The sequence below is a fragment of the Hibiscus syriacus genome, unplaced genomic scaffold, assembly GCF_006381635.1.
Source record: "Hibiscus syriacus cultivar Baekdansim isolate YM2019G1 unplaced genomic scaffold, ASM638163v2 tig00117034_pilon, whole genome shotgun sequence".
Taxonomy (NCBI): domain Eukaryota; kingdom Viridiplantae; phylum Streptophyta; class Magnoliopsida; order Malvales; family Malvaceae; genus Hibiscus; species Hibiscus syriacus.
This window is the reverse complement of record NW_024063533.1, coordinates 1,749,508-1,815,594: the sequence shown is the minus strand read 5'-3', so window position 1 is coordinate 1,815,594 and position 66,087 is coordinate 1,749,508. Positions and strand designations below refer to the sequence as shown.

At 34.2% G+C, this 66,087-nt stretch overlaps 4 protein-coding genes across 4 annotated transcripts; 2 read left to right on the top strand and 2 right to left on the bottom strand.

The window, feature by feature from the left end:
• The first annotated feature begins 9,003 nt into the window (after positions 1-9,003).
• LOC120196711 (COBRA-like protein 4) lies at positions 9,004-10,936 on the top strand. Its single transcript, XM_039198451.1, is given in 7 exon segments — positions 9,004-9,285; positions 9,390-9,710; positions 9,712-9,847; positions 9,942-10,089; positions 10,177-10,214; positions 10,217-10,453; positions 10,531-10,936. Coding segments are annotated over 7 exon segments (1,290 nt in total). The 5' UTR covers positions 9,004-9,159; the 3' UTR covers positions 10,815-10,936.
• A 736-nt stretch (positions 10,937-11,672) lies between these two features.
• On the top strand, positions 11,673-12,773 carry LOC120196865 (receptor-like protein kinase FERONIA). The gene has a single exon (XM_039198560.1). It carries the CDS (start codon positions 11,673-11,675, stop codon positions 12,771-12,773), a length of 1,101 nt encoding a protein of 366 aa, XP_039054491.1.
• A 1,101-nt stretch (positions 12,774-13,874) lies between these two features.
• On the bottom strand, positions 13,875-18,337 carry LOC120196709 (putative disease resistance protein At1g50180). The gene is made up of 4 exons (XM_039198449.1): positions 18,314-18,337; positions 17,221-18,263; positions 14,499-16,267; positions 13,875-14,010 (listed from the first exon to the last, which is right to left on the bottom strand). Exons 2-3 carry the CDS (start codon positions 18,236-18,238, stop codon positions 14,511-14,513), a joined length of 2,775 nt encoding a protein of 924 aa, XP_039054380.1. The 5' UTR covers positions 18,239-18,263; positions 18,314-18,337; the 3' UTR covers positions 13,875-14,010; positions 14,499-14,510.
• A 676-nt stretch (positions 18,338-19,013) lies between these two features.
• LOC120196710 (putative receptor-like protein kinase At5g39000) lies at positions 19,014-21,853 on the bottom strand. Its single transcript, XM_039198450.1, has one exon. The coding sequence runs from the start codon at positions 21,725-21,727 to the stop codon at positions 19,055-19,057; it is 2,673 nt and encodes an 890-aa protein (XP_039054381.1). The 5' UTR covers positions 21,728-21,853; the 3' UTR covers positions 19,014-19,054.
• Positions 21,854-66,087: the final 44,234 nt, after the last annotated feature.

Sequence of the window (66,087 nt, the reverse complement as noted above, 5' to 3'; positions counted from 1 at the left end):
CTATGCACATGTTGTGTTGTGCAATTGATCCTAATGTATATAAAGGAGTTTCTTCTTGTTCAAATGCTAAGGAGATGTGGGATAAGCTTGAGGAGATCTATAGAGACAAGAAAGAAGAAGAACCAATAAAGGTGATGTCTCTATTACATCTCATAGAGCCAAATGTATCTTCTAACTCAAATAGATTAAATTCAAAATCTTTTCATGAGTTATAAGATGCTTATGATGAATTATTTTCGGAGTTTGAGACCATGAACTCCAAAAACAATAAATTGATTTCTAAATTTATAGCTAAAATGATCTTCTTTTGAAAGCTAAAACTGATTTAGAAAATCAAAATGAAATGTTGAGAAATGAGTTAGAGCTTTCAAAAACGAAATCTGAAAACTTTGAAAGAGAAATTTTCAAATTAAACAAACTTCTTCTAGAAACGAAAATGGATTTTGAAAATCAAAATGAAATCTTGAATAAGGATTTAAAGATTTCAAAAATGAAATTTGAAAGTATTGAAAAAGAAAATTTCGATTTGAAAGTTAAGCTTGAATGCTTAACAAAAGAAAAAGAGATTTTTTTAAATAATTCATCTAGTTCAATAATGACAATATGTTCACATTGTCATTATCATGGTCATAAGGAACATACTTGTCCTTTAAAGAAAGGAAAACGATTTAAAATTAGACAATTATGGGTTCCAAAAGGAACAAGAGGCATCAAAACTAACATTCAAGGATCCAAAGCAATTTGGATACCAAAATCTACTTAAATTTATCTTGTAGGTGTGTGGGAGCAAATTGTGATGAAAATGACGATATTCAAGATGCTCTGGCCGCACATGAAAAATGAATGGCTAACCTCTAAACTTAATGTAATTATTTTATTTGGTTGCTCATTTAGTTTATGCATGCATGAGGTTTTAAATGTTGAATAATTCTAAATGATTATGTTTTATCTCATGTATGTTGAAAAATATTGTATGATGAACATAGTAATTTTTGGTAATGTTTTATAAACTCTAGTTCATCATATTAATTTTTGGTCAAAATTGTTTTTAAAATGTAATTGATATCTCTTTAACAATTGATATCGATTTTTCAAGAACTTTGGTTTTGCAAAATTTTGACCTTAAATTTTTCTTAATGTTTATGCATAGATCTTATTTTTTTAATAATATAAAGTTTTAATGTATAACATTTTCAAAAACTTTATTCATGTGTTCTTAATCTCGATAATCGACATTGTATAATGTTTTATTTGTGAAAGGGTTAAAAGCATAATCTTTTGAAAAATGAATTTGATAAAAGATACAATGTCTTATTTTAAATTAATGATTACAAAATTGATTGACATTGCATCCATTTTGATTATGCTTGTTGGTCATAAAATAGGGACATATATATGATGCATTTTGACTCTATAGATATGACTAATTTTTGCCTAGTTGCTAAGGATGAACATGATAGTTGGCTATGGCATAGGAGACTAGGACATGCTAGCATGAGTGTTTTACAATGACTAATTCAAGGAGATTTAATTTGAGGGTTGCCAAAGCTAATATTTGATAATGATAAAATCTGTGATGCTTGTGCTAAAGGAAAACAAAAGCGAATTTATTTTAAATCCATTAATGACATATCCACTAGTAGAGTACAATTGATACATATAGATCTTTTTGGGCCATCTAGGACTACAAGCTTGGGTGAAAACAATATGCATTTTTCTTGGTCGATGATATACTTGGGTTCTATTCTTAAGTACTAAAGATGAAGCATTAGAAAAATTCATCACGTTTTCAAAAGTAATCCAAAATAAAAAAGGGTTACACTATAACTAGTGTTAGGAGTGATCATGGAACTGAATTTGAAAATCTTGGATTTACTAAATTTTGTAATTCTAATGGTATTAGCCATAATTTTTCAGCACCTAGAACTCTCAACAAAATAGAGTTGTTGAGAGGAAAAATCAACTCTAGAAGAAATGGCTAGAACCATGCTTTGTGAAAATAATTTGCCAAAATAGTTTTGGGCAGAAGCCACAAATATCGCTTGTTATGTTGTAAATCGAGTAATGATTAGGTCAATTTTAAAGAAAACTCCATATGAAATTTTCAAAAATAAAAAGTCTAACATTAGTTATTTTCATCTTTTGGATGTAAATATTTTGTTTTAAACAACGGTAAAGAAAATCTTGGCAAATTTGATGCTAAAAGTGATGGAGGAATTTTTCTGGGTTATTCATTAAATTCTAAAACTTATCGGGTATTTAATAAAAGAACTTTAGTTGTAGAAGAATCTACACATGTTGTTTTCGATGATAATCCCCTTCCGAGGAAGGATTCTTGTGTTGATGATGACGTAGGTATTATAAACACAAATGATGTTAGATATGATTTTGGATAACCATCATCAAAGGAAGAAACGAAAGATGAGGAAACTCAATATTCTCTCGAGAATCCAACCATTGAAGAAAGGGAAGTCTCTTACCCAAGGGAATACAACTATGTCAAGGATGGTGAAATATAGGTGATCCATCCAAAGGGGTAACAACTCGATCTTCTATTAGAAATATATGTAATTATGTTGTATTTATTTCATGCATAGAGCCTAAGAATATTAAATAAGCATTAAATGATGAGCATTGGATTATGGCTATGCAAGAAGAGTTAAATCAATTTGAGAGAAGTAGAGTATGTACATTAGTTGAAAGGCCTAGTAATAAATCTACTGTAGGTACTAGATGGGTATTTAGGAATAAGCTTGATAAAAGTGGTAATATAGTGAGAAATAAGGCTAGACTTGTTGCTCAAGGCTATACTCAAGAAGAAGACATAGACTATGATGAAACATATGCTCCCGTAGCTAGGATGGAATCAATTAGAATGATATTAGCATTTGTATGTTTCAATGAATTTAAATTGTATCAAATGGATGTTAAAAGTGCATTTTTAAATGGTTTTATAAAAGAAAAGTGTATGTGGAACAACCTCCTGGTTTTGAAGATTCAAAATTTCCAGATCATGTTTTCAAATTGACAAAGGCACTTTATGGTTTAAAACAAGCTCCTAGAGCTTGGTATGAAAGACTTTCAAACTTTTAATTGAAAAAGGTTTTTCAGAAGGGAAGGTTGACACTACATTGTTTTTAAAGCATAAAGGTAAAGATTATTAGTAGTTCAAATTTATGTTGATGATATAATATTTGGTTCTACTAATGATACTCTTTGCTAAGAATTTTCTAAGCTAATGCAGAGTGAATTCGAGATAAGCATGATGGGAGAGCTCTCATTTTTATTGGGACTCGAAATCAAGTAAAAAAAAGATGGCATCTTCATCAATCAAGCTAAGTACGTAAATGATATGCTCAAGAAGTTTGGACTGGAAAATGGGAAACCTCATGCTACTCCAATGAGCTCATCAACAAAGCTTGACAAAGATGAAGGAGGTAAATGTGTGGATGTTAAATCTTATAGGTCAATGATTGGCTCTTTGCTCTATTTAACCGCAAGTAGGCCAGACATTATGTTTAGTGTTTGCTTATGTTCTAGATTTCAATCATGTCCTAAGGAATCACATTTACTAGCCGTTAAGAGGATCTTTAGATACCTTAAGGACACTCCTAGTTTAGGACTTTGGTATCCTAGAGACTCTAGCTTTAGCTTGCATGCTTTCTCCGATGCAGATTATGGAGGATGCAAAATAGATAGGAAAAGCACCTCCGGTACTTGCCAATTCCTAGGAAATATGTGATTTCTTGGTTTTCAAAGAAACAAAATTGTGTTGCATTATCTACCACTGAAGCGGAATACATTTCAGCAGGTAGTTGTTGTGCACAAGTTTTATGGATGAAACAACAACTTTTTGATTATAGAATTGAAGTAGGTACCATACTTATCAAGTGTGACAATACTAGTGCTATTTGTCTCACTAAAAATCCCATCCAACTCTCTAGAACTAAGCATATTGTAATTAGACATCATTTCATTAGAGATCATGTCGCTAAAGAAGATATAGTTCTAGAATATGTTGATACTTTGCACCAATTAGCGGATATATTTACAAAACCTTTAGATAAAGAAAGATTTTGGACACTTAGGAGAGAATTAGGTTTGACCAACCTACCTTGACTTAGTGTTTAAAATAAGTTTAGAACTTTTAATCATTTTGGAAAATGCTTATAAAAATAACACTTTTGATTGCATTCTTTGCTATTAGTTAGGGGGAGTTTATGATTCTTAGTGACAATTAATTATATGTTCAAATAATGTTTAAAGATAGATTTACATTGATTGAACATTGTTAATTTTTGTAATATGAGTTGCCAATACCACTAGAGCTGATCAATTTAGCTTTATAAGTGTTTAAAAATATATTTTTGGACATTTTGGCGTAGGAGGTATCGATACCCCCTTTGAATGGGTATCGATAACCTCACCTAGGGTACCGATACCCTCCATGGGTTCTGGTTATTAAACGCCAGAAGAACCCTTTCTCTCAAAACCCTCTCTTCTCTCTTACACGCCGTTCCTCTTCTCTTTCTCTCTAACAAAAGCATCAAATACAAGTCGGAATTACATCATTTTTCATCTCCTAAACCAGCTAGTATCATTAAATCGTGCAAAACATCACATTCTCTCTTAAATCCGAATTTTCAAGGTATTATTTCAAATACCTATGTTTTATTATTTTTGAACTTAAGACTAGTTTTAATTAGTTCTAGGATGAACAAATTATCGGGCTTTGACTATATGATGTTTTTAAACTATATTCTAAAACTAATTTCATCAAAAACACAAGATTTTTCAAGATTTTTCAAAATTTTTGATTTTTTTAAATCGAAATTTATTGTTCTTAATTAATGTTTTTGATTCAATTATGTTATTTACATGAAAACTATACGTATTATGACATTCAAACATTGTTTTCCAAATAGTTTTTCAAAACTTTACCCATTAGGATTCGGTTTAGAGAACCATGAATATTGAGGACTCATATGAGTTTTGAGATTGATTGAATTACATACATGTGTTTGAAATTTGCAGGTTACCTATTCCATTCTAATTCTTAAAACATGTCTAATCCTAAATGACATAGGACATCGTCTAGTCGCTCAAGTCAAAACCAACCTCCTATTTCTCATCCAAATCCAAATCCAAATGATCCAAATATGACTATTCTGAACTCTTGTTTTAACGCACTTGGTCGTAGACAAGATCTATACCATAGGTATCATACTTGTTTTGAGTCATACAAAATCCGGGAAGAGCGTATCCCTTCGATCCAAACTATGGAAGATATGAATTTTCAATATCTTCCTACTCTCAAATCCTGGAAGTTTGATAATCTCCTTAAACTTAACCATATTGTTTATCAACAATTAGTCTGCATCTTCTATTCTAATGCGGTATGTGTCCAAAACGAATGTCGATCTGAAACCATAGGTATTCGCTCCTATCTTTTAGGACAGTTCATTTTTGTTGACTCTGACACATTCACTACTCATTTCGGACTAGATAACTTAGGTTTATATAATGAAAATGAGATTGTAGCATCACCCTATAAGTCTAAGGATAGCGTTAGTACCTTACTATCTCATCACGATCGAATCTTACATTTGTTGATCTCTTAGTGGTTTCGATCATCCGGAGGTAGGTACTTCTCCCTTAGGAAAATATATATATGGTGGATACATTGTATTCATATAATAAGAAGATTAATCTGTCACAGATCATCTTTAGTGAGTTAGTAGATACCATAAACATTGTTCCTTCCAAGAATATAGAAATCTTGGTTTATGGTTGTCTCCTTAGTAACTTGTTTATCAAACTCGGTCTTAGGGTCAATCTTGATATTCCAATCCCTCTCCAAAACCAAATCAATTTCACTTCCTTAAAGAAAGTGGGATAAAAACATGATAAGGAAACTGGCCAGTGGGTTTATCGACCTACTGAACAAACTCCGGGAGCTAGTTCTTCAAGAGCTCCACAGGCACCGGGAGCGGACGATGATCCTGAGCTTCAACAGCTTATGCAAGACATTGATGAAGTTCCCGACGATGAGCCGGAGCAACACGAGGAACAAGCACAATAAGAGGATCAAATGCCTTCATTTTTTTTATCTTTTATGGAGACATTCGACTTCTGTATGCATCAATGGATTCACGGTTTACATCCATGGAGTCCCATTTATCTGCTATGTGGACTCAACAATTGGAGAATCAACAAGAGATTCGAGCTAATCATGAAGCAATAGATAATCGATTCAATGTTATAGACGATAGACTCAATGCACTTACATGAGATGTGGCCAATAATGGACACATCTATCTCCTCCCAATCCTCTAATGGAGTAGACCTTGCCTCATTTCGGTTTTTGCTTTAGATTTAGAACTTTGAATTGATAACCATTTTGATGTGTTTGGATTGGTTGTTTGAATTTGCTATGGATGTTGAATGTTTATCTTTTAATGCTTATATTTATTTGGTTTTATTTAAGGTTATGCATCATTTACATCATTTTAGATATATGACCAATTTTGTCATTTCACATTCGTTTATGAATATTGAATTTTGAAACTAATGGCTGACATTTCTCTCGATTGTGATCTTAGCAGCTTACGTTTTATTAATCTATCAATTGGTTTAAATTTCAAAAATTCTTGTTTAATAAACGTTTTATAGAGTCTTTTTGATTTAACAAAAAGGGGGAGAAGTGTTATAATAAGGGGGAGTAATTTCAAAATTTGATTTCAAAAATGATTTTCAATTAGAAAATCTTAAAATTACTAAAATGTTTTGTTATATCAAAAAGGGGGAGATTGTTGAAAATATTTTGATGTTTTGATATAACAAATTAAATGTTATTGGATTTCAAGATTTTCTAATCATTTTCAAATATATATTCAATCAATCTATTCGAATATCAAAATATTACTCCAAGTTTTTCAAAGTGACTATTTCAAATCCTTACTCAAGTGTAAAAATGTGTTTTAATCTTTTAAACAATTTTACAAAGTATTTCGAGCCTTAATCGAGCCAAAAATATTTTTTAATAAATCTTAAACTGAAAAACCAAATTGCCCAGAGAGTACCGATACCCCCATGTAAGATTTGGCTTCGAGAAATAACAGATTGCTCGGAGGGTACTGATATCCCCCAAGAGGTATCGATACCCCCTATCTCATAACGGTCGAAATATTTGAATTTTACACAACATGGAACCGATACCCTATGTAGGGGTACCGATACCCCCAACGCTCCAAGTTATTTTATTAATTGTTTTCACACACTAACGGCTCTATTAACTCCACTAATGATCCCCAACGTTTTGAAATGATCCAAGGAGTATTTAAACAAACTTAGAAGTCATTGATCAACAACAAGAAACAACAATCAACAAGAATTGAGAGAGAATCAAAGAGAAAGCATCAATCTCATTGTTTGAGCACTTCAAGCCTATTTTTCATTCAATATTCATTTTCCTTTCAAGAACACAACTTGTACTCAATTGTATTCATTTTGAGTGTTCTTTCTTTGTTCTAGAATTGTGCAAACAATCTACCTTGTGAGGTTTTCCTTGTAAGTTTGCAAATTTGTGTATTTCTCTTTGAAAAAGAGTGTGCTCAAGAATTTGGGGTATAATTCTTGAGGGAGTTGTAATGTTACTCTTTGTCCTGAAAACAAAGAACAAATTAGAAAATTTGTTGCAAAATCCTTATTGTGGATAGCTAAGGTAGTGGACGTAGACTTTGGTTGAGAAATTCAAACCACTCTAAATCGTTGTGCAAATATTTTCAATTTTCTGCAAAAGCTTCCACCAAAATTTTATTGCCAATTCACCCTTCTAGGCCTATTCCGTCAATCGATTAACTCAGCAAAGTGTCAACTAAATATATAATTAGAATATTTTTTATAATCATTGACATAAAAATTAGTCATGTAAGATCACACGAGGATCATACAAAGTAAATATTAAAAATATAATAAAAAAAACTTAAACAAAAGATAAATATAAATATATTTGATCGTATCGACAAACGAATCACAAAATGAGATCAAGCTACTAAAAAATCATTCGTAAATCCCAAAACTGAGTCGAGCAATGTGAGAAAATTATGCATAAGCACAAAAAGTGTATCCAAATCTAATATAGGTTCAAAACAAAGAAGATCAACATAATAACAAATAAACGTCATCTTGATCAGTCGTGACGATGTCAAATCCAACCACAAGAACAAAAACAAAAACAACAATCAATGGTTAAAAATATACCAAAAGACAAAAAAAATATCATAAAAAAAAAAAAAACGTGTCATCTCATATGTCAAAGACCCCTCCAATTGTGTTAAAAATAAAATGAGCTTTGGTTTGAATTATGGATCAAATGAATTTTTATTTGAAAACTTGCGGTGAAATTCACCTTAAATGTTTAAAAAAACTAACAAAAAATTGATCTCGATTTTTCAAATAAAGAATTATTAATCCATAATTCAAATTAAGATTCACTTTATTATTTTAGTAAAATTAGAGGGGCTATTTGATATATAAACCTTATTTTTAAACATTACATATGTATTGAGATTTTCTAGTTGCAGCAATGGCCTTCAGAAAACCATGTTGGTATAATTTCTTCTTGGAGAAAAAAAATTTGTGTGCACACAGAACAGACCAATCCAAACTCAAATGCGCTATACATGTGAATAATTTTACATGTTAACAGATTCCAAAATGAAGAAGAAAACCAGACATCTGGAAATGTCTTGTGTGGTTAAAAACCAGTCAAAGTCATCCTCAACGGAGACCGTTGAGATGTGTTCAGACAACTCTTAAGCCTCCTGCTTTGTCTCAACCCTAGCAGTTGCTTCAAGTTATGGAAAGCGAAAAATCCAGAAACTAAGATATATGTTTATTTATATATAACTATAACACACAATACAAGTACCTAACAACCAGTTGGTAAGCCATCTTCCAAACTCTTCCAATATTGGAAATTTGAAAACTTTTTATCTTTCTTAGTACCCAAACAGCACCACCAACTTTTCTTCTAACTAATGATAGTTTGCCATTGCAGTTTGGATTTCGGTGTCGAAGAAAATTCATAAAGAGCGGTAGTTTGCATTCAGAAATCGTTGGAAGCCTAACGCCTGCCACTGCTACAAGTCGATCGAGATGAAATTTTTCATCATAGTTTTGTTTCTTTCCTTTGTTGCTGCAGCTGCATATGATCCTTTGGATCCAAATGGAAATGTAACAATCAAATGGGATATTGTGTCTTGGACGGCTGATGGCTATGTTGTAAGTACTAAATATTTCAGTTGTTATTGAGAATCATGTAAATTGCAGTGATGACGGCTATATACATATGTATCTGAGCTTGTGGTGCCAATTGCATGTTCCAGGCAGTGGTAACAATGAACAATTTCCAAATGTATCGGCACATAATGAGTCCTGGTTGGACTTTGGGGTGGACATGGGCTAAAAAGGAAGTAATATGGTCAATGGTAGGGGCTCAAACTACTGAGCAAGGTGATTGCTCGAAGTTCAAAGGAAATATACCTCACTGCTGTAAGAAAACGCCCACGGTTGTCGACTTGCTCCCCGGTGTTCCCTACAATCAGCAATTCACCAATTGCTGCAAAGGTGGAGTGCTTGCAGCATGGGGTCGAGATCCTCAAGCTGCCGTCTCGGCTTTCCAAGTGAGTGTAGGATTAGCCGGTACTTTCGAACAAGACTGTCAAACTTCCGAAGAACTTCACTTTACTTGGTCCAGGACCCGGTTACACCTGCGGTCCTGCAAAGGTCGTGCCTTCGACGACTTTTCTCACCGCGGATCGCCGCCGAAAATCTCAGGCCCTCAGTAAGTCTCTTTGTCTCACATGATCTTGATTGCACCTTAGTTTATGGAAGGTTTTTGCAATTAGATTGATCTGTTTCAATATCCTGTTTTGCAGTGACATGGAATGTGACCTGCACTTACTCGCAGTTTCTAGCTCGGAAAAACCCGAATTGTTGCGTTTCTTTCTCGTCTTTTTACAATGAAACCATCACTCCTTGCCCATCTTGTGCTTGTGGATGCCAGAACAAGAACAATTGTGTCAAGTAAGCTGCCATTCCACTCGGTTCAGGTGCTTAAACTTGTTTTACTTATATGAACATAAAAATCTTACAATGAATGAGATGATGCAGGAGTGATTCAAAGATTCTTAAAATGGTAGGATTGAACACTCAAGGAAAGACAATGCTCCACTGCTTCAATGCACGCACCACATGTGCCCGGTTCGGGTACACTGGCATGTCAAGCTCAACTACAAGGACTACTGGCGAGTTAAGGTCTCGGTCACCAATTTCAACTACAGGATGAATTACACACTTTGGAGCCTCGTTGTCCAGCACCCTAATCTTAAGAATGTCACACAAGTTTTCAGTTTCGATTACAAGCCTCTGGTTCCCTACGAATCAATAAGTAACTGACAACTCGCATTTCTCATTGCAATCGGATTCTAATCAGATACTTGATCAAAGCCATTTGTGTATGTGCAGATGACACAGGGATGTTCTATGGCATGAAGTACTACAATGACCTATTGATGGAAGCAGGGCCATTTGGAAATGTACAATCAGAGGTGCTTCTTAGGAAGGACAAGGATACCTTCACTTTCAAGCAGGGTTGGGCATTTCCCAGGAAAGTCTATTTCAATGGTGATGAATGCATGCTACCTCCACCTGATACATACCCGTTTCTACCAAACTCTGCACATCAACACCTTTTCTTCACCAACTTGACATTCATTGCTGCAATTCTTTCCTTATTTGTGACTTTTTAACAAATTCTTGAATGATGGTATCCGAGTTTGTCAGCGAAGCTATATGCATCCCCTTCGTGAAAAAATTCTAGCAAGGGGACGTTTTCGAAGTTTTTCGATGAGTCGGAAAAGACATTTTGTAACAAAATTGTAGCACAATGGAATCTGAGTTTGTCAGCAAAGCTATATGAATCTCCTTCATGACAAATAAAGTAATGCACTTGATGAAATGACAATACTTTTTTGCTGGTGATGCACCATATTGAAATGCATCTAAGTTTTGTCCTTGATGCCCTTACCATTGAAGTAAAATTATGAAACAAACATGGCAAATAGAAATAAATTTACAACAAAAACAAACACGCCCTTATCATTTCGTAAAAATGATGAAATTACATCACTAATTTCTTAAGTTTCTTAGACTTTACAGTTTGAATTCCAAAGTTTATCATGTGTTCGATTTAGTTCGTACTTTCACATATATTCAAAATTTAAAAATAAATTTACCCTCATCCAAAGTTAAGCCCTTTATGCTGACATGATATTTAAGTAATGTGTCACGTTCTCTTTTAATGCTATTTGCCTGAGTTAAAACTACAAATAAATAAATAAAAGTCGGATATTTTCTTGACATCTTCCGATGAAGCAGCCAGGAAATTAAAGGTTTGAATTTGATATTCCTCTATTGTAAATTTCTTCTTCAACCTAAATTTATGGGGTAGGATTAGAAAATGTCCAAAACCTTCTTGTATTTCTAACCCAACTAATCCAAGCAACCACATTCATACGGTTGAAATGGATAAAATTTCATACTTTTTTCTTCTTTCTCGCAAAATAGTGTTTCTTTATTGTTGAATCCTTAATATTTTAGTTGCCACCATGAAGAATCCTTTGTGTTCTCTTCCATGCTTCTCTGTTTCAAAGAAAAAATACTCTCAACTATATCAACGCTCACAACTGCCGGAGGGCTTATGCCGTCACTTTTCACTAGCACAGATCAAAGCCGCCACCGACAACTTCAACGAAGACTCAATTATTGGTAGAGGTGATTACGGGACTGCTTACAAAGGGACTACGAATGATGGAACCATAGTTGTGCTCAAGCGCTGGCAAAGCGAAAGCGGATCATATCTATTGAGAGAAATGCAAAATGAGGTACGTTTTCTTTGTCAGTTGCGCCACCCGCATCTCGCTTCTCTCATTGGTATTTGCGAAGAGGGAAATGAGGCGATCCCGGTCTACGAGTACATGAGCGGAGGGGCATTATCCGATCGCCTCTACGGTCAGGGTTATGCACCACTCCTTTGGAAACAAAGGCTTCAAATATGTGTTGGTGCAGCTCGAGGATTGCATTACCTTCACACTGGTGCAAAATATGCTCTATTTCATGGTCACATCACCAGCCGAAACCTTCTTCTGAATGAAGAATTGTCTTGTAAAATAACCGATTTCGGGTTATCGAAATTGGGTTCCTTTTGCATGTCAAAAGCTTCAAAAGTTCGAAGAGAGTCGAAAATTAAGGGTATTCATGGGTACATGGCTCCGGAGTATGCCATGCATGGGGAACTTACTGAAAAATCTGATGTTTTTTCATTTGGGGTGGTTTTGTTCGAAGTTCTTTTTGGCAGACCAGAATATGATAGCTCACTACCAGAGGAAAAGCGATATCTGTTTGCTATGGCCATGGAATCTATAATTGAAGGAACCATTTATCATGCCATTGATCCACAATTGAAGGGGAGGATAGCTCCGGAATGTTTGAACAAGTACTTGGAGATCGCTTTTAGTTGTGTCCATGATAAGGGAAGCGAAAGACCAGAAATGGGTGAGGTAGAGGTCACACTGGAGCTTGCCTTGGAGCTGCAAGACAGAGCTGATGCTGAAATGGAGGCCATCAATCCTTGTGGTCAATATATGCATGACGAGGCACCCATTTCAATTGACGCTGAAACCATAAAAATAAGCAGTCTGTTAATTTAAAAGGTCTGCTAATTCAATTCCCAAACACTCTTTCATTGTGGCATGGCTCATCAACGATGGATTAACAATGGAGGGATGAGGACAGTAATTCTTCTGTTTAATCGTTTAGTTATCCGAGTTTATATTTATTGATCAGATTTAGATCGTATTGTAATTGTACTAACTACTAATTTATGACAAGAAAAGAGCGCCTTACATAATCATGTTTTAATCAATCTCATAGAGTTTTTGTCGATACTAAGAGATGGCATGGTAACTTGATAATAAGAAAAGGGTTTACAGGATGCTGTTTTTGAAGAATAATGGTATAAATAAACTCTGGGTTCGTATTAAGTTAAAGTTTTGCCACTCCATCAAACTAATAAGGTTCAAGTCATCCATTGCTTAAAGTTTAATGAAACCACAAGTCATGAAGGGTCCACACGTTTCCGCGATCTGAACTAAATTGTCGTTTACTTTGAAATTTCAATCCTTTTCGCACTGCAGAAAATTATAAAGAAAGTTCATTACGTAAAATCCTATGTCCCAATCATGGCACTTGAAGGATTCCAGAAAGTTGAAAGGTAACGCTCCATCCCAAGTTTGAAATAGTCATTAAGATTTTGGCTTGAAAATTTGTTCATTTCTTGGTCATGAGGAGAATGCCATGACATGGCTGATAAGAATTTCTTTCTTTCTTTTCTCCCCTCTTGCAGGGCAGATGTTTGATAATTTGTTTGAATGGGATTAATATTCATTTTGAGCCGTCTCGTAATAATCAAATAAAGCACGTTGGCTTCTATTAATCTTAGACAAGTTAGGCCGCTGCAGCCAAAACAGGAAATATTAGAATCCCAAACTTGGAGCAGCTCACAGTCCTCTCACTGCAGAGAGGATGGGGACACCCATGCTGTCAAAAGGACAACTTCAGGTATGGTTACTATGATGAAAGATTAAATGCTTTCAATTCTCAATTCAAATATCGTAGGAATCTTATAAATTGCATAAGTATGAGCTTCATACATGATGTTTAGCTGTATCAACCTAGCATCCATGACAAATAAGCACCTTATCCGATTGTATACGCAACACCAACAGACATGAATCAAGATAAGTCTTAACTCTTAACAATATTAGCAAGAGAACTAGATAATCTTAAATGGTGAATCCTGCAAAGAAACACCCAAGAACCCTGCATCATCCTACGCCTGTTCACTTTCAAAGGATCAGTATCTATATAACAGCATTCCTTGCACTCCTGAACATTCAAACACAAAATTTTCAGTCTAGAATAAACAATAGAATTCATTCTGCTGAAAATTTTATATTTTGAAATATATAACTGAAGAACAAAGAGCCACAGTGGTAGAAGTTTGCTGCAGATGAAATACATAATTGTTTCTCTCTGCTGCTCTTAATCCAGTTGTCTGGTTTCTTTGACAAAGAGCCAAGTGTTAAAAAGTTTTGTATTTAATGATTAGCTATTTATAGATCTCTAGAACAATTCCAATAATGTGACTAACTTATAAAAGCAACCTTAATAGTACTACCTACTATTTGATATGGAGTTCCACTGAAAAAAATATTTTCTGTAAGGTAACTGGTAGAAAAATATTTGCAAGTCTGGAATAAAACTAAAGCAGTGCACTTAGAAAAGGTATTGCATATGAAATTGACAGCAAACATGCAAATTAAATTAACCGTAACAGTTGAACAAATTAACATTGATAGTGTAGAATCACTTACCATAATTTTGTCTTAGTTCAAAAATGCAATTGAAGGCACATGTTGGACTTTGTAGAAATCTTCCCCATCTTCCTCAATACTAGTTTTGAATGCTCTTGACATCCACCTAATCTCTAGTTCTCGGAGGGTAGTGACGAACCTCATCCCATCTGGAACCATCTTCAACTTGTAGCAATCAGAAATACCCAAGCGGTTAAGAGTAGGCATAGCTCCTTCTTCAATAGTCCACTCCTGAAAATTGGGCAACCCTCGAAGAAGTAAAGTCTTTAGTTGGGGGAAACTGTTCTTAGAGCAAGTCATTTTCTTTCCAATGAAAATTTCCCATCCGCTCAAGTACTTTAAGCGAGGCAGATTCCCAAGCGCTTCCATTGGGTCTTCAGCAAGTCTCGATCCCCATAAAGTTAACTTGGTGAGAGATGAAGGGAATTCATTGTCTCGGGGTAAGTTCTCTATTCTTCCTTCTACATGCAGCTTGCAGAGACGGGGACAGCCTAATAGTAGTTTCCGTAAATCAACTACCTTATCCGGAAATGAAAGGAGGTCAGTTTTTAAAGACAGGGATGTCAGGTATGGTAATGTCTTATTTGGAGGTTCAAAGATTTGAACAAATGATTCAAAGTGTCTAGGGTCATTTAGAACTAGTTTTCGGAGGTTGGTTAATTGGAGAAGAACACTAACATCACATTTATTAGCAGGAAAATTTACAAGAGTCTGCAAATTGCTCAGATTGGCCAACTGTAAATTATCCGCGATATTCTCACACCACTTAGGAAGATATAGATGTCTCAACTGCTCCATCTTCCATAAAATATTAGGCACTAGTACGGTTGATTCCCATGACACTTTATCAATTGTCTGCAAGTTCAGAGTTTGCAAGCCAACCAGACTGACCAAAGATATTGGTAATTCTCTTATACGTGTTTTCTTCAGACTTAAAAATCTCAACTGAACTAGCGTCCCTACGTCTTCTGGTAACTTCTCCTCAAGTCCTTTAATTCCTTCAAGATCCAACACTTTAAGCAATTTGAATTTACCAAACACGGATTTCAAAAGGCGCTTGTTACCTATTCTATGTTTTTTTGGACGGAAAAAGAACAATGACCTAAGGTTGGGAATTTTCTGGTATTCTGGCAAAGCAGGATCATTGTCATTCTGATCCAAATGGATTGCACATCTATGAATTCTGCTTGCAGAAGTTGGTCTAGTATTCCTGGAAGATGGAAGAGGACCAATAATATGCATAAAATTTTCCTGTTTGGCCTTCGACAAGCATAAATCACGCATAAGGTCGTGTAGGCGACAAGCTTTTATTGATCCTGTCGAACCCTTCACTCCCACCTGAACCATAGACCTATTTATCAAGTCATGTAAGTAGCTTTTTGCAACTTCCTCCATGGTTTCATGCCTTTCATCTACTTCCACTTCATCTTGTGAGGATACAAATCCTTCCGCAACCCATTGCCGAACTAATTTCTTGGTTGGAATTTCAAAATCTTCTGGGAACTGGCTCAAATGTAAAAAGCATGGTTTCAGTTGGTAAGGTAATTCATGGTAACTTAAAGCCAATACCTCAGATAGTCTAGCTTGTCGTCCCCGCTCTTTTGATCTTGCCAAGTGTGACTTGATGTTTCTATGCACCATATCCCACTCATTCGGTGTTTCTTTCGTTGCCAAAAGTCCTCCAAGCACAATAATGGCCAGCGGTAGACCTGCACAGCTTCCCATCATTTCCCTCCCTAAATTCTCCATAACTTTGTCAACTACAAAGCCTGGAAAACACAAATCAAATTGAAAATTAATAATTCTATGTTTCTTGCATGAACCATAGATATATAACCAGGTGCTTTATCAATTATTAATTTGGGCTTTGACTATTTGTTTAGGGTGGAATCATCATTAGGATGAATATTCTAAAATCCAAGCGTTCTTACTCCTGTTCTTCAGAAGAGGAAAGAAAAGATTATCTATTCTACTTATCACCATGCTTTGTGAAGAAGTAACAATTAGAGAAGTTTCTTGTGCACGCTCTGTTACTCAGCTAAAGGGAGTATGTACTTACACATCAAGCATATGTGTGTAGCTGAATTATAATACTGCTAAAGGGAGTATGTACTTACATATTTGGGTATGTAGCAAGGCATAAGTTTTTAAGCTTAAAATCAGTTGCCTTCATCTTCTATCACTAAGCTCTTCTATAAGTATTTATGTTGATTTTGCCTATGCCTCTTGATTTATTTTATCTTGATTTGCTTTAAATATTTGTGAAGTTATGCATGAATGATGTTAATCTTGCCAAATGCTCGACTTGGAATATGAATCATAACATGGCTATTAGTTTAGTATTAACCTAGTCAATGCACTTCGCTTCAATTATGATCTGTTTGATCTAAGCAGTTCAATTAAGCCACTCCCATTGAACCATGCTAAAGTTTTGTTAAGCTTCCCAGAAAGGCTAGACAAAAGCCTTGCTTTTGGCAATAGTAGGTTTTAAATTTGTGAACACCCAATTTTTCCATATATCCAAATTCAGTTATCCTATACTGCACCATTCCATTTTCCAAACATTTGTTTTAGATTAGATAGGAGAAAGGTATAGGCTAAGCTGATGTTAGTTGGACTCTAGTTTTGCTAAAGTACTCATGTCCAGCTACTTTGACTAGCACAGATTCGAGCATGAATACGAGGATACAGTTCTCTAGAGATATAAAAGAATTTTAACTACCTGGTTTGTCTTTCCCTGGAAATGCTTTCTGTTGGAATAGCTCCCAACTCTGTTCTTCATTTAAACACTCCGGTTCATGGAGAAATCCAATCAGTTCATCATCCAAACCTACTTTCTTATTGCGGGTTGTAAGCAATATCTTGCTGCCAACAGTTGTTTCAACGGGAAAAGCAGGGCGTAAAGACTCCCATGCCTCACTGGTCCAAATGTCATCAATTACAATCAAACATTTCTTCTCTTGCTGGACTTTGTAAAGCTTCTTAGCTAACTCTTCATGACTCATTCTCAAAATCTCTTCCTTCTCCTCCTTCGATGGGGTGATCAGCTTCAGCAGAATTCCTTCCCAAACTTCTCGTTCTCTGCATTGTTGAGAAATATAAGCCCAAGCAAAAGCTTCAAAGTGTCTCCTGATATCTGCATGATGGTATAAGGTCTTTGCTAGGGTAGTCTTTCCAAGACCTCCCATGCCACAGATAGACACGAGTCGGCAACGTTCTTCTTCGTGAATTAACTTCACTATCAGCTCCTTTATGTTTTCTTCCAACCCAACAATATGTTCTTCCACAACATGGGAATATGACCATCGGAGCTTCCTTTGCCGCTCCGATGCGAATCCATCCCCTTCTATTCTTGGTGATATTCCATATGTCTGCAATCTTCTGGTCAAGTCAGAGATTCTGGATGTGATTTTCTCAATCTCCGAGGCAAGATTATGAAGTTCCACGCCGTGGAGAAACGAGTTTCGGATTCTTCCTCCTTTCTTGGACGCAAATTTGACAATGAAATTGTCGATCACATCCTGAACATCGTAAGCAGTCTCTCTTATATCTGAAACCCAAATTTTAACTCTTTCATCCTCGTCTTGTCTTTTGTCTGCATCTTTGAGGAAGCCCTGCATCCACTTTAGCTCCGCTTGCATCTTCCTGACTTCATTGTTAACTCCCAATAACAGATTGGCCTCTTGAACTATTAAGCCATCGAGCCTTTCCAGAAGATAAGACACTACGGCTTCAGCCATGTTATTTCTCAAAAGGCTAGTTTGGTTTTGCACCTAAAACAGTTCCAGGGATACAATTCAGCGCAGCGGAATTGAAGTTGAATCAAAACGATGACTGCTAAATCAAGTTATGTTTTTTGAAAATCATTTTTGCAAAAGAATGATGATCAAATATGAAAAAAGAACGAAACTTAAGAAACCAATAATTGGGATCCAATGAAGCAAGTCAAGGGTCGTCGCTTTGCTTTTCTCAGTAAAAATGCAAGTGGACAAGAAAGAGCTAGTAAAAAAAAATGGAAAAGTTCAGTCAGAAAAGTCAATTGCTGTTTATTTAAGATAGTAGTTGGGAGCTGCATTTTTTATTTTATTTTTACTTTTATACTTTTTCATATCTGACACATCACCACCATATTAAGTTCACTACAAATACCTCAAATACCCCAATAAGATTGATAAAAGAGTTAGAATACTCCACAGCTAGAGCTGTTCAAGAGTGCTCGACTTATAGTGTTCAACATTAAAATTTATCTAAAAGAAAAATATATATGTTTTTATGTCGTGTTCATTTTATAATTTATATCTTATTTCATAATATTTTTTATGTAATTTATCATATTAATTTAATTTAAATATATATTTTCGATCGTAGTTAGCTTCTTTACTATAAATGTTAACATCTTAATAATTGTTTATATAAATTTGTATGTACATCTTAGGGAATATTCATATAAAGATAAATATCTCATTTACATGGCATGAGAAAACTATTGAGCATTTTTTTTTCTTCTTTTACTTACAGTCGGGGAAAATATATAGTATCCCAATATTTGACAACTCTCATCTCCCATTATCATTCATAAACTCGGAGAATACACTCTCCGATTTGATTCTATCAGCATCACCTCGACTAACACTCCTTCCCACACTGCTAATCGTGCTCCTCGATTCCGACAGTTTCCCACGGGAAACACTGAACAACTCTTCGTTATCGTCATCCGTGGTAGTACCTCTACCAGCTCCTTTGGACATCAATGGACTGGTTTGGCTCGACTCCGTGATCACTTCATGGCCTCCCATGTCAATGTTCATGTCCCTCTCAGTTGCCTCTTGCACTTGCAATGCAAATTCTAAACCCCAAACCACATCGTTCATCATCGGCCGCTCCGTTCCCACATCTCGAACACAACTCTCGGCGAGGGCCCCGAATTTCTGTAGGCACAAAGGTGAAATTTCACCCATCAAGTTGGGGTCCATGATGCTTTCAAGGTTTCCTCTAGCGTGGCAAATCTTGGCCCATCGAGCCAGGCTGACTTGGTCCTTTGGTAGCCCTGGAATCATGGACTGTCGAGCACATAATACTTCAAATAAAACCACACCGAACGAGTAAACATCGGATTTCTCGGTCAATTGTTGTCTTCGGTAATATTCAGGATCGACGTACCCGACACTTCCTTTTACTACAGTGGTGACATGGCTTTGAAACATGGGACCAAGTCTGGACAATCCAAAGTCAGAAACTTTGGCCAACCAATTCTCGTCCAATAGTATGTTGGTAGATTTGATATCCCGGTGAATGATTGGGTGCTTCACACCTGCGTGAAGGTACTGCAATCCACGGGCTGCTCCAATGCAGATTTCCAACCTCCTTTTCCACGGTAAAGGAGGCTTCTTCGTCTTGTAAAGATGATCTCTAAGTGTCCCGCGTTGCATGTACTCGTAGACGAGAATCATCTCCCCATGGTCATCACAGAAACCAATCAACGACACAAGATTTACATGGCGGAGCTTGGAGAGTAACTCGAGTTCGGTTTGGAACTCCCGGATCCCTTGCCTTGATGATGAATCCAACCTTTTTATTGCAACCATAGTTGACCCGCCATCAATGCAACCTTTGTAGACAGTACCGAATCCTCCTGATCCGATAATGAATTGATCGTCGAAATTCAAGGTCACTTCTTTAAGCTCGAAGATTGAAAACCGGCGACAAAGATCGGAGGGCAGTAAAGAAACGCTGGTTGCACATGTGGAGTTCGATGGGCAGGGTACTTGCCCCCATGATGATTTTTGTACGCTGACAGCTGAATCCTTCACTCTCCTTACTTTGAGCTTGTAAATTAAAGAGCATGCGATGAAAGATAGGCCAAATAAACTACTAAAGACAGCTGTGGTAATGACCATAACCAGTGAACTCTTCTTTTTCGTTTTACCGACACTCGGTAACATCGGTGAAGGACCCGGATCGGTTTGAGGGTTTGGCACTGCAAGACTACCGTCTGATTTGTTGAGTCTAAAAATCTCTAAGCCGTTCAGGATTGCATTAGCATACTTAGAGCCAACATCTTTGCTTGGGTGTAACGCCAGCCATAGAATTTGCTTGCTTTCACCTTCAGTTGGAATTAACAAAACATAGTCCCTATACACCGGGATGCTGTTACCACCACTCCAGTGTATCACATCGGCACTAAGCTCGGCAGTTTCATTGTTGATGAATATGTCGAAGACACGTTGACCTTCCTCTGTTACTTCCATTTGAGTCTCGCAGAAATGGAGCCTAAGGAGGTAGTTGAAGCCAGTGTCAACAGAGAAGCTCCACGTGAGATTATAATTCATATTGATCTGTGAATCATCATTCATTGTTCTTGACGTGTCGTAGATGATAACCGGAGCGATATAACCCGGGGTTTCCTCGGAGTATTTGATCGTAACATTGTCAGACCGACTAGGAGTTGTTCCGACTGCAGCTCCGAAGATATAAGGCGAATCGTCGAACCATGTTCGAAACATTCCAGTATCATTCACGTTAGCCACGGTTGCTCCACCAACGTTTAGACGATAAACAGTTTCGAAAGCAGTAGCATCAGGAATGTCAAAGGAACCTTTAGTACCTACAGGAATTAGAGAGTTTTCTTGGTGGTTTATATACATGTTCTTCGGCATCGAAACGACTTCGATACCGTTTACAAAGGCCGAGGAGTTGAGCGATGGCAAAAAGGTGACATTCAGCTTCTCGGTTTCCAAACATGGAATCATAAACTCTTTGATCAGCGAGGCTTGTTGATCATCTTCACCAGAAAGAGTTAAATAGGCACTGAAATTGCTGAGGAGAAGGTGATTATTGGCGGTAACAGAGAAGAAAGAAGTGGTTCCATCAAAATCAGAGTATTGAGCCGGGTAGAAATAGAAACGAAGAAATTTGTGGCCAGGTGATACGGGAAAGCTATAAGTGAATTCACCATGAAAAACTCTAGCAGTCATGCAAGGAACTTGAGAAACAGAATGATCTTGCCTGGAGGCTGTGGACGCCATTGAAGCACTCTCAGAATTAGAAGTAGCGAATTTGGACCGGTCATCAGTGACCCATTTGCGGCCATCTTCTGAAACTGTATTTGACGAAGACGATGATGCACCACAGTTGAGGAGAATATAATCTGTTGCGTTATATGGTACTGAGTAGTTGCCAGCTAAAGTGACAGAGAAGAGGAGATGGAGGTAGAAAGTAAAATGGAGCATTGAACTGAACTGCAAATATCCCCTTTGTTAACGATTAGAAAAGATAATTTTTTGTTATGCTTGGAATGGTTGAATGAAGAGCAATTAAGATGGCGAAAAGAACAGAGTGGGTGGTTGATGAAGATGGTTCAGTCCTTTGGTAGAACTGAACCAAGTCAAGTAAACTGGACATTTGTGATGCACAGATTTTAATGATAAGGTGATTAGGACCGGACTGTCCTTACTTTTCACTGGTATTGCTTAGTTCAAAGTTGCAAACCAAAATTGGGGATGGATGGGACCTTTACCATTTGAAAAGTACACATACGACTCATTCAAACCATGGGGAACCCACGCGGCAATTTTATGTCAATGATCCAAAAAGAAGAACAGTGTCGGCAGGTTAAATTAGTGAATTAAACATGTTGGGAAAAAAAGAAAACAGGGATTATAAAAAGTTATTTAGGAAAATAGGATGAATGATGCGGTATAATAAAAATTATCGACAATTGAAGATGATTTTGGTAAAATCATCGGCAGTTGTAAACAATTTTACTCTTAAATTTTGTAATTTTAAGACCAGAAAATAAAAAAGTAAAAATACAAGGAATAAAATGAGAATTTTTATAAATTGTATATTTAAAGAGAAATGGTGAGTTTAAAGAAATTAACAATATTATTGTTTAGACAGTTGAAAATTAAATGCACCCTTCGGTGTAAGTTATGTCGTAACCGGTTTTCGTCCGGGCACAAATTTTTATTTGGCGGGAAAAGTGATGTGAATAAATTAATGATTTTTTTTTTAAAAATATTTTGGGAGTCGCCATCGGCCTTTTGGGTCAGGTAGGTCGACTACCTAAAAATCATCTTTTAAAAGAGTTTTTAAGAAAACATCGATTAAAAGATAAACTGATCTGCGTTTTAACCAAAAATTCATTCTTTTTAATAATAAAAAGAGATTCGTGATCGGTTACGTTTAGGGAAGGATTAGCACCCCTATAACGCCCAAAATTGGTACTTTTTAATATAAATTGTCTCTATTATTATAAATTAAAAATTCAAAATATATTTAATTTATAATCCTATTATTTTAAAATTATAATTATGAAAAATATATATTAATTTATATATATTTATAAATAAAATATTTATTTATTTAGAAATATCAGAAAATGACTTCTAGGTACCTTAAGACAGCTCTTTTCTTCAATATTAAAAAAAATAAATAAATAAATAAATAATTAAAACAATTAATATATAATTTATAAAATAGGATATTTATTTTCAGAAAAATGGACATCCAGTTGTTTTAAGACTGCCATTTCTTAATATTGAAAAATAAATAAATATTAAAACATGATTAAAATAAGTTAAAAGTAATTAAATAAGATTTTAATAAATAAAATAAATATAATAAATATATATTTATGGTTAAATTATAATAATAATAGTAATAATAATTAAAAGTAAACATATAAAATTAACATATAACTAAACAATGAACAAAATTAAAACTATATTTTTAAAATAAATATATAAAATAAATAAAAATTGAAATTAGTGACTAAATTACAACTTAATAGATTTAAATACATAAATCATAATTATTAATTTTTCAGTGGCTAAATATGTTATTCTACCTTTTATTAATTTAGTGACTAGATTAAAAATTATATCAAATTCGTATATCAAATTAAAATAAGTTTAAAACATGTATTCGGGATTAAAATAAAATTAATTAGAATTAAAGGACTAAATTGGTTATTTGTCTAAAATATTTATGTCAGTGACTAAATTATAAAGAAATAACATTAAGAGATCAAATTAAAAAGTTCATAATTTGATTTCAGTGACTATAATATAAAATTACAAAATTACTGGACTGCGTACGGGGTTTAACTTTTAATAAATTATAAACAGACCCTCCCCAAAACGACGTCGTTCGGGAGGGGTATTTAAGCCCCAAATCAGACGGCCTTAAGGCCAAAAATTGATTTCTCTTCTCTTTCCTTCTCTCTCTTCCTGAGAGAGTTTTAAACTCTCTCGCCTCTCTCTAGCTTCCCTCACCGGAGGGAAGCCGGTCACCGGCCGGCAGCGGCAGCCGTCACTTTCCTCACCGCCGGCCACCGTTATCGGTGGCAGGAAAATTCTAAAATCTCTCAAAACATAGATCGGGATGATCTAAAATCGAATCCGACCCCCCTTTCCCACAAAACATCTCATATTTACATAGATCTACAAAAAAAATACCTTCGGTATTTGCTTGTACGGCGGCCTATGAACTCCGATGGCGTCGCAGCTTCTTCGGTAAGGCTTCTCTCAATTTTTGTTTCGATTTTTTTGTGGTTTGGTTGCTGTATTCTCTGGCTTTTTTTTTGTCTCCCCGTTTATTCTCTTGTTTGCAGGTGGTCGGTTTTTATAAGCCTCGCCGGTATCTTCTTCGGACTGGGTAAAAGATTGAAGCTTGGTGAGTCACCGAACTTCCAGTGGTGACTCACTGTTGAGGGCGACGTGTGCGGCTATGGCTAGGCCTTCTGGATCTTTCGGTTGGCGTCGTGGCAGCGTGGTAGCAGAGGTTGGCGGACGGCGGCGCGTGGTCCCTAGGGTATCATCACCCTAGGATTTGTTCTGGATGCGTGTGGGCCGTTGGATCTGAGAGATCCAACGGCTGTGATGCTGAGGCGGCTAGGGTTAGATGATACAAACCTAAATTGGGTTTAGGGTTTCTTGTGGGCTTGTATCTGATTGGGCTTGGGCATGTAAACTGGGCTGAGTTGATTTGTAATTGGGCCTGTAATAATAATAAATTATTTATTTAATAATAATATAATATAATAATAATATTAAAACAAAATAATAATAATAAATAAAACAAATGAAAAAAAACTAGTGTCTTCAGCTGCCCCTCTTTGTTCATTCTTGTGTTAACGAGAATAGGGCAAAGACGAAAAAATAATAAGTGTTTTTTTTTTCATTTGACTTCACTTGATTATGATGGAAATGTTGAACAAGTTCTTCTTCTTTGGGATTAGTTCTTCTCATTATGAACTTTTCCACTGGGGATGACAGTTCATCTCCTTCTGTGAAGTAATCTAGCAGAAGAGTTGAACAAATTCTTTTCAGATGAGTTCTTCTCATTATGAACTTCCTATTCCTTCTTCAGATGAGTTATTCTCATTATGAAGACTTCTGGCAATGTTGATCCATCAAATGATGAATTCAAACAAAAGGTTGAACAAATTCTTCTTATTATGAACTTCTTCTTCCTTCTTCAGATGAGTTCTTCTCATTATAAACTTTCTCTTGAAATGTGATCCATCAAGTGATGGATTGAGCAAAAGGTTGAACAAGCTCTTCTCATTATGAACTTCTTCTTCCTTCTTCAGATGAGTTCTTCTCATTATGAACTTTCTCTGGAAAAGCTGATCCATCAAGTGATGGATTTGAGCAAAAGGTTGAACAAACTCTTCTCATTATGAACTTCTTCTTCCTTCTTCAGATGAGTTCTTCTCATTATGAACTTTCTCTGGAAAAGCTGATCCATCGAGTGATGGATTTGAATCTTTGCTAAAATCTTTGAAATTCCTGTTAACCTTTAACATGTATAAAATGAATGAAAATGCACATATTTTTGCAAATGCCTAAATATGATGCATGAATATTAAGTTCATTTTTATTTGATTTCAAATTGGTGAACTCGGTCTTTCTTCAATTGTGTAGAAATCCAATAAATCTTTCCTCTTCGAATGGAGAATCTATCATCTTTGAAGAGCGTAGATGTAGATATGCCTGAATTTTTATATGATGTCACCAAACCACTTGAGAATAAAACTCAATAGTATAGGCTCTTGAAAAGCTCGCACTCATGCAACATGTTGATTTTGATAACTACTTATCTAATCATGAAGTGATATTTCAAGATGATTTCACAGATATTGATAGTTCTTTTGATACCGAGAAAATCCTAAATTCTGATTCTGATGAGGAGAGTAAACTGTTATACTTGACGAAAATGGGATACTCAAATGCTACGTCTTCAATAATCATAAAGATATGATCCTGATTCATCAATTGCAGAGTTGACAGATTTTATATGTGCTGCTCAAATGGCTAAGGCTGCTGACACACTTCTTCCAGTAAAATATAGGAAGCCATTATACAATGATCCCAATTACAAGAAAAGGCAAAACTTGGGCTATGATTTTTGAAAAGGAAGAAATAGAGGAAGTTTGGAAAGAAGCTTTTTGATGAAGATAATCTTGCAGTTCATCTTCCTAATTCAATGATTGGTTTTGGAGTTCTTACTGAATCATATCAGATAACTCAAAGAACACTTCCAGAAGATGCTATTGAGTCTCCTTATTTATACTATGATAACGTGGTGGTTGCTTCAGTTGGTATTTGGACCAAAACATCACAGTACTTATATGATGTAGAGCCAGAATTTGTAGATTCGAAGCATTTTTGTATTGCTGTATGGAAAAAGGCTATATTCATAATCTGTCAATTGAGAACATATTTCTTCTTGTTCCGCTTCCAAATAACTCTATGATGGTAATAATTTGTTTGCTTTTTAACAATGATTGCAAACGTTGATAAGACTTACTTTGTATTCCATGCCTTTAAAAGTATTAGCATAAAGTGATATTCAGAAATCTTTAACTTATTTCAAAATTATGTTAATCCATTAAATTGAATTTTCAAAAATAAATTGAATCTCAAATAAATTAAATTTAGAGGAAATAAACTTTAGAATTTATTAATAAATAGATAGAATTGTATTTATAGGAATGATAAAAATTCAAATGACTCAACAAATTATTAGCATAAGTATTTCTAAATTAATCAAATTGACATAATTTAGAGTACTGATGTAAGCTTTTGTCTGGAAGATCTCAAACGTTGTCAGAATGCTTGTAGATGTGAAGTTCCTCCCAAACTATCAAAATCTTAAGAGGGTTCAATTGCCAGATTCCTAATATCAACATGCATTTGATCCACCCTTTCAGGTTTTCAACTCAAATCCTTCCTTTGGTTGCAAGATGCCCTTTGCGGGTTTTCATCTTGACCTTTTTTTTTTCTTTTTCTTTCATTTCATTTTTTCATCTTTCATTTCATTTTTTCTTCAAGCATAATATTTCTTGACAGAATCTGAGTTTATTGGGTTTCTCAGAATTTTTCCATCCATTTCTGCCAAGATCAACACTTCTCCGGAAAAGGCCTTTTTTACAACGTATGGCCCTTCCCAATTAGGCATCCATTTCCCACGGAAATCTTTATGTATAGGCAAGATCTTTTTTAGTACTAGATCACCCTCTTGGAATTCTCTTGGATGTACTTTCTTGTCATGAGACTTCATCATCCGTTTCTGATACATCTGTCCATGGCAAATAGCTTTCAATCTTTTCTCCTCAGTAAGGTTCAATTGATCAAATCTAGCTTGGATCCATTCAGATTCATCCAATTTTGTTTCTCTCAAAATTCGAAGCGATGAATCTCAACTTCAATTGGTAAGACTGCTTCCATCCCATAGACTAAAGAAAAAGGCGTTGCCCCAGTAGATGTTCGAACAGTAGTTCGGTATGCATATAAAGCAAAAGGTAACTTCTCGTGCCAATCTTTGTAAGTTTCAGTGGTCTTTGTAATGATTCTCTTGATGTTCTTATTTGCTGCTTCAACTGCCCCATTCATATTTGGACGATATGCCACTGAGTTTGCATGTTTGATCTTAACTTGTACACAAAGTTCGGTCATCATTTTATTGTTCAGGTTCAGAGCATTATCTGTAATGATCTTTCTGGTAGGCCATACCGGTAAATTTTTTCTTTCTTTATGAATTTACAGACTATGGACCTCTTAATATTGGCATATGAAGCAGCTTCAACTCACTTGGTAAAATAATCAATTGCCACAAGGATGAAACAATGTCCATTCGATGCTTTTGGTGTGATTGCCCCAATGACGTCTATTCCCCACATAGAAAATGGCCAGGGTGTTGTCATTACATGTAAAGAAGATGGGGGTACATGAATCTTATCTGCATATATTTGGCATTTATGGCATTTCCTTGCATAATCAATGCAATCTGTGTGCATGGTAGCCCAATAATATCCATATCTCATTATTTTTCTAGCCATGGAAATACCATTTGCATGTGTTCCACATATTCCACTGTGTACTTTCTCAATGATGCTTCTGGCTTCGCTGGTATTTAAACATCTCAATAGCATTTGATAATTGCTTCTTCTATACATAGTCTCGCCATCAAGAAAATATCCAGCAGCCATTCTTCTCAAGGTTCTTTTATCAATTTCAGATGCATTTTGTGGATAACTTTGATTTTTGATATATTGCAAGATATCATAATACCATGGTTTACCATCTACCTCTTCTTCCACACTATAACAATGTGCAAGAATTTCATATACTTGCATTTTGATTGGCATCATATCAACTTTCTTAGTTGCCTGAAACATAGCAGCTAATGTAGCCAAAGCATCTTCCATTTGATTTTCTTCTCGAGGGAGATAATTGAAGGTGACTCTCTCAAATTCTTTCACTAATTCGAGGGTAAAATTTCGGTATTCCAACAATTTAGGATCTTTTGTTTCCCATTCACCTCGTAATTGATACACCACTAACGATGAATCTCCATATATCTTGAGACATTTAATTTTTCTTTTTATGGCTGCTTTCAATCCCATGACACAAGCTTCATATTCCGCCATGTTATTGGTGCAAAAGAACTCTAGTATGCTAGTAAAGGGATAATAAATATTTTCTGAAGAAATTAACACTGCCCCGATTCCTCGTCCCAAGGTGTTGTATGCTCCATCAAAGTAAAGCTTCCAAGATGCATCATTTGTTCCGACTTCTTCATTCATGGATATGCACAACAAATCTTCATCTGGAAAATTAAAACTCAAAGGCTGATAATCATTCGATACACGACTGGCCAGAAAATCAGCTATGACACTTCCTTTTATCGCTTTTTGGTTGATATATACGATATCAAACTCGGATAATAACATCTGCTATCTAGCCATTCTGCCTGTCAAAGCTGGTGATTCCATTAAGAATTTCAAAGGATCAAGTTTGGATATCAACCAAGTATTATGATATAACATGTATTGTCTGAGTCTTCGAGTAGCCCACACCAAGGCACAACATAATTTTTGTATTGGTGGATATCGAATTTCACAATCAGTAAATTTTTTGCTCAGATAATAAATGGCTTTTTCTTTTCTTCCAGATTCATCATGCTGTCCCAGTACACATCCCATCGAATTTTCAAAGACTGTCAAGTAGAGAATTAATGGTCTATCAGGCATTGGTGATACTAAAATGGGGGCATTGGATAAATATTTCTTAATAATATCCAAAGTTTCTTGACATTCATTATTCCAGACTTCAGGATTGTTCTTTCGAAGTAATTTGAACATTGGATCACATTTGTCAGTTAATTGAGAAATGAACCGAGATATATAATTTAATCTTCCCAAAAAGCCTCGAACTTCTTTTTTTATATTGGGTGGTGGAAGATCTTGAATTGCTTTCACTTTATCTGGATCAATCTCGATTCCTTTTTTGCTGACCACAAATCCCAAAAGCTTCCCGGAAGTTACCCCAAAAGTACATTTAATGGGGTTGAGCTTTAATTGATACTTCCTCAATCTCTGGAAAAGCTTTCTCAAATTTTGAATATGTTCTTCTTCAGTTCGGGATTTGGCAATCATGTCATCTACATATACTTCAATCTCTTTGTGCATCATGTCATGAAACAAAGTTACCATGGCTCTTTGATACGTTGCCCCTGCATTTTTCAATCCAAATGGCATTACTTTATAGCAGAATGTGCCCCACATGGTTACAAATGTTGTTTTTTCCATGTCTTCAGGGTTCATTTTTATTTGATTATATCCTGAAAAGCCATCCATGAATGAAAACCATGCGTGTCCTGCAGTATTGTCCACCAAGGTGTCTTTGTGGGGTAATGGAAAGCTATCTTTAAGACTAGCTTTGTTGAGATCTCTGTAATCCACACACATTCGAACTTTCCCATTTTTCTTTGGTACTGGAACAATGTTGGCTACCCATTCGGGGTATTTGGCTGCTTGTAGGAAACCTGCATTAATCTGCTTCATCACTTCCTCTTTGATCTGCAACAACATTTCTGGCCTCATTCGCCTGAGCTTTTGTTGGACCGGTTTATATTCTGGATTGATTGGAAGTTTGTGCATCACTATATTTGTACTCAAACCAGGCATATCTTGATAAGACCAGGCGAAGATATCTTTGAACTCTTGAAGGAGATTTATCAATTCTTGTTTTATCTGGATTGTCAGAGTATTACCAATTTTCACCTCTTTAATTTCTTCATTTGTTCCCAGATTTACAGTCTTAATCTCTTCTTTGTGAGGTAAAATTTGTTTATCTTCTTTTTCTACTAGTCTTAATAATTCAGTAGGAACATCACATTCCAGTTCATCCTCACACTCATTGATTTCCTCCAGACATATGGGATGCTCTAAATTTATCTCTCGATTAAATTTAGGAATAAACATGCTATTAACATTGTGACACCTGTAAATTTAAGTCAGACATATTTCCGAAAGAATATAGTAAATTTATGAAATAAATGAATGTAAAAATGTAAAAAATGTAAAGAATGATTGCCATTTGAAAATTTTAAAGAAAATTTCTTATATTTAATATTAGGTGAACTTAACATAATTCCTTTACAAGATAACAAAAAGTTTTCATACTCTTGGGCTAAACATAAAGATTAGTTCTGAATATTACTCTGTGTTAATATTAAAAACTACAGGGAGGTCTTCAGCAGTCCAATTGTTGAGTGTTTCTCCAGGAAAACAAGGGCGAATCCTAGCCAAGTATTTGTCAGTCTTGTTGTCATTCATGATCATGTTGATAAATAATCCTTTCATAGCTTCTTCAACTATGCTTTGATCTTTCGTCAACTTTTCTTCTTTAAAGGCCTCAACAAGCTGTTGTTCTACATTAATTGTTTCCCCTGATCTGAATGTGGTCTTCAACTGTGGGAAAAACATGTGTTCCCAAAGGATTTCTTCTCCTTTCAACCTTGCCTTTCTATCTTCACATCTTCTTTTCATCTCTTTGTTCTTTTGCTGAAAATTGGGCTTAAATCCAAGCCCAAAATGATCTTTCTTCATCTTCATACTTACAGGAACTGAACTCCCTTGAAGATTCTTTCCTAAACCTTTCCCAGTTTTAGCTCCGATGCCTAAAGTCTGTCGTACAATCATCTTGGTACAATCAAACAATCTGGGATGTGGAATTTTGCTTCCTTCTGCAATAAAGGTTGCATTGACAAATTCAAGAGCTCGGAAAGAGCATTCGAGAGCATCTTCATTGGTTTCAATATACAGAATATCACTTGTTATAGACGCAATGATTTCTTCTTCAGCTCCTACGCATATTAGTTGTCCATCAACAACGAATTTCAATTTCTAATGTAATGAAGAAGGAACAGCTCCTGCAGAATGAATCCATGGCCTCCCTAATAAACAATTATATGTAGGGTGGATGTCCATCACCACAAAGTCAATATTGTACACGACTGGTTCGATTAACAACGATATTTCCATTTTTCCAAGCACCTCTTTTTTAGTGCCATCAAAAGCTCGCACTACATTCTGATAACTTTTCATGTGTGATTTATTCACAGGCATTCTGTGAAGTGTGACTAGAGGCATCAAGTTAAGAGCAGATCCATTGTCAATCAATACTCCTGGCAAAACATGACCATGACAATGTGTGGTAATATTCAAAGCTTTTACTGACCCCATTCCGCCTTCAGGTATTTCATCATCCGTGAACGTTACGTAATTGTCAGCGGCTATATGTCCCATAATTCTGTCAAGTTTATTGAGGGATATATCTTCAGGGATAAAGGTTTGATTAAGCATTCTCATCAAAGCATTTCTGTGTGCTCCTGAATTCATCAATAGATCAAGAATATAAATTCGTGCTTGTTGTTTATGTAGTTGTTCAACCACACTATATTCACTATGTTTCAGGAATTTCAAAAATTCTTGCGCTTGTTTTTCTGTTACAGGCTCATTGAAGGGATTCATCATCAAATACCTTTTGGGGTATTACCATGGCTTTTCCTTTTACTTTCACCTGTTCTGATGCATTGGATGTTTCGGGAGAGTAACATCTCCCACTTCTTGTAAAGAATCGGACTTCACTCACTGCTTCAGATGTCGAATCCAGACTCTATATTTTCTCTTCTTTTTTTCCAGAAACAGATCCTCCTACCATTGAAACATTGGTAGTATAATTCCAAGGTACCCTGCGGGTATCCTTGTATGGAAATGGTAAAGGAGTTGTGATAACTACTTTCGGCTTTGTTGGTGCTGGAATCACTGTAGATGATTTCACATTAATAAATACGGGATCACTTGTTCTCTGATTAGGTTTAGAATCTTCTGATGAGCAAACATCATCTTCTCTTTTCCCTGGTTATTCTTCAAAGAATTCTATCTCTCTGTTATTCATCAATTTTTGCACCAAATCCCTAAATTCAAGACATAGTTGAATTTCATGCCCCTTCTCTTGATGATATTCACAATAATTCTTGCCTTCATTATGCTTTGGCCTGAATTCTTGTGGAATTATACCGGATAAGGAGAGTTGTTGAAATATACAAACAAAAGGAGATTTAATTTCAGAAACGTCTGTTTTTGCTTTCTTTCTGTTCTCTTCCTGAATTGCATTCACGTTTTTATCTCCATGATTTGGCAGCGGATGATTTGATGTAGATGGTGAATTGAATTCTAACTTTCCAGTGTTGATCAAATTTTGAACCACCCTTTTGAATGCCAAACAGTTTTCAATAGAATGACCCGTAATTCTTTCATGGTAAACTCAATGTGCCTTTACATCATACCATTGAGGGAATGGTGGTTGCATGAGAACCAAAGGATAGGGCCGTATGACATCTGCTTTTAACAGCGAATCATAGATCTCAGCATAGGGTACTGGTAAAGGTGTAAAAGACAACCTTTCATTTTCCTTTCGAGATCCTCTGGACTCTACTCGATTAGTGTTTGTTTCTTCTTTCTTAACCCTTGGCTGGGTTATTGTAACACTTTTTGATAAATCCTTCTTGTAAGAGTTTGCATTGTTGACTTCATTCTCCTTTTTTCGATACATAGGTCTTTTGGAGCTAGACCTCTCATTTGATTCAATTTTGCCACTTTTCAAGACATTTTCAATGAGTTCTCCAGAAATGACCAAATCTGCAAAATTTCTGGTTGCATTCCCCATTAGATGATTTAAATAAGGAGCTTTTAACGTATGAACAAATATTACTGTAGCCTCTTTTTCTGATAGAGGTGGTTGAACTTGGGCTACTGTGTCACGCCATCTCTGAGCATACTGTTTGAATGTTTCGTTATTCTTTTTCTCCAAATTTTGGAGAGTCCATCTATCAGGGACCATGTCTGTTACGTGGCGGTACTACTCTAGGAATGCCTTAGCCAGATCTTTCCAGGATCTAATGTTGGCTTTGGTTAATTGAGTATACCATTTTAAGGCTGGTCCTGTCAAACTATCTTGAAAGCAGTGAATTAACAATTTCTCGTCTTTCACATATCCTGCCATTCTACGACAAAACATAGTAATGTGGGATGAAGGGCATGTCGTACCGTCATATCTATCAAATTCGGGAACTTTGAACTTGATGGGGAGGATTAGGTCTGAAACCAAACTCAACTCACTAGCGTCAAACCCATAGAATGATTCAGTTATTTCCACGGATTTCATTCGTTCTTCTAAGCTCCTGATATGTCTGGTCAATTCTTCATTTATTTTTTCTTTCTCATTCAGCTCATTCAAATCTGGGATTAGATGCTCAGCATTAAAATCCCCTATTTTCACATCTGATATAAGTGGATTTTTGCTTGAAGATGCATGATCCACTTGTCGATTTTCATCTGGTTTGGCTTCTTGAAATGCTGATGTGCGGGCATTGATTTGTATAGGTGTAGTACCAGAGTGATAAATTGGTTCTGGTGGGAAAACCTAGAGGATACATAGGTTCTTGGTCGAAAGATACAGGATTTTCATGCATTTTTCCAATGATAGCCTGCTTTTTAAACATGTCTTTTATTTTCTGCATCATGCTGTCTTGTGAGTTTGCAATACTGGCTTCAATTTTCTCTAGCTTCATTCTCATCTCTGATTGTTCTTTATTATATTGTTCCTCAATACGTTGTATTTTATCCTCCATAATTTTCTTAGTAGCATGTCTAGTACCGTAGTGATGTTGTATTTCTCTTTTGGCCAGAATAACTGCGATTGAAAATTCTTTTGATATTATTTTTTCAAATTTTAATTAATGAATGTTATCTTAATAATAAAAATTATACATAAAGAAAATAATGCAATGAATAATGAATGTATGCAAAATGCATGTATGCAAAGGTATTGATCCCAAAAAGTTAACTGTCATAGAACAACTTTCATCGGCATACAAAAGTTTCTTTATAATAGTTCATAACTACATAAGGTAGCTTTCCTATTAAGCTCTATAATTTCTTTCATTAGCCATGACACATTCTTTCCGAACTTAGAAACTGGATCAACGTGATGCTCAATTATTTTTGCTTCAACAGCTAGTTCCCCAACATATCTAGCGACTTCGCTCATTTGTACCATGGCCTCGAATACCCATACTTCTTTCTTCACTTCTTTCTACATAGAAATCAGTTGATTTTTGCCATTGTTCATTAGTTCCTTCGAGAGTTTGCTCTAACTCAGTGATTCTGACTTGACAATTGTGAAGAGTTTTTTCAAGATCTCTAATGCGTCTTCGCAGTGAATCACTTTCCTCATTACTTTTCTTTAAGATCACTAGGTCCTAGACGAACTTTTTCTTGAAATAATGACTCTTCAAGTTGCAAAATGTAAGCATTAAACTCTGAGTTTTTGTTTCTAGACTGATCCAGATCTTCTTCAAGTTTTGTTCGTGCTTCTTGCGTCCTTTGATTAAGCTTATGGATTTGAACATTCTTGTTTCTGCATCTTTGCATCCAATTGCTAGCCACTTCTTGCTCTACCTCAAGTTTGGTGTTGAAATTCTTTCTTTCCAGTTCCCATTTTTCTTTTTCAACATTGAACTCTTCAATCCTTTGGCCCCTGACTTCAAGTTCGGCAATCAGATGGTTCATTTCAGATTCAAATCCCTTGAACATGATATTTTTCTCACCTTCAAATTTATCAAGGATGTCACTCTTCATCTCTTCTAAATCTTTGGCTCGATCCCTTTCTCTTTGCATTTCATTCATGATCTCGCGGTGTTCAGCTTTGTGTTTTATAATTCGCTCTCTTCTGTCAACCTCAAAATCTTTCATTTTCTGCTTTTCTTTCTCAAGGCTTTTGAGTAGACGGCTATTCTTTCCTTTCAGATCTTCAACTCGACTTTTCTCGATGTTCAATTCTCTGGTCATCTACTGTTGATCGGCTCGGTCCTGATGCTTTCCAGGATTTATATAATTCCTGGTAATTTTTCTTTAATGTTCTGAATTCACCATCAACTTTTTTCTTTGTTTTCTCTCAACATTGCACATTGTGATGAATAAAATTCAATGTCAACACCCAACATAGCTTTATCTCGTCTCATTTTCTCTAATTCTCTTGACCAACCTTCTCTTTCTGCTTCAAACTCAGCTCTCAGGATTTCAATCTCTGATGGAACCACCTTAATGCGATCTTCCATAGAGATATCCTCATTTTGGTCTGGTAGAGGGATATTTTTATTTTTCCTGACATATCTCCATTCCTCATAATCTAGAGTTAACATTTCTTTTGCTGCTTTAGCTCGGATACAAAAAGTTGTTTTCCAAGCTGTAAAAGGCCTCCATGATATTTCTTCTATAATTTTTGCTGTGGAATGCAAACTCAGACGAATGTAATCCAGCAGTGACAGGTACAAATTGACGACCTTCATACTGTCTTATGACCAGAAGTGGTGCATATCCAATTCCTCCCCACAATCCGAGCAGCATTACCCAGTTGTAATCACCACATTTGTAAAAGAATTCTCTTTGGATTTGCCACGGGGCTCGCTAAACAATGTCATTGCTTTGCAGATTTCGAAAGGCATTAATCCACATATCTTTCGTAATTTCTTTCGGCCATTCTTGCTCCAGAAATTCTTTTAATGGTGAGTAGTCTGTATTAAAGCGCCGGTATGAAACCTTTTCTGTCCTCCAGAAATGGCTACGGATCCTGACATATAACAATTGGGTACACCCTGAGAATCGTCCACCTCCTAGCTTTCTACAAGCGTTTAATGATCTGAAAGTCTCTACTAGAATTGCAGAATCAGGATTAATCCTTTTTGGTAGCTGCTCAAACAAATCTACTACTGCAGCTTCAATATATCCCAATACTTTTGGGAAGATGACCATACCATACATACCCAGAGCAAAGAGATCAAATCGTACTTTAGTGTATGGATGACTCTGAATAAGTTCTTTGATGTTGGTCCAAGCAATGCCTTCGCTTTCGCCCTTTTGTTTTGTATGGGATACCACACATTCCTCTCGTACTCCTGTAATCTTTGCTAATTTAACTCGAAAAGGTTGAGTTTTAATTGACCTTGAATAAATTCGATTCTCCAAAACCCCTTCTATATGTAGCAAAGTTGTGTACTCTTCAATAGTAGGAACCAAGTCCTCCTTATTGAGAGTGAAGCAATTGTATCATGGATTCCAGAATTGAATTAGGGCTCGAAGTAAGTCATCATCAACTTCGACATAGAGAAAATATGGGATATCTCCGTAAGTCTGATAAAACTGCAACTTTTTGTTTGAGTCCCAATTCTCCCAAATGCCTCGCAAATCTTGCATATCATTTCTTTTTAGCGAAACTGGAGCAGAACTGGCTAAGTCAGATACATAGTCATCCTGCAGACTGACTCCTCCTTGTCTTTGTAAGTCCTCAGCCCACTGTCTTACTTCTGAGTTTAGAACTATTTGATTTGAACACTTTTTATCTGTGGATGAAGGTTTTCCAATGAGACAATTAACATGAGGATCAGTGCTTTTTATCCTATATGATGCTATGCAAACAGAAGAAATAAAGAACACAAAAAAAAAGAAATGAATTAGTTTACATAATAAAGGAATAATAATTTGATAATAATGTCTACCTAAATATTTCTTTTTAAACATGCTTTCTTCATACTTTAAATAATTTAAATTCATATGCAATTTATTCAGTAAAAAAATAAATAAATTAAAAGAAAAATTAGAATTCATTTATCCTGTGTGTACACCTATTTTGGACAAAATTTCGGCATGGCTTCAGATCGGAAGAGTTTCTAGGGTTTATTATATGCAGGGTTTCAGATCTAAGAATAAAGGTACCCGAATTGTCCTTGTTAGTGGCCCCTTGGGCTGTTAACCCTCAATCCTAGTCCATCACAGACTAAAGTGGATTGAGTTCAATTCGAGGGGATACACTTCTCTATGCCTGACACGGTGAATAAATTCTCACGAAGACATAGAGCATATAAACCCCGAAAGTTACTTGCTAGGTCTGACACGGAGAATAAATTCTCACGAAGACGTCGCTTTCACTCCCACTTAAAAGGGACAAACTCAATTATAGAGCTTTATGTTATGCAATGCAAGTGTTGTGTGTGAGGAGAAATGTTCAAACCTCTGTCAGAAAAATAAATAATGAAATAAAATACTTGCAAGTAAAATGAAATATTAATATAAATACTATAAAAATAATAAGTATATAAAAAATTTGAAAAGAAATAATTTTTAATTTATAATTAATAGAGACAATTTATAATTGATTTTTTAAAAGCCTGATTTTCCCCAGCGGAGTCGCCAAGCTGTCGTAACCGGTTTTCGTCCAGGCACGAATTTTTACTTGGCGGGAAAAGTAATGTGAATAAATTAATGATTTTGTTTTTTTTAAAAATATTTTGGGAGTCGCCATCGGCCTTTTGGGTCAGGTAGGTCGAATACCTAAAAATCATCTTTTAAAAGAGTTTTGAAGAAAACATCGATTAAAAGATAAACTGATCTGCGTTTTAACCAAAAATTCATTCTTTTTAATAATAAAAAGGGATTCGTGATCGATTAGGTTTAGGGAAGGATTAGCACCCCTACAACGCCCAAAATTGGTACTTTTTAATTATAAATTGTCTCTATTATTAGAAATTAAAAATTCAAAATATATTTAATTTATAATCCTATTATTTTAAAATTATAATTATGAAAAATATATATTAATTTATATATATTTATAAATAAAATATTTATTTATTTAGAAATATCAGAAAATGACTTCTAGGTACCTTAAGACAACTATTTTCTTTAATATTAAAAAAAATAATTAAAATAATTAATATATAATTTATAAAATAGGATATTTATTTATTTAAAAATATCAGAAAAATGGACATCCAGTTGTTTAAGACTGCCCTTTCTTAATATTGAAAAACAAATAAATATTAAAACATGATTAAAATAAGTTAAAAGTAATTAAATAAGATTTTAATAAATAAAATAATATTATAAATATATATTTATGGCTAAATTAATAATAATAGTAATAATAATTAAAAGTAAACTATAAAATTAACATATAACTAAACAATGAACAAAATTAAAACTATATTTTTAAAATAAATATATAAAATAAATAAAATTGAAATTAGTGACTAAATTATAACTTAATAGATTTAATACATAAATCATAATTATTAATTTTTCAGTGGCTAAATATGTTATTCTACCTTTTATTAATTTAGTGACTAGATTAAAAATTATATCAAATTCGTATATCAAATTAAAATAAGTTTAAAACATGTATTCGGGATTAAAATAAAATTAATTAGAATTAAAGGACTAAATTGGTTATTTGTCTAAAATATTTATGTCAGTGACTAAATTATAAAGAAATAACATTAAGAGATCAAATTAAAAAGTTCATTTTGATTTCATGACTATAATATAAAATTACAAAATTACTGGACTGCGTACGGGGTTTAACTTTTAATAAATTACAACAGACCCTCCCCAAAACGACTCGTTTCGGGGGGGGTATTTAAGCCCCAAATCAGACGGCCTTAAGGCCAAAAATTCATTTCTCTTCTATTTCCTTCTCTCTCTTCCTGAGAGAGTTTTAAACTCTCTCGCCTCTCTCTAGCTTCCCTTACCGGAGGGAAGCCGGTCACCGGCCGGCAGCCGTCTGCCGCCGCCTTCCTCGCCGCCGGCCACCGTTATCGATGGCCGAAAAATTCTAAAATCTCTCAAAAACTAGTCAAAAAACTAGTTTAGAGTCTTCAAGTTGAAATTTGAAAAAAAAAATTAAATCCACCAAAATATGATAAGTCAAAAAAAGGTTGTAATTGTTGAAAATGTGAAAGGGCAAATTTAAACTTTAGTCATTAAAGTTTAGAGTATTTATAAGATTAGTCCTTAAGCTTCAATTATAAATACCCTAACTCATTTAGCTTCAAAACCATCCCAAAGCATTCTAGTTTTCTCCCAATACTAGAGAATTTAGAGAGTTTCTTGAGAGTTGTTTTCTCCTATTTATCAAGAGAGAAATATCATTGTTTTCTCATTGGTAGATCGAGAGAAGTTGTAATTCCTATTTTCTCATAGTGAAATTCTTCTACCGTTGCCCGTGGTTTTTACCCTATATTATTTTAGGGTTTTCCACGTAAATTTTGTATCTCTTTTATCTTCATTTTTATTTTCTCAAATTATCAGTTGCGATTTTGCTCTATCCGATAGCTGTCTTCTGCAATAATTGGTATTCGAGCCAGATTAGAGTGTATAATATATGCTTATTGTCTTTGTGGTTGCCACCAAAAGGTGGATCCTCCAATAAAGAAGTAAGAAGGTATTACTCATTCTTTGAAGGTTCCAGAGAATTATTCACGATAGTGAAATAGTGCTATCCGTATAGAAGCTGACAACAAAATTTGATATTGAAAAGTTCAATGGGAGAAATTTCTCATTGTGGAAATTGAAGATGAAGGTCCTGAGGAAAGACGGTTGTCTAGCAGCTATCAGTGAAAGGCCGGTGGATTTCACTGATGACAACAAATAGATCGAAATGGACGGGAATGCTATAGCAAACTTTCATCTAGCATAGCAGATGAAGTATTATCAAACATCGAGGAGAAGAAGACAGCTAAGGAGATATGAGATCATCTCACTAAATTGTACGAGGCCACATAGTTGCACAATAAAATTTTCCTTAAGAGAAAATTATACACTCTCCGTATGCCTTAATCTACTTCAGTGACAGAGCAATTAAACACACTGAACACATTATTTTCTCAGCTTACATCCTTAAGATGTACAATAGGAGAATAAGAACGTGCTGAACTTCTACTTCAAAGTCTACGTGATTCGTATGATCAACTCATCATAAACTTGACAAACAGTAATGTCACCAGTCTAGTCTTCGATGACGTTGCAGCTGTTGTTCTCCAAGAAGAAAATCGGTGCAAGAACAAGAAAGATATACAAGTAAATATGCAACAAGCAGAAGCGTTGACAACGATAAGAGGGAGATCAACAGAATGTGGCCAAAGCAGCAGTCACAAACATGGTAGATCGAAGTCGAGGAGCAAGAAGAATTTAAAGTGCTACAACTGTGGAAAGAAGGGTCACTTAAAGAAGGATTGTTGGAGTCTAAATAAAAACTCCAATCCACAAGGCATTACTGCAAACACTTCAGATGATAAAGATGCTCTATGTTGTGAAGCGTCAACCACCGTGGAAGGTAGAAAGAGATATGCAGATATATAGCTCATTGATTCGGGAGCAACATATCACATGACCTCAAGAAGAGAATGGTTATCATTATGAACCTGTCTCAGGAGGATCTGTGTATAGTTGCAATGATCATGCCTTAGAGATCGTTGGCGTGAGAACCATCAAATTGAAGATGTATGATAGAACGATTAAAGTTGTTCAAGATGTGTGACACGTGAAAGGCCTGAAGAAAAATTTATTATCCTACGGATTGTTGGATAATAATGCAAGCAAGATTGAAACACGTAAAGGAATCATGAAGGTGTTCTGTGGAGCGCTTGTGGTGCTGAAAGACGAAAAGATAGCTGCAAACCTGTACATGCTGAAGGGAGAGACTTTGCTAGAAGCAGAAGCCTCTGTTGCCTCATGTAGTTTAGATTCTGCAATGTTATGGCATCAGAAACTTGGACACATGTCAGAACAAGGAATGAAAGTCCTTGTGGAGCAAAAGCTACTTCCAGGCTTAACAAAGGTATCACTCACTTTGTGTGAGTATTGCATAACAAGTAAGCAGCACCGATTGAAATTCAACACGTCAAATTCTAGAGGCAAAATATTCTAGAATTGGTTTATTCTGACGTATGGCAAGCACCAGTTACATCCCTAGGTGGAGCAAAATACTTTGTCTCATTTATTGATGACTACTCCAAGAGATGTTGGGTGTATCCTATTAAAAAGAAGTCAGATGTGTTTTCAACTTTCAAAAACTTCAAAGCGTGGGTGGAACTTGATTCTGGAAATAAGATCAAGTGTTTCAGAATAAATAATGGAGAAGAATACACAAGTGAAGAATTTGATGACTTTTGCAGGAAAGAATACATCAAAAGACAGTTCACAGTGGCGAACACTCCTCAACAAAATGGAGTGGCAGAGCGGATGAACATAAACATTGCTAGAAAGAAAAAGAGCAATGTTGAGGGATGCAGGCCTAGAAAATCATTTTGGGCAGAAGCAGTCAATACCACCTGTTATTTGGTGAATCGAGCTTCATCAACTGCAATAAAGCTGAAGACACCAATGGAGATGTGGACTGGTAAACCATCTGATTATTCAAACCTCCATGTATTTGGAAGTATAGTGTACGTGATGTACAACTCCCAAGAAATTTCAAAGTTGGATCCAAAATCCAGGATATACAAATTCTTGGGGTATGTTGATGGAGTAAAGGGGTATCGCTTATGGGATCCCACTGCCCGCAAAGTGATCATCAGCATGGATGTTATCTTTGTAGAAGATAAACTACAAAGAAAAGAAGACGATGGTAGCGCTGAAAAGTCAGAGACTACATAGATACATGTGGAAAAGGAGTTTGAACAAGGAGGTTCTTCTGAAGCAAAACCAGCACATGATGAACAAGAACCAGAGAGTTCTGAAGCTCCAACAACTTGTCAATCAGATCGTGTGAGAAGACGTCCCAATTGGCACTCAGATTATGTTATAGAAGGAAATATTACATACTATCTTTTAACAGAGGACTGTGAACCATCAACATACCAAGAGGCAATAAACAACTCAGATGCTTCACTATGGATGATGGCGATGCAAGAAGAAATTGAAGCCATTCATAAAAATAATACATGTGACCTTGTGCCACTACCACAAGGAAGGAAGTCAATTGGTAACAAATGGGTCTTTAAAATCAAGCGAAATGTCGACGATCAAGTTGAGAGGTATCGTTGAAGACTGGTGGTCAAAGGATATGCTCAAAAAAAGGTATTGATTTCAATAAAATCTTTTCTCCTGTGGTTCGACTAACAAAAGTTCGAGTAGTCTTGGCAATGTGTGCTACATTGAACTTACATCTAGAACAACTAGATGTTAAAACAACTTTTCTTCATGGAAATATTGAAGAAGAGATTTATATGCTCCAGCCTGAAGGTTTTGAAAAAGAAGAAAAGAAGAACTTGGTTTACATGTTGAACAAATCTCTGTACGGTCTAAAGCAGGCGTCGAGGTATTGGTGTAAGATATTTGATTCCTTCATTATGTGCCTTGGATACAACAGACTTAATGTAGACCCTTGTACTTATTTCAAGAGGTCTAGTGATAACGATTTTGTTATATTGTTGTTGTATATAGATGATATGTTGGTTGCAGGACCCAACAAAGATCATATTAAAGAATTGAAGGCACAACTGGATAAGGAATTTGAAATAAAGGACTTGGGATCAGCAAACAAGATTCTAGGGATGCAAATTCACTGAGATATAAATAATAGGAAGATTTGGCTTTCACAAAAGAATTACTTGAAAAAGGTATTGTCACGATTCAACATTCAAGATTGTAAGAAAATTTCTACCCCTCTTCCTATTAACTTCAAATTATCCTCTAGTATGAGTCCTAGCAGTGAAGAAGAGAGGATGAAGTTGTCTCGAGTGTCGTATGCATCAGCAGTGGGAAGTTTAATGTTTGCTATAATATGCACAAGACCAGACATTGCAAAGAGCATTGGAATACAGTAAAGAGGATCCTGAGATACATCAAAGGGACCTCAAATGTTGCATTATGTTACAGAGGATCAAACTTACTAATCAATAGGTATGTAGATTCTGACAATGCAGGGGATTTGTATAAAAATAAATCTACTACAGGATATGTGTTCAAAGTTATTGGTGGAGCTGTAAGCTGGGTTTCAAAATTGCAGTCAGTTGTGGCTACATCCACAACTGAGGCAGAATATGTAGCAGCTACACAAGCTAGTAAAGAAGCAATTTGGTTGAAGATGTTATTGGAGGAGCTTGGGCACAATCAAGAGTATGTCTATCTATTTTGTGACAGTCAAAGCGCCTTGCATTTAGCAAGGAATCCATCATTTCATTCAAGGACAAAACACATACGAGTTCAATACCATTTCATTCGTGAAAAGGTGGAAGAAGGAACGATAGATATACAGAATATCCATACCAAAGACAACATTGCAGATTTCACGACGAAGGCGATCAACGCTGATAAATTTTCTTGGTGTCGATCCTCTTGTGGCATGTCAGAGACGTAAGCAACATGATGGTACAAGGTAGAAAGATGGTGTGAAGATATGATTGTTCCAATCAAATCTTCAAGTGGGAGATTGTTGAAAATTCAATGCACCTTTCAGTGCAAGTTGAAATTTGAAAAAAAAAAATTAAATCCACCGAAATATGATAAGTCAAAAAAAGGGGTTGTAATTGTTGAAAATGTAAAAGGGCAAATTAAAAACTTTAGTCACTAAAGTTTAGGGTATTTACAAGATTAGTCCTTAAGCTTCAACTATAAATACCCTAGCTCATTTAGCTTCAAAACCATCCCAAAGCATTCTAGTTTTCTCCCAATACAGAATTTAGAGAGTTTATTGAGTGTTGTTTTCTCCTATTTATCAAGAGAGAATTATCATTGTTTTCTCCTTGGTAGATCGAGAGAAGTTGTAATTCCTATTTTCTCATAGTGAAATTCTTCTACCGTTGCCTGTGGTTTTTACCCTATATTATTTAGGGGTTTTCCACGTAAATTTTGTGTCTATTTTATCTTCTTTTTTATTTTCTCAAATTATCAGTTGCGATTTTGCTCTATCCGATAGCATAGGCGTCTTCCGCAACATAGACTATAATTATATTGTAGAATTTTAAAAGATCATTAAAATTATAATTGTGTGGACCTAAAATTATAATATTTTTGAACTCATTGAGTGATTTCGGTGGTTAAAGAGAGTGTTATTATTCTTCAAGGTTCTGAGTTTAAGCAATTGCATCTATAACGTATGTTTTGTTAATGTCTATATTTTTTTTGGATAAATCAAGAATTTCATTAAAAAATGTAGTCAAGCTACAACCGACAACCAGAAGCCAACCTCAATTAAGGAAACCCCCACTCAACACATAGTCTCCTATTCACATTATCACCTTTATCTATACAAGTATTACTTAGCTTGATACGAACTATATCCTTTATATGCTCAAATAAAACATCACCTGAATGAACAACATCTCTAAATTGTCTAAAATTATGTTCTTCCCATATGACATACAAAAAACTAGTTCAAGCAAGCCTTAAAATATGAACGATAAGCAACTTACTTCTCCAATGCTCGGTCGTCCAACACACAGTCTGCTCCCAACTCATGTATCTCGGTTGAAAGTTGCAAGTCTTCATGATGCCCTGCCAAACCCTACAAGAATAACGCTACTCTGCATACAAGTGATCTCTTGATTCTTTCTCTACCCCATACAAACTATAAATCTCATTCGAGACAATACCAAACCGCACGAGCTTATCCTTTGTAGGCGTTAATGGTTATATTTATTTTCTATTTAAAGTTCCATTTGATTATAAATATAGAAAGACTCCTAGTACGAATTATGCTAAATCTAAATAAGAGATTAAGGTAATAAAAGTGAAAGATCAGTGGTTAAAAGTTCATAAGTGGCTAGCGTGTTTATTTTTATGAGACTCATGAAATACAGTAGAGTCGATGTGTATTCAATAAGTTCCGCTCACCCTTTTTATTATTAAATTTTTTTTAGGTTACAAGTTTTGTGGTTCTCGATGGAATAACAATATTGTTGGAGGAATTTTGGTGGGAGTATCAAAGTACGATGAAGACTTAAATGGGCATGTAGAGAATGTGATTTTATCAAAGACATTTGTAAATGATTTATTTATGTATTTGATTTTTAAAGAAGGGGTTCCACCTTTTGTAAATTTTTATCTTTTTTTTGTACCTTGTGTTATTAGTTTTACATTTTTAAGTCATGTTTTCTAGGTTGTGATATGTTGGATCACTTTGGTGGTCCAAAGTGATGTTGTCAATTCAAATCCAATTTTTGGGTCGGGTTGAGGGTGTTACACTTGATAGAGTTTAAATGTTTATGTATTTAATTTTCAAATAAGGAGCTCCACTTTTTTTGTAAATGTTTATGTTTTCCGTACCTTGTATTCTTGGTTTTACATTTTTAAGTAAGTCATATTTTCTGAGTTGTGATTTGTGAGATTACTTTGGTGGTCCACGGTGACATCGTTGATTTAGATCATATTTTCGGGTCAGATTGAAAGTGTTATACTTGAAAGAGTTGAAATACTTTCTTAGACTTGATATTTTAAAATCTAAAGAAGGAATTATCCTAAACCAAAGTAAATATGCTTTGGAGCTTATAGAGAGTATTAATGGTTTAGGGTGAGTAAGACCAACTTTAACACCCTTAGACCAAAATAATAACCTTACTACAATGCAATATGATGAAGTTGTACAACAATGCAAAGATGAAGAGTTGTTGACTGACAAAATTATATATTTGAGGATAATTAGTAGGCTACTCTACTTAACACATACAAGATCAAATACTAGTTTCTCAATACATCACTTGAGTAGATTCATACATCAACCAAAGAAATTATTTTAAGGCAGCTTTTAGAGTAAAAAGATACATCAAGAAAAATCCAGAGCAAAAGACTTTGCTGAATGCCAAGAATGATTGGCAACTGATGACATATTTCTATTAGAATTGGGATACGTGCTCAATAATTTAAAGGTCAATGATTGGATTCTGCATAAAGCTAGGAGATTTTTTAATATCTTGAAAAATCAAAGAAGCAAACTACAATTGCTCGACAATCCACATAGGCAGAGTATAGGAGTACGACAGTCACCGCAACTGAGATTATATGACTAAAAGGATGATATTAACAAATAATAACACATTTGTCGTAACCGGTTTTGTCCGGGCACGAAATTTTACTTGGCGGGAAAACTAAAATGAATAAATAAATGATTTTGATTTAAAAATGTTTTGGGAGTCGCCATCGATCTTTTTGGGTTAGGTAGGTCGAATACCTAAAAATTATCTTTTAAAAGATTTTTTAGGAAAACATAATTTAAAAGATAAGCTGATCTACGTATAACCAAAAATTTTAGTAAAAAAAAGGAATTCGTGGTCGTTTACATTTAGGGAAGGATTAGTACCCCTACAATGCCCAAAATTGGTACTCATTAATTATAAATTGTCTCTATTATTAGAAATTTAAAAATTCGAAGATATATTTAATTTATAATCCTATTTATTTCAAATTTATTACTATAATTTTAAGAAAATCTATTAATTTATATATATATATATAAATAAGATATTTATTTATTTAGAAATATCAAAAAAGAGCTTCTAGGTGCTTTAAGACAGCTCTTTTTTTAATATTAAAAATAAATAAATATTAATAAAACATTTATCTAAAATAATTAAAAAATATATATAATTTATAAAAAGATATTTATTTATTTAAAAATATCAGAAAATGGACATCCAGCTACTTTAAGACTGCCCTTTCTTAATATTGAAAAATAAATATATATTTAAATATAATTATTTTTCTTAAAAATAATTTATAAAATTAAATTTATAAATAGGATTTAAATAAATAAATAAATATTATTTATTATATATATTTATAATAATAATAATAATAATTAAATATATTGAAAATAAACATATAAAATTAAAATATAATTAAACAATGACTAAAATAAATAAAATTAAAACTATACATTTAAAATATAAAAAGCAATAAAACTTGTAAGATAAATGAAAGTATTAAAGTTAGTGGCTAAATTATAACATATTTAAAATTAAACATCTAATTAGTAATTAATTATTTAAAATTACAGTGGCTAAACATGCTCTTTTACCTATTTATTAATTTAGTGACTAAAATAAACATAATATAAAATTCAGACATCAAATCAAAACGAATTAAAACATGTTGTTCGAGACTAAAATATTATTTAAAAAATTATAATTGTTATTTCGGTTATTTTACCTATTAAAAAGATTATAAATTTGATTCCAGTGACTATAATGTAAAATTACAAAACTAATGGACTGCGGACGGGATTTGACCTTTAATAAATTACACACATACCCCTCCCCAAAATTATGTCATTCGGGGAGGAGTATTTAATCCCTAAATCGAGCGGTCTTAAGGCCAAAATTTTTTATTTTCTTCATTTCCTCTCTCTCTAAAACCGAGAGAAGAACTTCTCTCTGGCTTCTCTCTAGCTTCCCTCACCGGAGGGAATTCGGCGCCGACCGGCAGTTGTCTGTCGCCGCCAACCTCGCCGTCGGCCACCACCAATGGTGGCCGAAATCTAAATATTTACCTCAAAATTTTTCTTTTTCAACCCTAGTACCAAATATGGCCTTCTTTTGGTCTAAAAACTCTTAGATCATCCTAGATCTAAGAAAAACCAAAGCTTTTACCTCGGTTGGAACAACGTCTCTGGCGACGTTTCGAAGACCTCCGATGTTGGTAAGTATTATGGCTTCTTTTCTTTCGGATTTTATTTGTTTGGGATCGTTGGTGTGTAGTTCTTTGCCCTCTGTTTTTTTTTGTTCGTTGTTTTTTGTTTGCTATCTGTTGGTCTCTTTTTTCCTTCTTGCAGGGGATGGTGGACAACTTTTATAGCATCCACTGACATGCTCATCGAACCGGTCCTAAGAAGTTGCCTAGGTGAGTCACCATAGCTATGGTGGTGACTCACCCTAGATTTCGACATATGGAGGGGCAGCTGGTGATTCTGGAGTCTTCGATGGAGAGGTGGTGTGGCACTGTAGTGTTGGCAGCAGCTGGTTGGACCATCTGGCTTGGGAGGCGTCGGCAGAGTGGAACGTGGGGCGGTTGGAATCTTCCCAGCGACGACGTAGGATAACTTAGGGTTAGAAAACCCTAGGGCTTCTTGTTATTCCTTCTGTGGACCGTTGGATCTCTCAGATCCAACGGCTGAGATTGACTAGCGGCTGAGATTAAAGGATGAAACCCTAGTTGGTTTAGGGTTCTATTATTGGGCCAGAACTGGGTCGGGTCTTCAATTGGATTGGGCTGGATTTGTAATTGTAAATGGGCATGTCATATAATAAAATTAATAATAATAATAATACTAATACTAATAATAATAATAATAATTAAAATAATAATAAAATAATAAAAATGAATGGACAAAAACTAGTGTCTTCATATGCCCCTCTTTGCTCATTCTTGTGTTAACAAGAATAGGGCAAAGATGAAAAAGACGATAAGTTTTTGTCCATTTGACTTCTCTTGATTAGGATAGCAATGTTTGAACAAGTTCTTCTCCTTATGAACTCTTTCCCTGGGGATGACAATTCATCTCCTTCTGTGATGTAATCTAGCAAAAAGTTGAACAAGTTCTTCTCATTATGAACTTCTTTTTCCTTATCAGATGAGTTTTTCTCATTATGAACTCTTTCTGGAAATGATGATCTTCAAAAGAGGGGTTATTGATTCAGCTTCATATGTGATGAATTAAGGCAAGGTTGACAAATTCTTCTCATTATGAACTTTTTCTCCTTCTTCTCCTTCTTCAGATGAGTTCTTCTCATTATGAACACTTCTGGAAATATTGATATTGATCTATCTCCTTCTGTGATAGAGTCATGTAAAAGGTTGAACAAGTTCTTCTCATTATTAACTTCTTCTTCTTCTTCAGATGAGTTCTTCTCATTATGAACTCTTCTGGAAATGTTGATGCTGATCTATCTCCTTCTGTGATAGAATTGAGCAAAAAGTTGAACAAGTTCTTCTCATTATGAACTTCTTCTTCTTTCTTTAGATGAGTTCTTCTCATTATTAACTCTTCTGGAAATGCTGATCCATCGAGTGATGAATTCAAGCAAAATCTTGAACAAGTTCTTCTCATTATGAACTTTTCTTCCTTCTTCAGATGAGTTCTTCTCATTATGAACTCTTCTGAAAATATTGAAAACATTCTGCCCAGAGGTCTTATGAATGGCCCAGAGGTCTTATCATCTTGCACTATAGGTCTTACAGATGACCCGGAGGCTTTAAATATCAAAAAGCTCCCGAAGGCTTTTTGAAAACATCATGCACTGTAGGTCTTACAGATGACCCGTAGGCTTTAAAAACATCAAAAAGCTCCTGAAGGCTTCTTGAAAACATCATGCACTGTAGGGCTTATGGATGAACCAGAGGCTTTAAAAACATCATGCATTGTAAGTCTTACAGATGTGGGAAATAGTTTACTAAGTAAGAAACTATGAAAATAGTTTTCTTACTATTCAACAATTTATTTTTAGAAAAGATTAAATTAGAAACTTTGGAAATCATTTTCTCATTATTTTTCAAAATAACATGTTGATTGGGTAACATGTCCCAATCTCAAGATAATGCTCATTCTTGTGGATTACGTCCATATTTTTTTTATATGTTTGTGTTCCTGCATTTGAGGTTTTGAATTCTACCTTCTTCTTATAAGGTATTTTTCATCATGAATCTTCTTTTTCATACGAAAATCTGAAAACACCTTATGTTTGAATGCAATCATATGTATCAATGTAATGCATTGTCTATTGTGCAAATGATGTTCTTATGAATGCATAAATGTTGATGCAATCTTCATTTGACTTCAAAGTGGTGAACTTGGTCTTCCTTCACTTGATCATTTATTTCCAGGATTACCTTCGGATATCAGTGTAGCAACCTATGCTATATTTCTGAAGAACCATTTGATCAATCTACATCTTTATGATTATTTATTTCATGAAAGTCTCAGAAGAAATGTTTCATTTATGGGCTTCTTGCCGTAATCAGAATTACAATCTTGATGCCTCATTTTGTCTTGGATAAAACCAACTTACTTTCTTTTCTTGGACTGTAGAAATCCAATAAAGTTTTCATTTTTGAAAATAGAATCTATCATCTTTGAAGAGTGTAGATGTAGATATGTCTGACTCAGCGGAGATTAATTAGGATATTAGAGTCTTTTCTAATTTGACTCTTGAAATACATCACAAGGAGGATTTACCCTAATTCTTTTCATGTCTCCATATCTAATCAAATCTCGAATAAGACATTCAGACCATATCATATTGAAATGCTTAACAACAACCTATTGTTCAATCTCAGTTGCTCCACTAGTTTCTTGTTGTTAAAATTTCAGCTTTCCTTCTGTGGAAAGAAATCTTCATCATATCTCACTTCTAACCTTGGGGTTGAAAAAGACAGACTTTATCTTGAATAAAAAATAGAGATATCATATGATTACAACATTGGTTCAGCATCTTAACCACTGGTTCGTAAAACTTTTGACAACACGTTCATCCTTTCCTGTGGCTTCTGTCCAGAGGTTCGTAAAACATTTGACAAACATTCGTCCTTTTCTGTGTTTTCTGCACAGATTTCTAGTCAGGGAAGCTCTTTCATAGTGTTCAAAGCTTTTGTATAATGTCACAAGACCACTTGAGAACAAAACTCAATAGGAATACAAATGGGATACTGATGTATTTCATGACCAAATCTAGGTCAAATTCGCAAAATATGCTAGTGCTGAATTGAATAAGAGACACTAACTGATCTTGATATCATCTCGGACAAGGGCAAGTGTGATACCGATTATGTTTTCTTCCATAATGAGTGTTGTAGGAAGTAGAAACACCTCTGCTATAGGAGCCATGTATAGAAGGAGGTTCATGGAATTCTTGTTACTATAGATGAAACGCACATGATAAACCAAATAGATGAAAACTCAGTTCACCCTGGCTGGTAATGATAACCCCAATAACAACGGGAATAAGGGTAATGTACGTAAGATGAGCCTCTTTCTTCAATGTCGTCAAGTAAGCAAAAACTGATGTGAAAAACAGCTTCGTAATCCCAACAATATGGTTAAAACTAATCGCTAGAAACCTCAAAGAAATATGTTCAATCATTACTGACACACAAAAGACCAAATTCAAAGCTGAGATCTTGAGGAACTGAACCCTGGATCGAATGGTCTACATGGGTACCATCTTTATTTATGCAACCGTGATGTATCTTAACAAAGAACACGCTATCATGTGACACGTGGTTAAGAAGATTGGGTATTTGAAACCATACTTGCTGAGTAATTTGTTCAACACCAGGACCCTAATACAACTGCCTGATGAATGAAGCAATTATGTATAGTCAGCTCTACTATCACTGTTTCACCATTTTCATTATTCATACCTTTCTGTCTCATTGGAAATATTTGCTCAAAGCAATGATTTTTCCATAAGATGATATGGATCTTCAGCATGTCTCAACATTGGCTGATATGAACATTCAAAATACATCAATATTCCTGATTCTGATTGAAAGGAGATTTTAGCATGCCCCAGCATTGGCTAATACAAATATTCAAAATGTGTCAATATTCCTGATTATGATTGAAATGGGCTTTCAGCATGCCCCATCATTTGCCCCACCATTCTATTTCTGGTTGAAATGGGCTTTCAATATGTCATGTATGGATATGTCTGAATTGGGCCTTCAAAATGCCCCCAACTTTCTAAACTGTAAGGCTTACTTTCAATGTTTGTTTGATTTCAATATTATGATCCCCACGAGGTCCAATTTTGACAATGTACTGTTGTGGGTACTTGTGCTTTATTCGTGCCCCAAATATGTTTATCTTGAATACTTTCATTCTAGTATCACTAAACAGCAATGTTGTCAAGTAATTTTGAGGAATTCTCTTCATGTTCTCACAAACTTAAGAAGTAGTCAATCATTCTGACGGAAATGTCTGAGATATGCCTCTTCAGAATGAGGTGCCCATTTTCTAGGATTTAGAGGGATCTAGTCGGACAGAGTGATATAAATCGCTTGGTAATTCATTCCAGGCTGACACAGTGAACCTTGTTTTTAGTGAAGGCTATTTCTGGAATGTACTTTTCTCTAATTATGAAACGATCTTTCAGGATGATTTCACATATATTTATAGTTCTTCTGATACCGAGGAAATCCTGAATTCTGATTCTAGTGAGGAGAATAAACTATTATACTTGACGAAAATGGGTACTCAGAGGTTGAAGTTTCAATAGCCATGGAGAGATGTAGTCTGAATTCATCAATTGCAGAGTTGACAGATTTTATATGTGCTTAAATGGCTAAGACTACTGACGCACTTCTTCCGGTAAAAGATAGGAAGCCATTATGCAATAACCCCAATTATAAGAAAAATGAAATTCGGGTTATGAATTTTTTGAAAAAGAAAGAAGCAGAGGAAGCTTGAAAAAAAAGCTTCTTAATGAAGATGATCATGCAGTTCATCTTCCAAATCCAATGATTGGTTTTGGGGTTTATCGAACCAGATCAGATAACTCAAAGAACACTTCTAGAAGATGCTATTGAGCCTCCTTATTTCTACTACAAGAACGTGGTACTTGCTCTTGTTGGTGTTTGGACCGAAATATCACGATACTTATACGATGTAGAGCCATAATTTGTAGATTCAAAGTATTTTTGTGCTGCTACACGGAAAAGGGGGTATATTCATAATCTATCAATTGAGAACAGATTTTCTCTTATTTCACTTCCTCCACGCACCATACATGATGCTCTTCCATTGACAAAAATGGTGGCCTTCCTAGGATCCAAGAACAAATTTGAACTGTTTACAAACATGTACAGGAAGTGCCAAATTGACAGAAAGAATCCGTAAGGCTCTTGAAGCTTATGACGATGAGCCACTTTCAAGTGTCCAGAAGTATGTTCTTGATGAGTACCGAAAATGGAATATGGTATGGGTTGGAAGGAATAAAGTTGTTCCTTTTGAACCTGATGAGGTGGAAATGCTTCTAGGTTTCCCTAAAAAACTATACACGAGGAGGAGGATCTGCTAGAGACATATTCCCCGGTGGTATCAATGTCCTGTCTATTTTCTCTGGGATCAGTGATGCAGAGGTTGCCTTCTACTGTCTTGGCATACCTTTGAAAACATATGCGCAAGAACTGAATGGTGATCAGTTGGAGCAATTGATGAGTAGATTTGGCAAATTTGACCTTGTTGTTGGTGGCATCCAATGTAACAACCTTACTGGAAGAAATAAACATCACTGGGATGGACTTGAGATTTTTGTTGGTGCATTTTCTTGTAATGACTGCTACAGTGACTGCCTCTTCTGCTGCTTTAAGATACTCACTGCTATATCCCACTCTTCTCGAACCATGGAAAGGTTTGGTTGATAGTAAAACTGGTTATCTTTACTTTTGGAATCCTGCAACCAATATTACCCAATATGAAAGGTCTACAAGTGTAGAATTTGTTCCAATGTCTTATTCTGTGCCATAAGTTCTCGAATTCAAGTTCAATAATTTTCTGAAGGACATAATAGATATAATCCTGACAAAGAAAATGATCGGCATGAAAGAAGTAGTAGCAATGATGTATCAAGACTTGAGCTAGCATCAAGGTATAATCAGAGTACAAGTAGTGAACTTGTTCATTCCATAATACACCTTAATGGGATTTATATCTTTGTGATGTAATCTTCTAGAGAACATGGATTAGTGGCTAGGCAAAATAATTTGTCTGATGATGCTTATCGCCCTCAGTATGAGATAAGTGATAGTCTTTCTTGATGAGTTTCTAATAATGTCACAGGAGATCGTTACAAGTTCAATTCTCCAGACTTTCTGGCTTCTTAGACCACTTGCTTTCAAGAAAGTGAAATGCTTCATCATTATGGTCTCGTTTTTTTCTACAATAAAGGTAGAATAAACAACAACTTGCTTCAATGACCTTTCTCATTTGAGACTGTCATATTTGAAAATGTTTTTTCTCCTTTCTTTATCAAAGAATGAAAGAATTTTGTAAAATGTTGCCTATTACAGGTTCACAATAGAATCAAATCATAAGCATGAATTCAAAGAATATCAAAACAATCAACAATTCTTTAATGTTTGAGAATTATAACTCTTCGACAAATATCAAAATTTGAGTTGGTTTCAGGATAGCTTTCCTATTTTCTATGGTTACATCTATTTAAGATGTCACTCCTCTCTCTCTTTGTGAACATTGTCACATACCTTGCTTTAAGGACTTGATATTTTAACCGATACATACAAAATGACACAACTAGGATTATCAATTACTAGACCTTTTAGAATACTTCCATTTCAATTCTCTGGAATTTTTCATTTAGACTCATCTAACCAAAGCAGTTCTAAAATATCGGTCTAAAAATAAAATTTCTGAGTGATTGTGTGAAGTTGACTATAACAGGTGTTTCGTAACTCCCTTAGTCCATCTCTTAACACATTTTCCATTTTGGCTAGCTGAGTTCAACTTTATTGTATATAATAATATAATCACCTTTATCAAACTAGTTGAAACTTATCCATAAAGCCAGGACGATTAACCAATTGCTCTAGAGGGACAATTTTATTACATATAATAGTATAATAGGTTAGCTGAATATTATCCATAAAGCTGGGGCGATTAACCAATTGCTTTAGAAGGACAACTCGAGCATAACACACTATTTGAATATTATCCATAAAGCCGGGGCTATCAACCAATTACTTTATGGGGATAACTCAAGCTTTATTGTATATATAATAATATATCATGGGTATTCAAATCCAATTTCTTAAGCTTGTTAAGAAGAACATGGTATAGTCTAGGTGTTTTGGTGGAATTTAGAAAATCTCTTTGTTAGAGTTCAATTCTCAAGCAACTGACTTAAAATAGATTTACCAATTTGTAAAAATTATATTCATCATCGAACGTCATCAATAGAAAAGTACTCTAGTTGGTTTTGCAATGTAATACACCAACGATGCCCCATGTTGTACGCTCCTATATATAAATACCAAGCCTTTTTGTAATTCATTTCAATAGGAGAAGGCTATCTCATATTTGTAATAGGATAGTGTTTGGGTGTATTTCTTCTGAAGTAAGGTCAAGGGTCCTTGTTTTTCTGGTTTTCAATCTTGATATTTTGTCAAAGATTATAACTCTAATCATTTAAAGAGTTTTTTAATCCAGTTGATATTCAAAGAACTACAAGATTGCAAAATTGATTCAATGCTCATAACCTTAAAAGCAACACAAATTTATTTATTGCACAAAAGACGGAGAAAGGAACAAAAAAAACAAGTTTAAACAGGATGCTGAAAATAGAAAGGTACTACAGTGGTAGATAACAACTTCCACTTATTTATTTAGCCTACCTCATCATTTTAGTAATGTGTGTGTAATTGGCCCAAGATTTTTTTTATCCTCATTTGCCCCCATTTCTTGATAATATTTTGTGTCAACTTCTTTGGGTAAGCCTTCAGATACACAACTCTTCGCTTCATTCTGAGCAGTCTCCATCATCATCTTTTTCTTATCTGGCTGGAAATTGAGCTCATTTTTAGATTCAGAACAACTTTTACTAAGGATGATAGCCTTGTCCTGATTCTGAACACATATTGCGACTGTAATTGGAGTAGTATTCACCAGGCTCTTTGTATCCAGACCATTTGTATTGGCCACTTCCTCACTGGTCCTCAGAAAATCTGATATAGGTGTTTGAGGTTTTTTCAGAGTTTCATCTTTCCCATTCCATTCTTAAACCTGTGGGCCAGTCTCGAATTACCTCTTCTTTTACTTCTTTATCATTTATAATCATAGAGGTGTTGAAAATTGAACGTTTTATCTTTGGCTCAAGTACTTTGTTTTCCTCATTCTCCGCGGCATATACTTCACTTGTTTTGATACGATCAACTCCATTTTGGTGTTTGATTCCCAATTGTTTGACCAAAACATACTGACTAATATCCACTTTTATGATTCCCTGAACCACAAGGTCTTGAACCCTTCGTTTGAAGTTACCACAATTCTCAATGGAGTTCCCTCGTGCTCCAACATGATAGTCACATAAGACTTTAAGGTTTCTCTCCATGGATCACAATATTTACCATATCCATTAGTTTTGTGATTTTCTCTTTTGAATCATCTTGGAATTTTTTTGCTTGATCCATTTGTTCATTTGAATCACTCTAGAACTTTTTTACTTGATCAATCATATCTTGTTGAGTCTTGATAAGTTGCTCTTGTAGTTTCTCGATTCTACCAACCCTTGATAAAATCTCATTCATGTCTATCATCCTTCTTTAGAAAGACCAAGTTAGCTCCACTTTGATTTCAAAAATTCTGTCATGGAATTCTCCATGAATTATTCCACGATGTCATGATTAAATGCATGTAAAATAGTTTGAAATAAAATGTAATTATGCAAAGCTGAAAATGCAAAAATGAAAATGTAAATACAAACGTAAAAATGAAAAAATGTAAAAATGCAAAATGCAAATGTAAATATGTGAATGTAACAATAAGAATTAAAATTATGCAATACAAAAGAAAACATAAAAATGCAAAGATGCAAAATGTAAATGCATGTATGAAAAAGTGTTACTCAAGAGTGATCATCTTAGGACATTTCATTGAACACAAAAGTTTATGTGCATCAAATAAAACTTTTACATACAGGGGACAGCTTTCAGTGCTAACTTCAACAAAACTTTACATATAGGGGGATTTTCTTCTCTAAAGCCAAGTTAGTCTATCAGCTTATGGGCCATATTGCTTGTATGGACTGCAGCTTCTTCCATATTACTTGTCTGGACTGCAGCTTCTTCCATGACATTCTCTTTTTCCTTCCTCTTCTGTGTCACTTCTTGAAGTTACTCGTTTTCCCTTGTAAGAGAACCTTTATGTTCAAGAAGTTCTTGGACAAGATATTCATATATGTTGCAGTTCTTTTTCAGCTTGGTGACCCCTGTTATCCACTATTCTGGGGTGTTTCTTATGCCAGCATTTCGAAAGGCTTGACTTTTTTTGAAATCTTCATGCATGGTTTCCACTTCTGTGCTCAATTTCTTGTTTTGGTCCTTCAAATAACATGCTTGAGCTTCATAAAAACCTCCTTTATTCTGAATGCCCCGACTGATGCTCTTACCGTATGCTGCTTTTGGTATTAATCTGGCAGGATCTTTGTGTAATACTTTTGGTATTAATATAACAGGATCTTTGTGTGCATACCTCACTTCTATCCTCGGAGTTTCCTCAGGATGTCTTTCCTTGGCTGCGTCATATTTTGTTTGATCATAAAACTTTTTTTCCATTTATGATTTCTTTCCAATTCGATGAACAATCTTTCAAGTCAACACCTTTTGGTTATGCCATGATCATGCAATTCAAACAAAAGAAATCAATATAAACAAGTTAGAGCAAAATAACATGCATGGGAAAACAAATAAAAATAAAAATGAGAGGAAAAAAATAAATTGGTTAGTACCAACTAATGGAAAGAAAAATTCTATCAATCCTAACCTCATGTTTTCTAGTTTCATGCTTTGTTTGGAAAAATTAACCTAACTGCATGATTTTCTAGTTCGCATGCATTTATTCAGGAAAAAAGAAAATAAAATATTTAAAAGCTAAAGCTTATTTCTCCTTTGTGTAAACCTATAGACAGAGATTCAGTACTGTCTTAGATCAGAAGAATTTCTAGGGTTTATTATATGCAGGGTTTCAGTTCTAGGAGTAAAGGTACTCGAACTGTCCTTGTTGGTGCCCTCTTGGGCTACCAAACCCTCAATCCTAGTTCATCACAGATATAAGCGGATCGAGTTCAATTCGAGGGGATACATTTCTCTATGCCTGGCATGGAGAATAAATTCTCACGAAGACATAGAGCATATGAACCCCGAAAGTTACTTGCTAGATCTGACACAGAGAATAAATTCTCACGAAGACGTCGCTTTCACTCTCACTTAAAAGGGACAAGCTTGATTATAAAGCTTATGTTATGCAATGCACGTGTTGTGTGAGGAGAAATGTTCAAACCTCTAACAAACAAATAAATAATGAAATTTAATACTTGAAAATAAAATAAAAATATTAATAAAAATAATATATATATATATATATTATGAAAATAGTAATTATATATATAAATTTTGAAAAGAAAGAATTATAAATTAAATATATGAATTTTTTAATTTCTAATTAATAGAGACAATTTATAATTGATTTTAAAGCTTGACCAGGTTCCTAGCGGAGTCGCCAAGCTATCGTAACCGGTTTCGTCCGGGCACGAAATTTTACTTGGCGGGAAAACTAAAATGATTTTGATTTAAAAATGTTTTGGGAGTCGCCATCGACCTTTTGGGTTAGGTAGGTCGAATACCTAAAAATTATCTTTTAAAAGAGTTTTTAAGAAAACATAATTTAAAAGATAAGTTGATCTGCTTATAACCAAAGATTAAAAAAAAGGAAATCGTGGTCGTTTACATTTAAGGAAGGATTAGCACCCCTACAATGCCCAAAATTGGTACTCATTAATTATAAATTGCCTCTATTATTAGAAATTTAAAAATTCAAGATATTTAATTTATAATCCTATTTATTTCAAATTTATTACTATAATTTTAAGAAAATTTATTAATTTATATATATAAATAAATAAGATATTTATTTATTTAGAAATATCATAAAAGGACTTCTAGGTGCTTTAAAACAGCTCTTTTCTTAATATTAAAAATAAATAAATATTAATAAAATATTTATCTAAAATAATTAATATATATATATATAATTTATAAAAGTAAGATATTTATTTATTTAAAAATATAAGAAAATGGACATCTAGTTGCTTTAAGACTGCCATTTCTTAATATTAAAAAATAAATATATATCTAAATATAATTATTTTTCTTAAAAATAATTTATAAAATTAAATTTATAAATAGGATTTAAAAAAATAAAATAAAATAATAAAATAAATAATAAATAAATATATTTATTATATATATTTATAATAATAATAATAATTAAATATACTGAAAATAAACATATAAAATTAAAATATAACTAAACAGTGACTAAAATAAATAAAATTAAAACTATACATTTAAAATATAAAAATAATTAAAACTTGTAAGATAAATGAAAGTATTAAAGTTAGTGGCTAAATTATAACATATTAAAATTAACATCTAATTAGTAATTAATTATTTAAAAGTACATGGCTAAACATGCTATTTTACCCATTTATTAATTTAGTGACTAAAATAAAACATAATATAAAATTAGGACATCAAATCAAAACGAATTAAAACATGTTGTTCGGGACTAAAACATTATTTAACAAAATTATAATGGTTATTTCGGTTATTTTACCTATTATTATATATAAGTAAGTCAGTGACTAAATATAAAATAAACAAATTATGAGGCTAAATTAAAAAGATTATAAATTTGATTCCAGTGACTATAATGTAAAATTACAAAACTAATGGACTACGGACGGGATTTGACCTTTAATAAATTACACACAAACCCTTCCCCAAAACGACGTCGTTCGGGGAGGAGTATTTAATCCCTAAACCGAGTGGCCTTAAGGCCAAAATTTTTCATTTTCTTCCTTTCCTCTCTCTCTAAAACCGAGAGAAGAACTTCTCTCTGGCTTCTCTCTAGCTACCCTCACCGGGAATTCCGGCGCCGACCGGAAGCCGTCTGTCGCCACCAACCTCACCGCGGCCACCACCAACGGTGACCGGAATCTAAATATTTACCCCAAAATTTTTCTTTTTCAACCCTAGTACCAAATATGGCCTTCTTTTGGTCTAAAAACTCTTAGATCATCCTAGATCTAAGAAAAATCAAGCTTTTACCTCGGTTGGAACAGCGTCTCCGGCGACGTTTCGAAGACCTCCGATGTTGGTAAGTACTTCGGCTTCTTTTCTTTCGGTTTGTATTTGTTTGGGATCGTTGGTGTGTAGTTCTTTGCCCTCTGTTTTTTTTTTTGTTCGTTGTTATTTGCTTGCTATCTGTTGGTCTCTTTTTTCCTTCTTGCAGGGGATGGTGGACGGCTTTTATAGCCTCCACCGAGATGCTCATCGGACCGGTCCTAAGAAGTTGCCTAGGTGAGTCACCATAGCTATGGTGGTGACTCACCCTAGATTTCGACATGTGGAGGGGCAGCTTGTGATTCTGGAGTCTTCGATGGCGAGGTGGCCTGGCATTGTAGTGTCGGCAGCAGCTGGTTGGACCATCTAGCTTGGGAGGCGGGAATCTTCCCAGCGGCGGCGTAGGATAACCTAGGGTTAGGAAACCCTAGGGCTTCTTGTTGTTCCTTCTGTGGACCGTTGGATCTCTCAGATCCAACGGCTGAGATTGACTAGCGGCTGGGATCTAAGGATAAAACCCTAGTTGGGTTTAGGTTCTACTATTAGGCCAAGACTGGGTCGGGTCTTCAATTGGATTGGGCTTCGAGATTTGTAATTGTAACTGGGCTTGTAATATAATAAAATTAATAATAATAATAATTATAATTAAAATAATAATAAAATAATAAAAACGAATGGACAAAAACTAGTGTCTTCAACATTAAATTAGATCTCACTTTATTAGAGAAAAAACACAAGGATGATTGATCATGTCTAAACATATTTCTACTAGTAATTAGAAGACATCATGACTAATGGCTTAGGTATTCAACAACATGTGTATCTTATTTTCGAGTTAGGGGTTAAAAGATATATTCACTCACCAACTTGAGAGTAGTGAAATTAGTTAGTTACAAGAAGTTAAACAATTAGTTTTAATTGTCAATTAATTATAGAATTTGTTAGCCAATTCGTTAGTTTAAATTTGTGTACAAAAACAATTAATCTATAAATTTATTTGATATATGAAAATCCAGATATATTTTTAAGGATGATGCTACTATGCTCGACGAGCACGGATAAGCATCGTTAATGATGAGCACCATTAAATTAATTTATAAAATGTTAAATCGTAAATTAGGGATTATAAATTTCCTAAATTAATATTTGATCTAATTATAATTAAAATAAGATTATAAAAATTAATGTTTTATAAATATTGTATTTTAATTAAATTATGTTTAAATTTTTAACTAATTTATAATTTAACGTTTTATAAATTAATTTAATAGTGTTCATCGTTAACCGTACTCATCTACGCACGATGAGCGTTGTAGAATTTTATTTCTATTTATAATGCTTTCTCTAGTTTATAATGAACTCAACATAAACATAAAATATAATTAACTTATTTTTAAATGAAAAAAATGATTAATTATTTGATCATTTCTATATCATCTTACCTTGCGGAAAAAGAAAGCGTTGTTAATCGACTTGGTAATACAAAATCAAAGAAAAAACTAGGAAGAACTTACCAAGTTTTTAGGTGCTAACAGATTAACGTGAAATCAGCTTCATCCAAGCTGCTGCTTCTTAGTAAGTTTCCAAAGACACGTCACAATCAATATCAGTTTCTGCGAAACAAGTGATAGAAAAGGCTTAAATCATATATTTAGTCATTTAATTATTTAATTATTTAATTATTTTAAAATTTATTTAACGTTTTATTTTAATTTTATTTTTAAGTCTCTTACTGTTGACGTGATATTTTTTTTTAAAAAAAATTCAATGATAACATAATATTATCTTATGATAATATATCAACATTATCGTTAATATTTTAAAAATTAGAAATGATATCAGCAATTAACAACACTTTCTTTTTCCGCAAGGTAAGATGATATATTTCTAAATGAAAACATTATCAAAGCAAAACTATACAATAATTATACTATAAAGATACAAATATTTTATTAGTTGTTTGTTCTTCAATACCAGAATACTTTTTTTTATAAGGTGTGTAAGATGGAATGATGGGTGAATTAGGTAAATATATATTTTTATTAAGCTGATGTAATTATAAGGTAGTACATGTTCTAAAGATTCTAAATCATTTGATAATGAAAACTCAAATACCTCCACAGACGCCGGTGCTAGAATCCGGAACATCTAGGGACAATATTCATCCTTTTAACCTATGTAACTTGATGAAGGTAAAGACATTTCTAAATGTGTCTAAATGAGTTCTTTTCCCACACTGTTTCGTCAAGACTGCTTTATCAAAGATAAATAGATTGATAATCCCAAAAATAAATTGATAGTCGAAAGCTCAGTACATAGTCAATTTTTTGTGAGGTTATCTCGGACTTCGAATACCAAACCCAAACCAACTATCAATAGACAAAATATTGTTGTTTTCGATCTATAGTTCTGTAAAGTTAAAATAAGTGTGTATCTTTATGGCCTTTGTATTAAATAAACTCCCTGTTTAACTAGAAGTCGATTAAGTGTTACAATATCACTCAATACGTGTTACTCATCTAAGTGTCTCACATTTGTTGTTATTTGATTGAGTTTCTTGTATGTTGCATGTTTTGGTTAAGACTTATATTATATGATATATGTTTTTTATACTTATGTTTGATTTAAATTTTATAATGGATCATCTATGTGTGTGATTACATCCTGGGTATGTTTCATTGGAAGACTATTATTTATGGTTGATTTCTTGTGCAATGAAATAGTATGCATGCCTTCTCATTTAACAAAAGGATATTGTCTTATAAGTATAATTTTTGTATTCTAACGCTCTTGAAATTAACGAGATTCTGATAAGATAATCATACTTTTGACTAGGAATGGCGTGCATGTATATCTTGTATGTTCTTAGGGTTGAGAAATGTGATGGAGAAAGTATAGGATTACACCCTATATGGTTGGTAAATTCGTAATCTTGTGTTAGTGCATTTGTTTTGAATGATAAATTCACATTAATGATTATTTGTGTAATTTACTCTTTTTATAAATTATCTTCTATATTACAGGTAATCTTATAATTTAACTTATAATTAGGTAAATTATTAGATAATTAATGAACTGATATTTAGTTTTTACTTATTGTTTTACATATAATTCCAATTTGGAAGACTTAATATACATAAGAAAAAAATAAAAATACATAATTTATTTAATAAATCAATTTGGATGAGTACATTAATTAAGCAAAAATAATTACAACATTAAGAGAACAAAAATTCTAACGTCCAACTATTTTCATTAGTATCTTTCTATTCCTCAGCAGTTCTACTGCAATAGGTTTAGGATTTTCAGCTCCATTCACCATCTTTGTAGGGGTCCTCCATTCAATTTGAGTTGCAACTCAAGCCTATCGTCTAAAGAATTAAGAAATATTGTTTTGCCGATGAACAAAACAAATCACTGCCCAATGGTACAAATTGCAAGAACATACAAGTACAAGATGAACAAACAATTTTTGTTAACACAATTCAAGTTTAATTAACTCTACATGAGCGGAATTATGCTCTGAATCCTTTTTTCTTCGATTTTGTTCTTTTGGTGAACAAACTGCTTTGTGATGATGAAGATTCATCTACCTTAGCTTGTCATCTTCAACTAGTGAAGGAACGTTTCAAGGCTTGTCTTGGATTTCAAATGAGTTTGTATATCATTCTCTTCGTTATTTTTTTACTCGGTTTGTCCCGAGATTATCTCTTCAGAGATGTAAAACGATGTACGATTTATTTGATTTATGCAGTCGGACACTTTTTTCCCTCTTAGGCTCAATACCTTGTGTTGATTAAGAGGGTTTTTTAATGAGACTCGTTTTCCTTAAAAAAATTCGAGTGAATATAAAGTAATACATGTTAAAAACTCTCAATCATTTGACAATGAACGCTTGTACACCCTTGCATATGCAATGCTCAAACCTGAAACTTCAAAAGATAACAATAATTCCTTAATCACTAATGTTGTATGGTTTGTGCACTCCAAATCCAATTTCAATATCAATAAGTACAAGACAACTTTTAACACGTTCTCACTTTACAAACTTAACTAGCACTTTCTCATCAAAGAGTGATTTACAGTCACTTCAAGAGTTCTCAAATGAACTATTAAAAACTGCAATTATAACTATTACCAATGGTACGCAAGCTTTGATGAATGTTGGAATCGATTAAATTACACAAAATAAACATGATTATTTAAACAACAATCTTCCAACCGTCAGCTTAGTAAGACGGCAAGAGATATGATAGAAGAGATCCGCCTTGATTATTTTCTAAAAAGAAATCGTTTCTCAGGGTGCACCGTCGAAACTCGATGCAAGAATCATGTACTAACAAAAAGGTGAGAAACTTGAGATCTATTAATTGGTCGAGCAATCAAGAATATTCATAATATCTTATATATATAAGTTTAAATCCTGGTATTTATTTTTGATACGTAATTGTCGACACACATTTTTCGTCTCATCTAATATTACCACTATTATTATTATTATTATTATTATTATTATTATTATTATTATTATTATTATTATTATTATTATTATTATTGTTATTATTATTACAGGATCCAATTATAACAACCTAAATTGGGCCCAATTACAAAAGGTCATCTGACCCAAACCCGAAACCCAACAAAGACCCTAAACCCAGAGCCATATCCAGATCCGGTTTGCTTCGACCCGAGACGTTTTGAAGAACAGGCCACCGTCTTCTTCTCCACCGAATTCTAGTTGGATCTATCAATAAAAACATAATAATATCATATATTTTACTTTCATCATTGTGTTTCCAAATAAAAGCAAAAAGAAAAAAAGAAGAAAAAAACACAATAATTTCAATTATTGTGTTTAAAGAAAAAGCAAGACAAAAAGGAAAAAAACCATCATGTTGCAAAAACCGGGGCTATAAACCCAAAGCAAAAAATGTAACGGGGAGGATTTTGAGAAATATCCACAACAAATCAATAAAATAAGATTTCCAAGGTAATTTTTAGTGATTATTTTACTGCTTTTTTATTTATTTATTTATTTAGCATTCAAAATAAAAAAAATATAAATAAAATAAACGGGAGGAGTTACCTTAGGTCAGTGTCGTTTCCGACGATGGAGAGCTCCGTTTGAAGATCCCAACGGTGAAAAGGGAGAAGAAAATGAAAAGAACAACGTACCTAAAAATCGGTTCGATCCAACGGCGAACGGCGACGATCAAAGCCCGGGAAGTCTGAACGGTTGTCGGCCTTTTCACGGCAAACGGAGCTACCTCTCACGAAACGGACCACAGATCTGAGTTGGGGAGCTAGCTTCTCTCTCTAAAAAAATTTAAAACAATTAAAATGAATCAAAATAACAAATAAATGGTATATATATAGACATAATTTCGGGGATAATTGCAATTTAAACCCTCCATATTTGAAGCGTGTTTTACAAAAAAAGTCACCTGTAGAGACCGAATATGTTATTTATCCATTTTTACGCGTTCCTTAGTTTATTTGGTATAATATTAATTTAGTCCCTAGTTTAGGCGGGTTTTTACATGTTAGTCCTGGTGAGATTGTTTCTTAATTTACCTTTTTTATGGCTGATATTTACTTTTAGAGATATTCTTTCAAATAGACCTTATATTTGCGCATGTTTGTATTTCGAACATCAAATATGCTTTTTATTTATTTTAATTCATCTATGTAGTTTTATTATATTAATTTAGTCACCATGTTTTGTTTATTTTTATTTTAGCACTTAATATTGAAAATATTTATTTTAGTCCCTAGTATATTTTAGTTTTATTTTAATTTTGACATGATAGTTTGACTATTTATGTTTTAGTCCTACTTTTACTTTTATTTTAATTCTAGCATATTGTTTTCATATTAGTTCATTTTAGTCCTTATTAATCTCGCATGTCATCATAAGCATTGTCTGACTCGAATCGCAATAAGTTGACTAAAGGTAATATTCGATCATTTTAATATTGTCGTAAAGTGACTGTCTTAACGTATAAGAAAGTTACTTTCGATAATTTTAAAACGAAAGTTTATCCCGTTAAGTGA

Coding starts and splice junctions, on each gene's coding strand:
- LOC120196710 (XM_039198450.1), bottom strand. CDS start 21,727: ATGCTCCATTTTACTTTCTACCTCCATCTCCTCTTCTCTGTCACTTTA.
- LOC120196865 (XM_039198560.1), top strand. CDS start 11,673: ATGAAGAATCCTTTGTGTTCTCTTCCATGCTTCTCTGTTTCAAAGAAA.
- LOC120196709 (XM_039198449.1), bottom strand. CDS start 18,238: ATGGCTGAAGCCGTAGTGTCTTATCTTCTGGAAAGGCTCGATGGCTTA. Junction 16,268..17,220: donor TCCAGGGAAAGACAAACCAG/GTAGTTAAAATT, acceptor TGTGTTTTCCAG/GCTTTGTAGTTGACAAAGTT.